The following is a 70,695-nucleotide window of genomic DNA, read 5'->3' as shown; positions in this document are numbered from 1 at the left end:
TCTCTGTACATTAAGAGAAAAAACTCAATCCACAATCTTCTGGATGCAATTTTTCAAGAACCTTTCATCTAGATTAGAATTTCCTAATCTTCTTTATTTACTCCAGGATAATGTTTAGCTAATTGAGTGCGTTTTTTAATGACTTGACCATTTTGGTAACCCTTCCATAATGTGAAGCTATTTGTAGTCTATAAGTCTATTTGTAGTCAATCTCAACATGTTTTCAAAATAGAAGAAATAAATCACTATAAATTATGAGACAGTATTTACCGTGTTCATTTTATTCAGTCATTTCCCTGAGTGTGAACTTCAAGAAGCCATGAGATAAAAAAAAAATTTGAATAATTTTAAAAGTTTTTCACAGCCTCATTAGCATAACAATACTAATTCAATCACTTAAATCTCAGAAACGTAGTGAGAAACTGAGCTGTAATATGTGATGTTTTTCAGCCATTTCACCTTTGCAGACTATATCTATACTTCCTTATCCTGCTAAACAACATTTTCTGAAGGACACGTTTGAAGACGTTTGGTTTTGAGAAAAGGCTCCTCAGAGACACAATATATCTGGAAGCTTTACCGTTAAACCTCTGAACGTTTTCTTTTGAAGATTTTTTTTAATAATGGAATTCTGGGCGGCACATTCCAACACCGCTAAAAAAGTTTATATTTGGGTTTGGAGGAACTTCAGACGGCATATTTCCTGAGTATTATTCACAGATTTCTTTTCACAGCTCGGTTTGCTTTCATGCACTTGTTCATCCTGAGGTTCTTCCCGCTCAATATTCCCTCCTGAAAACCACACAACAGCAAACCATGAGCAGAATACATTTTATTCACAAGGTCAACTATAAAGAATAAACCTAAACGTGAAAACACAATCATCACAATTCAGCACCTGTACTTGGAAAGGAATGCCACAGAACAGTCTAATCAGTTTATATACAGTACAATAAAGTGGTATAAGGTCTGTGATAACATAATAATAATGCTTTTCTTATACTTTATTTTTCTTAACTGTGAAAGTCACCTGGAAGCAAGAAATATAGAGACAGCAGAGTGGAATACAGTAGCCTATATAGACACAGCTGAAGGTAATACACTCAGATAACTGCTGTTCATTTATTACAGCTGGAAGCAGCAGTGCAATAACACAACCTGATACACACCAGCAGAGGAATGAGGGAGGGACCTTATTACAAAGCTACTAATGTACAGATTCATCTATTTGATGTGATATGTTGTGTTCAGTGGGTAATATGAACTATTTCATTTAACTTCTGATCATTCTTGGTCAATTCTACATCCCTAAATTGAAATGGTCAACCTCCAAACCAGGCTTTTTTATTTCAGTTTAGTTTCAGTTAGTTGAACAAGTGATTACGTAGTTTTAGTTTAGTTTTTCTTTTTGAGGAATTGACTAGCTTTGATTTAGTTTTAGTTGCAGTTTTAGCGTTTCAGGTATTAGGAGGAAAGCCTTGATTAGTAGAAGAAGACACTGAGGTCAAATGAGCTGTGTTTGTCTCCCTACTGGTACTAGCCCATTATTTTAACAAGTCAAACTGAACACAATACAGTCAAAATGACTCCAAACCTAAGCTGCAATTCATTTTAGTTTTAGTTCGTTTACTCTCTTTTCTTTAGTAATTTCAGTTAACTAAATGATTTCACTGATTTTATTTCACTGCTAGTTTTAGTGTTAGTAAACTATAATAACCCTGCTGTGAACCTGCCTTCACAGTATGGCACTTTCACCCAATAGCCTATGTGAGGAACAAAAAAGCTACAAAGACTTACAATATGTTAACCCTTTATAGGACACTAATTGAAAGGAAGGAAGGAAGGAAGGGAAGGACGGAGGGAGGAAGGAAAGGAAGGAAGGAAGGTAGGTAGGGGGGAGGAAAGAAAGAGAGAAGGAGGGAGGGAGGAAGGGGAGAAAGAAGGAAGGGAGGAGAGAAGGAGGGAGGGAGGAAGAACAGATGGAAGTAAGGAAAGGAAGGAAGGAAGGACGGAGGAAGGAAAGAAAGAAGGGAGGAGAGAAGGAGGGAGGGAGGAAGGACAGATGGAAGGAAGGAAAGGAAGGAAGGACGGAGGAAATAAGGAATGAGGGAGGGAGAAAGGAAAAGAGGAAAGGAAGAAAGAAGGCAGGGAGGAAGGAAAGGAAGGAAGGAAGGAAGGATATTTACAGAAGTTACCAAATATAATTATTTGCCTAATAAAGGGTTAAAGGAAGTACTTTTTAAAAGTACATTCTCTTAAATACTCACAGTAACAGGACTCTGGACTCCTCTGGATACAAATGAGATTTTAATGGTTCTACAGTATTTGGGCAATTGTTATTAGCCTGTTACTCTTCATTGTTAATAAAGTTTTGGAAAAAAAACTTTAACTCTTAAAACACTTCTCTATCTCTGTTGGAATCGCATACTAACGTACTACTCATACTCCAACGTCACATTGAGTATGTAATACGTGCGGAGTTTGTGTACGCGAGCTGCTGCGCATGCGGCATATGCATGCACGGGCGCGAGCCATTGCACGAGCTTGCTGGACATACTAAACGACCCCAAAATGCATTGCGGGTCTTCACACTGCGCAATGGCGGACTGTGAGGCAGACGGCCAGCAAGAGCTTGGGTACAAATGTGAGTAACCAAACTGTGATAGTGCATGTATGTGCATATTAACCTGCGCGTGACATAGCATACTAACATACTACATACTCAATAAGTACGTACTACGCTCTGCCTACTCAATGTTCTCTTCATACACTCATGAAATGAATGAGCTTTTAACTTGTACAGATGTTCACATAAAGAAGTGCAGATAGCCTAGAAATATATATACTATAGACAAGAAAAACAAAAGGGAAGACAAAAACAGCTTTTTTAAAACTTTTGTGCAGCTGATACACATTTCTTTTCTGCAAATATACAAAAAAAAGAAAAAATCAGTATTCAAACATGTTGCTGTATTCATCATATTCTATAAAATAATGATTGTGAATGTATTTTTAATCAAATAGAAGGATTAATCATCATCATTAAACATTTATTAATGACTGATGGTGAGTTTATGAATGTGAATTGGTGTAGAGACAGATTAATGAGCCAGAATATGAACAGTATGTAAGGGTTAAGTATACAAAGCAAGACAGCCAAGTATCCCAGAATGCAGCAGGAATCGCAGAGATTTTATATCAGGTTGTAAAATCTGTTGTAGGTTTTGTAGGAATGTTACTAAAATTCAGTTTTGGGAGTTTGTCATCTGTAGGGCAGGGTATCAGGGTTAGGGTTAGGGTACTTAATACCTTTAACCTTTACCTACCAAGTAGTATTGAAACGTCTCTGATATCAGCAATCGATCCTTTTTGCATCCAAAGCTAGAAAAATATGATTATTTGTATGGACTTGCTCACAGCCAATCAACACAAGGCATCTTTAGTTAATAAGTATTAATAATAAAATTTAAAAAAAATCAAAAGTCAAATCATTTAGATGTGGAGGAGTGGTGCATTTTAGGAAATGTAATGCTTCTATTCACATGATGGGTATCGACTGTACTCAATTGGTATTGGTGTCACTTTAAGGATACTTGGATTGGTACTGGTATTGTAATTTTTTAAATGATACCCAGACCTAATAATTCGTAAACCGACTTGTGATTTCATGTTGTCACATCTCCGTGGTCTAGCCTACGTTTGACAAACCAAACTATTAGAAACATTGTGCTGAAGCATAATTACTATTCTGTGATTGACTGGAAAAGTAATGAAACTGGCCCAGAGAAATGATGAGTTCATGATTCATTTCAAACTGCTTTTTAAATTAAATAGTTTCTGATCGATATTTCTGTTTATTTCCATCTAGGGCATGCTCTTAGTATTGAATCAAGGATGACCAGTACCAGATAGTTGATATACTTGTGATATGAAAAATGATTAGTTCCCAAGTAACTGTGTAAAATAAAGAGCCAAATAAAGAAGTGAAATATTAGTACTTGGTGCTCCTTGACTAGGAAATTCGAGATATGCTACCTTTTCATATTTTTGGAACATGCTCACTGGATCTTGGGGATTAGCACTCTGCTGAGAATCACTTTGTTGAAGTGCAACCTCCTTCTCCAATTTAGGACTGTTAAAATGTGACTAGGCATGGGCCGGTATGAGATTCTGGCGGTATGATAACCAAAAGAAAAAATATCACGGTTTCACGGTATGGCAGTATTGTGATTACAGCTCTAAAATGTTCCTAAAAGAAAGAAAAATAAAGACAGACATGTTAATATAACCTGAATATACACTGTAATGACAGTGTGAGGGGTCGTGATACTCTACGCTGCAGCTGAACCACCTGAGGGATTTCTGACCAGCACTTCCTGTCTTTGACCAGACAATAAACAGCTCATACCTTAGGAACGATATGACAGAAAATTTGGCGGTTTTGGTTATCGTGGCTTTTTCAAATCGCGGTATACCTTAAACACGGTTATCATCCCATGCCTAGATATGACTTTATTATTATAATTGTATTGAAAGTATCTGAAAATAGGACTTTTTCCTGGTAAGAATTCTATTGCAGATATCCAGAGATATCAGCTTGTAAGTTATCATAGAGGTTGGCTAATAATACCAAGGTTATAACTGTAACATGTAAATGTGATGTGATGAATAAGAATGATTAATAACACCATACATTGTTGTTGTTTTTGTCATCAAGGGACTGATGCAGACACAGAGCGCCTCATTAAATGGCGGGCTACGAACGACTGCAGGTTTACCGGCAAACGCAATGCTGCCATGACAGGCTTTGAGTAAGACAACTACATTTTAAGCTTTGTAATTTTCACATGCACAGGTCATTATAAGTTCAGTTGTTACAAAAGCACTGAGACTCAGTTGTATGTGATGTGCTATTGTGTGTAGCTTTGTGTTTTCTATGTGTTCTGTGTGTTTGTCACTGTGTACTGTTTGTTATTGTGCTGTTATATGTTTTAATATTGACCTACTGAGAGGACTGCAGATGGAAATGAGCTATAAGTTAACTCTAGTACAGTACTTAACTTCCTCCACACTGCCCACATTCATCTAGTATGTGACATGCCACACCAGAGACAATCAAATATTGTCATGTAATTCATCACCCCTCCCTCCCCTGGGAAGATCAGACCACAACCTGGTTCACCTCCTGCCTTGTGTACACACCTCTTGTACCAGCTGTTACCCACACTGTGTAGAAATGGTCCAAAGATGCAGATGAGGCTTTGAAGGGCTGTTTCGATACAACGGTGTGGAAGAAACTCTGTGATCCTCACGGGAAGGACATGGACAGCCTCACAAACTGCATCACTGACTACTTTTGAGTCCTTCGATCAGGAAATAAAGAGAAGCTGATGGCTGTAGAGATGGAGCTGAGGAGAAGGATCAGGGAGGGGAAAAGTCACTACAGGAAGAAGATGGAGATAGTGCAAACGTAAAAACCAGTGTGGATAGTGGAGAGTTAGTTTTGTCTATAAGGGATCATTGCATCGACCATCATGTTTAGTAAGTGTCACATGTTTATAGAAGTGCTCATGCCTTGTTTGACCAAAGTTATGCTTGTATAGGATGTTCATCAAGGAGCACGGGCTGGAAGGTAAGGTCAAGCCTGGGTGGACCAAAAAGAAATGGGAGAATCTGAAACAAAAATACAAGGTGAGTTAAAGTCTCAAAAGAGCTACAGTGTTGTTTAGCACAAAATAAGCATGATGATGATGATGATGATGATGATGATGATGATGATGATGATGATGGTTGCTTCCAAATAATCAGGCAAAGTCAGTACTGGGTAATATCTGCAATGTAGTAGTAAGAGAGTAACAGTGTAGTCCATGATGTTTATTTTTTCATTTGTTTTACTTGGTTTTCACTAATAGTATATATCATACAGTATATGACTAGTGGTGAAACATGTAGTTTAATAATGACTATCAGAGGACATTTGTGTGTGTGTTTTTTGTAGGAGGTGAAGGCATCTCGCACTGGTGTGAAAACCGAGGGAGGAGAGGCCACTTTTGTAAACTGGAAGTGGTATCATGCCATGGAAGAGATGTTAGAGCAAAAATCATCTGTAACACCAGCAAGCTTCATCTTATCAGCCATGGCACCAATCAAAAGTACGTTAGTATGTTGGTAACGTGTGTCAGAGGAATATGAGCTGGAATGAGAGGACATAAATGAGAAGTTAGAGTTGTTAAATGTTGAATATTGGACAAAGATTGGCTTCAAAACTAGTCGTGAGGTCACATATCATGCTCATAGGCCTAACTGGTTCACAGTTTTTCAAGTGTGTTTTAAATCAGCAGTGAAATATTCCTCTCTGTAATCATTTCTCCTGTTCATACTGACTATTAAAAGATCTCCTTCTAATGTGCTTTCAATGGAAGTGATGAGGACTAAATCCACAGTGTGTCCACACAATCATTTAAAAGTCTCTGATCAGCTTCTATTGAGCTTCATCAGTGTGAGTTAGTCATATCAAGTGATATCTGACACATTTACTGCCTTTTTAGCATCAAATTCCCTCTTTGTTTTTCTTCAGACAGTGTGTCCTGTTAAGCTGTGGTGGAAGTATAGTAACAAAAAGAGAGACTTTGGCATATGTCCATGTTTCCGTTGTATCTACAAATGATTGACTGTCATGTCCACCTACACAGATTCATCATGTTCTTAGTATTTACTGTTGCCTGACTGACATTTTAGTGAATATAATGAATGAATAAATAGATAGATATGTAGAGGTGGAAAAGGAGGATAATGTTGTTTCAGTGTTAATAAAGTCCACCCCTTGTTCTGATATTGATAAAGAATCACCCAGCATGTCTTGTTGAGTGAATGAAGTGGCACGGAAGTTGTAGTTGCCGTAATGTCTGTCTTTGATTATTTAGTGATGGTCTTCCTTTTCTTTCTTTCATGAGTATTTTTCTGTGGCTGGCAGGTGAAGATCTTCAGATGCTGACCAGCTCAGTACAAGCTCAGTATTCCAGTCTGTTGACAGTACAGGATGCTGGGAAGAAGAAAGGACCCATGGCAAGACAGAGGATGATCGAGAAGTCCTGCAAATTGCTAGAAGAGCATATCAACCAATGTTCTATTGAAAACAACGTGAGTGTTTTGTTAACTGATTACTGTTTTGTGAATCATATTGACTGGAATATGTTGTGTGTATGTGTCTACACTATCAAAGAATGTACACATAATCTGTTCCAGCTTGATGACTTGCTAAAAGGCAGTGAGACAGAGAGCAGACTGCCGTCCCAGGACCGTGATGGAGAGGAGTCACCGTCACACACAGAGACCTCCTCCGTTTCACCTCCTCCAAAAAAACGTGCCAAAACCAAAAACAAATTTGATGCGGACACACAGAAACTCGTCTGGTTGCACATGTTGGATATTATTAAGGAGACGAACAAAGAACCAGAGCTGGACTGCGAAGACTCGTTTGGCGTCACTGTCGCCATGGAACTGAAGAGAATACGAAGCTCTGTACTGAGGAACAGTGTGAAGAGACAGATCATGACCGTGCTGTACGATGCTCTGGATTGTGAGCAGACAGATACATTGCTATACCAGCCGCTGCCCACCTCCCCAAGGGAAGAATCTCACTCCATAACTGTAGTCTTGCCTTAACTTTCTACATGTATAACAGTAAGACTGTGATATCAACGTTTTGTATTAGTTCTAGCCAGTTAAAAATGGTACATATAAATAAACACACAACTTTTTTGATCAAATCTTGTTCTTGTTCATGGTGATCACATAATCCTGGGTGTGTCTATGACCATTTAGTGTCCATTCATGGCAAAACTAAACATTCCATAAAAGATATAAAATCAGTAGCCATGAACCATTGGCAGCATTTGAAAATAGTGGCCTTAAAAATATGTTTGGGAAATGGGCTTACTTGTCTGATTTGAGATGATTGATACCATTCTGATGTGCAATAAGTATAAAACTGGAGCCAAGTTTCAGGTGGATTAGCATAAAGACTGGAAATGAGGTAATAACACTGGTTTTACAGGTTATGTACTGGGCTTATGTCTTAGCTGGAGTCGATGCCTGGCAACCAAAACAAATAAGATCTAATCAGTTAGCTTTGGAGTTGCTGAGAATGTTGAGAATGGAAACAACAGACATGGACTGTCTGTTATGAAACACCTGTGTTAAGAGTAATACCACTAATGCACACTACTTTTTTAATGCAGTAACCCCCCTTAAAAAAAAACCCAATAGTGACAGGATCATAAATTGGCAAATGACAGCTTAATAACACATTTTATTACTCCTGTTAAAGATTATCTATTTAATAATTAAAGAAAACATACACGTTTTAATGAATACTCATACAAATTTAATGACATGTCCTCATATGAGCTTTTACTAGCTCTGGTCAACTGAAGACCATTTCACATGCTGAACATTTATGGGGTTTCTCTCCTGTATGGGTCATCTGGTGTCTCTTCAAAATCCCTGCACTCTTGAAACATTAGTCACAAGTCAGACATTTATAGAGGTTTACCCTCGTATTCATCCTCATGTGTGCAGTAAGGTAAGAAGACAGAACAAAGCCCTTGCCACATTCTTGACACCTGAATGGTCTTTCTCAAGTGTGATAGTGAACATGTATTTTCAGCTCCGAAGCTGATCTGAAACTCTTGCCACACTTGAACGTTGGACTTGCAGCCTTTACCCCAATCCCATCAGAGCCAGAACATGGACTATTAGTGTCTCATATAGGTTCCAAAAGGCCATTCATTGGATCAGCATTCAAGTTATTTATACAATACCTGATCCCGAAGACCAAGGCTCAGCAAAGACCTCTGTCTGTGATTAAGAAGTTCTGGGATAATCCCTGTGGTTGGTGACTGCTGTAACAAAGTCATCCAGCAAGTTTCTGCTGGACAGTTTCCCAGATCACTGTAGTGATCAGTGGAAGTAGTGGGACCAGCAGGCGCAGACAGGGAGGGGACACAGCAGGATTTATGAATGATTAAAGATAAATGACCTAAGCCATCTGAGAGTGGTGGTACAGAAACAACTCATTCTGTGATCCAGGAAAAGGAAGCTATGATAAATGGGAAAGCAGCAGGAGCTGAGGAATACATGAAGTCAGAGGACTGAACATTTAACATGTGACATGTTGGTATCCTTTATGTGGAGCAGGGTTTTAGAAAGAGTTATAATTGGTACATATACAGGGTTGGGAAGGTTACTTTGGAAATGTCATAGTTTACAGATTACTAGTCATTTTCTAATGAATGTTTTCAGCTGTTAGGGTAAGTGTTCCCATTAAGCACCAAAATCTAAGTTCTAGTGTTTTTCATGGATACTGACATGATTTATAAGAGAGATCATTTCTTATAAAGCAACATTTATCTCTCATTTGAAAATGTATTTATTAGTTCATGTAGATTTTGGAATATAAAATAAAGATATTTGATGAAAAAAGTCAAAAGTCTGTCATGAGCTTAGTTGGTACTGTGACACCATTTAAACCCATGTGTGCTCCAAATAAGCCCACGTCATGATTTATTTACTACATTTAAAAAATATTGAGTTCAAAGCATTAAAGAGAGCAATAATTAATTATTAAACAATGATGGAAGAACCCTCCTGAGCAAAATCTTAAAGGTGTGACTTCAGATATAACCTCCTTTGTAATCATCAACATTTTCATCAGTAACTATAATTTAATGACACATTCATAGCTATGTATGCTTTCTGAATTAAAGAGTAGTTTAGACAGGATTTGAGTTTAATTTCATAATCCATACACGTTTGACAAAAATGAACACAGTTTGTTTGAAGTTCATGGTCTCAAGTACACAGCGGACCTGCGCAGAACAAACACACACACACACACACACACACACACACACACACGTGACACGATGATGATTTTTTTTTTTTTTATTCATCCGAAACATAAATGCTACCTTTCTTCTTCACCAAAAACCCTTAAATGATGAAGGCCATTTCGGACCCATTTAGCGGTTACTCAGTAAAGTGCAGTCCATGTGTGTTGTCATGTTTGTTGTCATACTGGGCAGAGATACTTTTAACACATGCTCACACAATAGACTGACAGGACTAAGATGGAGAGTAAATAGCAGCTGGCTTTATTAAATCCACCACACCTTCACGTTTGTTTATGTGTTTGTTTTCCAGCTGGTTGGAGTTCTACGATGCTGAAGTTAGCTTCCGATTCGATGTTAAGGGAGAAATTGAGGGGAAAATAGATATTTAGCTGATATTTAGCGGCTGATTATCAGTTTTTGCACCACTTAAACTTATTAAACGTTATAGCAAAAAGCTTTAACGAAGTCTAAACCTACTTTCAGGTTTGTGAAAGCCTTATTTTACATGTGAAACACTTTCTTTCTTTCTTTCTTTCTTCCTTTCTTTTTAAAAAACTTGTTTGTACGAGCCTCAGATCTAAATCAACAGCTGCATAGTTAGACTTGTCAAATCTGGACTAAACATAATTTAAGATTTGTGAAACATGGTGGTGGCCATGTACTGTAGCTCTTCTTCTTACTTAAAACAATCAGGAAAAAGATTTAACTTATTCATAACATCAGTATTTTAATAATATGTGTTTTAATTTATAAGATGCATTCATGTGAAAGGCATATTCTTGAGCAGTTTCAGATTTACTTTAAAGCAAATTTGCAGGTTCATTCTTACTCAACTCATCAATCATCAGATCTTCATCCTCCCAAACTTCTCACATGCTGAGGTCAATTTTCAATAAGATATAGAGGAACCAAATAATGGAATCGCTTTTACCATCTGTTCCTCTTTAAAAAGTGATAAAACATGCTTAAAGGAACATTTAACTGCTGTTTTGTTTTTCTCCATGCAATGTTTATCTGTTTTATTAGTTCCACTCACAGCTGTCATATATCATGTACAGATGTTGAGGACAATGTCCCCCTCACAATCACACACACACATGTGCACACACATTTACAATAATTGTTCTGTTTTTATTATGTTATTGTTGTTATTATATATATTGTAACTATTTGATTTGCTCTTACTTTTATACAGTCATATTAATTTCTGTAATATAGTGAAATTTTTAACATTTTAGGTAAAGGTTTTAGATAAGCCCATTCAGGGTTTCTGCCTCTCTCTACAGCAGGGGTGTCAAACTCATTTTAGTTCAAGGGCCACACGCACTTTATTTAAAAATGGGAATTACTTTTCTGTAATTTTCATAGTTTTGCAAAGTCATCCAGTGGGCCAGATCGGACCCCTTGGCAGTCTGGTTCTAGCCCCTGGACTGTATGTTTGACGCCCCTGCTCTACACTATATACTATCTGTTCCTTGTCATTTTTGTGTAAATTTTAATTTGTGCAAAATAAACTAAACTAAACTAAACTAAACACGATCACACAATATCTTTATAGGATACATTTTATATTGAATGTTGTCTGATGGAGGAAAAGCCGTGAAATCGCCCTTTTTATGTTTTCATATAGCAAAATAAAGATTTCACAAATCTGAAAATGGGTATAAACAATGTTAAGGCACACTTTTTCACAAAAAAGCGGCTAAAATATAATTATGTATGTTTCCAATGTAACTTTCCCCTTAACTCCCAATGGGAAGCTGACTTCATCGGTCGATCACTCCGGACCCATATAGCGGTTACTCAGGAACGTGCAAATATATGCGGATGTGTCTTTTTGTTGTCATACAGGGCAGAGACCTCACAAGTGAAACAGTGCTTTTAACACGTGATAAGACAATGGACTCACAGGACTAAGATGGAGAATAAATAGCACCCTCAGGTTTGTTTGCTTGTTGCTTTCCAGCTGGCTGCCTCGGTTACCTTGTACCTGCTTCTTCTTCTTCTTCATCCCATCAGATAATATTAACATCTCAGTGGACCAGTCTGTCCGCTTTGTGTCAGCTACTCTACTCAGAGTTGTTCATTATGTGTCACCTACAGCTGAGGACAGTGGTTTTTGTAGCGTGGGTGTTGGCTTACGTCGCCTTCCTGCATTCCATCAGGAGGATGTGGAGCGGGAGGTACGTGCGCAGTCCGCTCGTCCGATCACTCTTTTTGAACATGGTGAGCGACAGCGAGGGGGCGGCCGTGGCGGAGACACATGAGGTATGGATGACTGATAACTCTAATTCTACAGGGTTAGACTCGGTGCCACTTTTGACAGAATATCTACATTCAAAGCACCCGTGAAGATTAGACTCAAAAGCGTGCATCTGTTTTCCAGTAATCAAGCTTATTGGCCTACACGTTAAATTTGCCCTTTTTTAAATGGAGTTTGGCGTGAGAGCCTCGACATCTAAGACAGCTAAGTAAAAGGGGATCGTGATGCTGCTCTGACCTTATGTCAATGTAGTTTACTTTAAAACACAGCTGGTTGTGCTAATCTGTTGACTCAAGACCTATTTTCTGATTTTAAAACATTCCAGCCCTAATTATGATAACTGAGCATGAATCCCTGACATATCCTTGTGTCTTTTGGTAATGTGGGCCATGTCTGATATATTAAGCTCAACTCGTCCCATTGCACTAGCCCATAAGGGACAGCTCCTCTTGTAGAGGCTCAGAGCTACAGATATATGGGATAATGGATACGGTGACATTTAAAAAATAACCATATCTTTGCAATCTCCAAGAAAAACCAGAATAGTCATGTACCCATTATAAAAGCACAGGCAGGGTAGGTACCCAACACCAAATAGAATACAATGGGAAAATATCTTCACAATGTAATTAAAGCCCCCTAAAGCTTTCATCTGTGCCATTGATAAACATTAATTAAGTATAATAAGTATAATTCAAAGACACAATCATGCAATCAGCAGGTTTTAAAAAAAACCCAAACATACCAAGAACGCTTATTAAATATTGGTGCTATATATTAAGTAGACACTAGGGGGCAACACGAACTTCTGAAAATGTACAAATATTCATAAACACATTCGAAAGAGTTTTCTTAATGGATAATCGCATGAAATCATGAAATCATCATTAGTATTATACATTGTGATATTGCTGTCATGTTATATGTTAAGGCGTTGAGGAAGTAGATCCAGTCCAAGTCTACCAAATTTCCAGCTGAAAACACTTTTTATTGTAATCAGCAAACTGTCATGTGATCAATTTGAAGTGAACTGCTAAGGGGCAGGTCATAATGTGTGGTGCAGCAGGAGATCACATGATCACATCACACCCATTGTTTTATATGTTCACTCTCTGTTTATTGTGTTAACATGATAAAATCTGCTCAGAAGCAAAGTATAGATGAGGCATGAATGTCAGTAGTTTTGCAGGTATTTGGTCATAGTATTGGTCAGACTTTGAACTGTGGCGCTAGATGAAAAGTTATTGCAGTTCATCATCTGGGGACTATGAATGTGGGGACCAAAACTTCATAGCAATCCAATCAATAATTAATGAAATATTTTAATAAAAAGCAAGAATGACAGCATCATGGTGGAACTGGGAAAAGTCAGGGGATCGCCAAAGTCAGAACAATACATCATCTGTACCGAAATTCATGTTAATCACCCCATATTGTCCAGACATTCCACCCAGAACCAAATATATCAACGTGCTGGTGGTACTAGAAAAAAGTCAGGGGTCATTACAAGGTCTTTAGAATACATTGTCTGGGCAGCATCAGTGTCTAGGCAAAGTTTTATGCCAACCCATTAAGCAGATGTGGAACTATTTTACTAATACTAATAATCGAAAACTTAGACCTGCTAATGTTGCTAAAGGAAAAGTGAGGGAATCACCAAAGTCCTTAGAACTTATCTTTTAAGGACCTTGAATATCTGCAGCAAATTTTTTGGCAGTCCATCCTATAGTTGTCTAGATAGTTCACAACGTCATGGTAGGACTTCTGGAACAGCCAGGGTATCATCAAAGGCAGTATGATTCATCCTCTGGGGACCATGGATGTCTGTACACAATTCCTATCGCAATCCATTCAGCAATTGTAGAGATCTTCCAGAAGTGAAAGAAATGATATGTGTCCCAGGGACTCTATTAGTAGCTAATAACTACTAGAATCTGTATATAATTGAGGCACTTCATTGAGTGTAAATTTGAATTGTTCTGTCCTTCCCTTTTCCTGTTAATCTAGTGGTACCGGTGCAATCCGGACCTGCTAGGAGAATCGGTGCAACCTCTGTTCCTCCAGAGCCACTTGGACTCAGGCACTAAGGCGTTTCTCAAACAAAGCATGGAGAAATCTGGCTGGATGTTCACTCAACTCTACCACTCTTTAGTATCAACCGTCCTCAGCCCTATGGTCTCACGCACCTCCATTAATGGGTGAGTACATCAACACAGACCTACCTCTGTTCCACTTGTAGCGTACCTTGCTCTAACCTGCTCTCTGTTTCAGGTTTTTGGGTCGTGGCTCTATGTTTGTGTTTTCCGCGGATCAGTTCCGCCGGCTGCTCCATATTGGTCCGGAGTGGAGGGCCGAGAGACTCCTGGATCTAGGAGCCGGGGATGGAGGCGTCACAGAGGTGATGGGAGCCCATTTCAGAGAGGTCTATGCCACTGAAGTGTCGCTACCCATGAAATGGCATCTGCAGAGGAAGAATTACAAGTGAGTAGGTCTCTGTTTCAGGAACTGTTGAGTTGTGACTGTAACTTCACATCAAAAAATGGCAAAGTATAAAATACAAGACACCTCAGAACAAATACTGTACTCTCTCTTTATCTCTGTGTCTCAGAGTGCTGGGTATAGATGAGTGGCAGCAGCCTGGTTTCCAGTACGACGTAATCAGCTGTCTCAACCTGTTGGACCGTTGTGACGATCCTCTACATCTACTACGGGACATCAAGCGGTCGCTCGTTCCTAACACAGGAAGACTCATCCTGGCTGCGGTGCTTCCCTTCCAGCCTTACGTAGAAGTCGGTAAGTTGAGAACCATTGCCTCATACACCAAAGAAATATCGTTGATTTAATATAGTTGGTGTACAATCCAAATTAAACTACCCTTTGTCTTTTTTCTCTCAGGAGGGAGATGGCAGCGTCCCAAAGAACACCTGAAAGTGAAAGGAAAATTGTGGGAGGAACAAGTGACCAACTTGTCCAATGAGGTTTTTCGAAGGGTAGGGTTTGAGGTGGAGGCTGTGACTCGGTTGCCATACCTCTGTGAAGGGGACATGTATAACGATTACTACGTTCTCGACGATGCTGTTTTCGTACTCAAGGCCTCAGACATCAGTGAAGATTCTGATCATTGAGTAAGAAATCCCCTCCGGGACTGTCGGACACCCTTACTTTGCTAACGTAACTTTATCATGATCGGTAGGTAGGTAGCTCCAGGGTGGGGTTTTGGTGCAATTTTCATAAGCTTCATCCATAAAAACACAGTATTTGTGACTTGTTTTAGAATGAGGTGGGGTCAGGTGTGAAGCTCAGGTACTGTGGTTCCTACATTTACCAGCCATGTCGTGTGACGGTGATACCTCTACTCTTTTAAGCAAAAAATAACTGAAGGCAGTGTGCCTCTGTTGAAATACTGCTGATCAAGTCTTCTAAAACATACATGTTGTAGATGTTCGTGCCTGTAAAGCCTGTTACCTGTGGCAAGTGTTTACTGTAGGTGTTTTCATCATTATTTACTGTCGATGGGGAAGAATCATGGTGGAATCTTTGTTGAAATTGAACGTTGATTATTTCTGCATCTCATGCCAATGACCGGTTTATACATACCTGCTGATTTAACCAATCTGAATCGGATTGGGTTCCTTATATTTTAATGGTATTGTTTTTTTACTTGGGGCGGGGGAGGGGCGGGGAGGTAATATGAGGCCTTTTTAAAGCGAGTGCATGAAACTTTAGTTGAAGATTGCCACTGAAGCCACAAGTGATAATGGCAGGATGAAAGTTAAAGCTTGTATTCATTGATTTGAGGTTTTTGGCCAACATAACTAGCAACTAACAACACAACACGATTGCCAAAGCAACTTTTTGGTTGGCATGTTCGCAATTTGGAGTCAAACCTCTAGCTGCCTGAAGAATGTAAGTCTCTTTTTAGGTCTATTTTGGCCTACACCAACACCCGAGAAGCATATCTAGCTCTTTGGCTGCTAAGTGGTGCACTATGTTCACCAGCTATTTTCTAACTGTGCCTGCCTGCTGTTTAGTGCTGGACAGGTCATATGCAGTTAGTTTGTAGAGCTATTTTTCTGAAAGCAGCTGCCTGTTGTCATCAAACAATGACCCCAAAATAGACTAAAAGGCTCCCTAGAGCTGAGGGGACTAGTGTTGAGTGATCTCTGTGGCTTTTGTCATGACAAGAACCTCTGAACCCCCCTTCTATATAAAAAAAACAGTGGTGTAGTTTTAATGCTAAAAATGAGTATAACAGTTGCACAAGTAGAGAAAAGCCATAAAGTTAGCAGACTCGTACAGAAATGTCAGTTATACAGCAATATCTTGCTAAAGCTGACTAACAGTAGCTAACATTATCCAGAATAATCTACCCGCCAAACCAGACCAAGTAAGGCTATAGCAGCAACATCCCTGAATGTACTGAGTAGAGTGTTTTATGAATTCAACTATTTATTTGTAAGAGAAAAATATAATTCCTTCTTTAAAAAGTTCCATGGTCTCGCTTTAAATCAGTGTTGGGGATGTTACTGCACAGCGGCCTATTGAAAATGTGCCACAATTAATGCAATATTTGTAATGAAAGGCTGTAATGAGTTCCAGAATAAATATTCTCTATTTCTAAGCTCTAGTTTTTGTGAATGTGTGTGTGATCAGTTGTGAAATGCTGTGGAATTGTCCGTTTGAATTAGTCAATTTGCTGCAGGGGTTACAAATAGAGCTGAAAGGACACTTCACTTCTATCACTTCACATTTAAAGATCGCCTCTGACTCAAACTCCACTTGTTTGTCTTGTTCCTTCAGTTGGATGTTTGAGCTTCACTGTGCAGAATGATATATGAGCACAGTTCAGCACAGTTCTTCACATTCATCCGCTGAAAGAGGAAAGTTTCTCTGAGCTCATTGAAAGTCGGATTTTAAGGGGTGGGCTTATGAGAAGGATTTGTGACATCACAACCAGTTTGTAAGCCAGCCCTGGTGCAGTATTCAACTTAAATAAAGTGTGATGTGGAAATTTTAAGCCTTAGTGCAAAAAGACTGAGAATGGACTTTGCAGTGAAATAGGAGATATCTTATATCCAACAATTAAACTTTTCAAATGGAAAAACATTTGCATATTTCTAAATTGGAATTTTAATGGGAGAGAAGGAGCAGATACCATGTTCAGAATCATGTTTATTGGCCAAGAAAACCTGCTATACAAGATATTTGACTCTGGTTTAGTTGCTTTCAATGTACTTTCTTAAAATCTTAAGAACTATATACAAGGAATGACTATATATAGGTAGTCTGTTTCTATTGACTGTAAACAGGATACAAACAGTGCAAGAAATGCTGATATAAATATTAAATGTAAAAGTGACATGTAGTAGGTTTATATGGTTTATATACATAAATTAAGGATTTTAACGTAGCAATTCTACTTTGTGAGGAAAAATCATATTCAACACAGATTTTTGTTCCAACTAATTTTTTTTTTTACATCTTAATACATGTCTGGAGAGGATAATGCATATAATACAAAATGTTATTGCCAAATCAGCCACAAAGCAGAATGACACAAGTACGACTAGTTCTTCTCTGGTGAGTATTTTGTCCACTTAGCTGAGGTCAGTTTCCTGCTGCATTTCCTTCTACTTCGAAATATAGAGAGGACGGAGGACGTCCTGATTTACTATCTTTTCCACTGACCTTTAATGCAGCATTTGGGAAACATAATTTATGCAACTATCACATCCTTCTCTTCTAATTGGCTGATGCCAAGCGCGTCTCCGTCTCTCATTGGCTACTGTCGTCTTGGCCACGTCCCCGAGCCACGTCGCGCTTTACTCGCCATTTTCCCCATCTTCTGAAAGCAGAATTAAGTTCTGCTTATTCTGCTGTCACGGCGTCATTCAAACACTGCGAGGTCACAAATCATCCATCGCCGGACACGAACCGAGCTCTTTTGAGACTCTTAAATTGGTTCTCCCTTCCTGCTGGAGCTCCCATAAACATGAACATTTTCCGGCTAACCGGTGATCTCTCCCACCTAGCAGCCATCATCATCCTGCTGCTAAAAATATGGAAAACCAGGTCTTGTGCCGGTGAGTAGCCGCATACCTTTACATACACTTTACACGAGCTTGCACTGTAAAGGTGCAGTTAAACCAACCAAAGAAAGCAGCCGCTGTCCTCTAACTTCTTCTGGAATTGTAGTTCATTAGCCAGCTGCCAGCTAGCTGAGCTAGCTAACTAGGCTAGTGTCGCTGTGCATCTCACCGGTATGCTCTGTCATCAAATAACCAGTCTGACACTGTTAAGTTAAAGCTACAAGCGTATCCAAATGGGAGTTTAGACACTGTGTATTTCCTGTTGGGAGTAGCAATGATAAAGCGTGATTGGCAGTGCAGCGGGCCCCGGTGTTATGTCGAAGTCGGTTCCCCTGTCGGTATGGGTTCCCTGAACCCCAAGTTTACCGTAACCCCAACCAGCTAAACTAACTCTGACTGCTGGTGTGTTGCTATGAGAAACACAGGAAGGGAACGTTATTCCAAAGGGGGGACATAACACCAGGGCTGAGCTTGTGTCAGACCTGGAGACAGGTGTTTCGGTTTAACTGGTGACCCTGTTAACTGGTGACTTTCTCATAAATAGCCCTTTTTTAAAATATACAATAATCTGTGTCATATCTAATCATGCGTGTCAAGTTAAATAGCGTTTATAGGACTCATTCACCTCTCGTAATGTAATGTGAGAAAGTCACCAGTTAAAGCGAAACATCGGAGGGGCAGCCGCGTTTGTTATAGTATGCAGGAGGGCCTCGTCGTTTTCAATTGTTATAGAGGGAGGGGGTTAAACTGAGTTACCCTCACGTTTGACGCTTGTGCCCCCCTCTCTTTCTGTTATTCCTATCATCACAGTAGCTCGGTGTGACCTCTGACGTGGCAGCAAACAGTTACAGTTGGAGATGCGGATTCAATGACTGGTATTTTGCACTTGGTAACGGGTCACTGGAGCAGATTGTCATGTTATGTGTTTTCATCTCTGAGCCTTGCAAACGCTTCCCTGTTCTCCCCTCAGCGATCAAAGGTTGCATTGGTATCACTGCAGGAGTTTTGTCATGACTGCTGTTTGCATGAGATTAAACCAGATAGAGCTGCATGCATGTTAAAGCAACGGTCAATCCTCCACTATCAGAAACAGCTGACTGTGGTCATCAATACTAGAATTCCAACAGTAAAGCTTATGTTTGACTACTACTAATGAAACCATTGATTACAGTCCCACCTGTGGGCTCTCAGCGGGTGTGACCGATGTGAAACGTGTCATGGCCACCCAAGCAGGACAGGTAGACATGGATACGTGTAACAAGTGCAAGGCGATGCATGAAGCTTGTGGAGCTGCAAAGATGACAACCCATCCCGCCAGCTGCTTATTAGAGAGCTGCAGCGTCACTTTGTAATATCACATGTCATCCTAACACATCCTGTTTTTTTTTGTTTTTTTGTGGCTATCTTAGTCTCAGCTCTTGTTTGTGTGTTAATGTGTTCCATCTGTGCAAAAAGCTGCTAGAAACTGATCAGAAGTGATTGGGTGAAAGGCTTTGATCCACGTGTGTGTAGATTTAAGTGGGCAGGTGTGAGACAGTAGTAGATGTGTGTGACGTCTATTCAGGAAATTTGAGTTTACATTTGAGTGTATGGAAATGTTTTAATGCTTCTATTCACATGATGGGTATTGAATTGAATGAAATACTTAGTTGGTATCACTTTAAGCATACTTGGATTGGTACTGGTATCGTCATTTTTAAACAATAGCCCTAGTATCAGGATGATCTATAACCAAAAATGAGTGAAGCATCAGATCTGTGTGCATTCCCCGAACTGTTCCTTTTAAATGTCAAGAAATGACTTAACCTAAACCTAACTCATGGATGTAAATAATGTTTGCATCTTCACAGGTATATCTGGGAAGAGTCAGGTCCTGTTCGCCTTGGTGTTCACCACCCGCTACCTGGACCTGCTCACATCCTTCATCTCCCTCTACAACACCACCATGAAGGTGATACACTCATTCTTTACTCCAGACTTACTCACCTATTGTTTCTACACACTAAACACACAGTTTTGTTGAGGCTGACACACCTTTGTTGACCAGAGGCGTGTATCATTGCTAGTGCTTGAGGTGTAAGCGTCTGACTGGTGAATGTCTGCCTTTTTAAATGTGCTAAATGCGTTTGTGCGTGTGTGTGTCTTTCTTTCAGATCATCTACATCGGATGCGCGTACGCCACCGTGTACCTGATCTACGTTAAATTCAAGGCGACTTACGACGGGAACCACGACACCTTCAGAGTGGAGTTCCTGGTGGTCCCCGTAGGAGGTCTGGCCTTCCTGGTTAACCACGACTTCTCTCCTCTGGAGGTCAGAAATCCAGCAGCACAAACACACACACACACACACACACACACACACACAGCCTAGGCCCTTATATTAGACAGTCTCCAGTCTGTAGTGTTGCTCCTGCACTTCTCTTCTATTAAGCCACAGAATGACATGTCATTAACAAATAAAGTGCGACTTCTCATTTTCACTCCTAAACGACACACACACACACACACACACACACACACACACACACCAATAGTTATCTTATTATCTCTCATTCTTTTGCCACGTCTCCTCTCTGCCACTTCCCTAGATGTTGGTTAAATTTCCTTTTAATAGTTAGTGTTATTTAAAGGTGCAGTGTGTAGAATTTAGTGTCATCTAGCAGAACAGACTTGGCAGAAATGGAATATAATGTTTATAAGTATGTTTTAATTAGTGTATAATCAGCAGTTTTCTAGTCCTTCTGCTTTTACACTATATCACATTCACCCATTCACACACACGTTCATACACCGTTAGCACAGCCCAGAATTTGGGGTTCAGTGTAACAACTCAAACTAGATTTAAAAAAATTATGAATCGTGATTTTTATTTGAATGATCCAATATCAATTAATGAAATCCAGCAACTGGTTTATTCATTAAACATGAGCACTAAAGTTGAGTTGTGGCTGCGTGATGTGTCAAATGTATACATGTGGTTTGACCTACATCACATTGTTGGCCTGAATGTGGTTTCAGTGTTCAACAAGACATTCAACCACAATGAGCACACACATCTGTCCTCTCTCCGGTCCAGATCCTGTGGACGTTCTCCATCTACTTGGAGTCGGTGGCCATCCTGCCGCAGCTCTTCATGATCAGCAAGACGGGCGAGGCCGAGACCATTACCACCCACTACCTGTTCTTCCTGGGACTCTACAGAGCCCTCTACCTCATCAACTGGATATGGAGGTTCTATTTCGAGGGATTCTTTGACATGATTGCCATAGTCGCCGGGGTGGTGCAGACCATCCTCTATTGCGATTTCTTCTATTTGTATGTAACAAAAGGTGAGTGCTGCTGCTTGAGTTTTCCTCCTTTAAGTAGTTTACCATCAGCATTTTAACATAGCCCAACATAGCCCCAATTCTAATATCACATTAATTAATATCTGTAATTCATTAACATGCCTGTAGGTGGCATATAGGTGTGTTTTTGCTGGTTGACAACCAAAATATTGAGCTAGTTTGTCCTTTTAATCAAACGTTTTATTATGAACTGTAGTCAGATACAAAAGTATCAGGTTGAATTTTTGAGGAATTGTGTTTTAAAATGATGCACAACGTACCAAAGTGTTTTAATTTGATGTAATAACAGATGTAGAAAGTTTATGTCTCAAAAGTGTGGAACTGCAAAGTTACTTTCATAGTTAATTTTAGAGACATTTGCATTCTCAGTGGTTAAAGGGTCGGGTCACCCTAATTACAATAAGTGATATTTCGAGCCAGGCGGATACTATAGTTTCACATCTGCATGCAATTTTGCCTCCACTCCAATACAGTGCAGCTGTTTGTTTTTCATTTTAATGTCAGGTTTACTTTCATGCATTGTACCTTTTGGAAAAACTGATGCATATGTGGAAAATAATTAGGAAAGTTTAAGTATGAAAAAGTAAAAAAATCTTTATGATTTATTAAAAAAAAAAAAAGAAAACCTACAGTGTAGAACTTACATATTTACATTTAAATGAGCATTTGTTACATTCAGACTGCCAAACAAGTTCACTCAGTGCTGTTTAAGTCACTCACCAGTGGCAGATAAATCTCTCTGTATTTCATAATACATCAGGTTTTTTCAGCTTATGAGTTTTGCATTTTCACAACATGGAGAACAAAGTAGACAAAGTGACACAACAAAACAGAACAAACTAAAATAATGAAAAGCAAAACAAACAAAAAATATATATACTTCAGTTTTTAATGTGGTGTCAGGTTTGGCATTCCCATGCTGGCTGAATGATCGTACTGTACATGCTCTATGAGACTTCCACTGGCCAAGCAGCTAACTTCCTGTTAGCTCTCCGCTAACTCTAATGAGGATCAAATATTTTCAGACTTTCCAAATGTTATTGGATCAAAGTCTGCTAATGAAACGAGTCATTTCTTGGAGGTTGTGTGACGCTCAAAACTACTTTACTTAACATTTTGCAGCTGCAACTGTAGTGACAGAGAAGGCAGTGTGTCAACAGTGTTTTTGGAATTCCTCTTACTGCCAGAGGGGGGAGTTAAAAGTCCAGCTGCACCTTTAAAGAGTAACTGAACAGCAGCGTTTCAAACCTGTTTCACATCCTGATGACAGCCAGAATCACTGATGGGTGTAGCCAGCAGTGTGCTCTGCTGCAACTGTAACCACACCCAGCAGTGATGTCATAGGGTTGTGTGGTAAACCAGTAGCACCTATATCACTGCAGCTAAGTGAGGATTCAAACATTCACACACAGTGTTGAGTTACTCTTGAAAAAATTTAACAACCTAATGTCTCTCAAGAAACAATACACTAAATATTGCACATATCTCACTGTGAACTCACTGGAACTACTTTGCATTAAAAAAAAATAGTCCCTTTGCTTTGAGCACCACAAGCAAGATTCCATCTACCTGCATTGGATTGGAGAGGTTGTGTCAGAGGTAGACATACTGACACCCTAATTTACACATTTTCAAGGCTGTAAAAACAGATGAAATGAACCACTCTGAGAGATGATGTGTAGATGATGAGAGTCTCGTTGGTGTGAATTCTGAACATCCATCATGTGTTTAAAATGAACCCCTTCCTGTCTCGTTTCAGTACTGAAAGGAAAGAAGCTGAGTCTGCCAGCCTAAGTGCCAAAGAGGAGCGTTTCGGCAGACTCAAAGAGGGGGATATCGGAGGGGAGGAGGAGAGGTAGTGGACACCTCTGACAACCCCCCCTGCCAACCCCCACCTCCACCCCCACCCAAACCTTGCCATCCACCACCATCACCCCACCCACCCCCCGCTTTTCCTCCTCTTCCTCCTCCCCTCCCGCCAGAGTAAGATGCCTGAGACAGAGAGCGAAGCGGGAGCCGGCGGGCTGCACCTTCTCCTGAACCAGAAGCCACGTGGCCCGCAGCTGTCGGGGGTGTTTTCTGTTTGATGCATCTTGCCTTAACGTTTTTTGGTTTTTTTTTAATACTCTGTATAAAGGAAGAAAAAAAAAGCGAGAAAAAGTTTTCTACGTATACAAAAAAAAAAAGAAGAAAAGAAAAAATGTGTACTGAATATTTGACACATTGGTGCATAAGAGCTGAAGATGTAAAACTGCCTGTGATTTGGCATTGTATGATATTGAGATATTGAAGCGGACTTCTTGTGATGGGATAATATTGACTCAACTGTTTGTAATAGTATTTGCAATCGAAATAAATGTGCTTTTTTTTTTGGTTCTTTTTTTTTTTTTTTCCAATCGGATTTGAGAAGGAATTTGTCAAATCCTCGTCATTTTGAGCAGATCATTAACATTTTGCTCCTTCATTTGACCAAATGAATTCATATTTTAACTCCACGCCCTTTGTAGAATATGATTATTAATATAGACGCTACAACTTGCAGTCCTGGGGAAAAAAAGGAAGTTGGATGTAAGCCAGGAGTGTATTTTTCTTTAAATGCCTTTAAAAAGTGTAATTTTACTTCACAGTACCCAACAGAAGTATGACAACATGATTTAAATGGAGATCAATGAACTCTCATCTCTGTAAATGGCTTTCTTCATTTGAATAGCCCGTTCTTTATTATATTATATTCCTTTGCCTAGCCCATTCCTGTCACATGACCCCCCCAGACATGTTTGAGACGACGAGTAAATTCACTGGTTGATGTGCTGTAAGTGGAGTATCACTACAGAAATGGAAGTCTTTATTATTATTTTTTCTTTTTAAGTGCAGATGTATTTATTTTCTTTCTTCTTTCTGGTTTCCAATAAAACAGAGTCCGTAGAATTGTTCCACCTGTTGTGCATAATTTTAAACCTAAAGAACTGAGACTCCTCGTTGGATCTTTGGGGATCGGCGCAGTCCTACGAACGCTGTTCCGCTCAATCATCGGCGGTTCTGGAGACGTATCTGCTTCTGTTTTTCTTTGCAGGTCCGAGCTTCCGACTTTTTCTTTTCATATCCTATACCGGAGCTTTTTGCATGACGTTGCCACCACGAATAAAGAGTTTAAGGGAAGCTTTTGTCTTTGGCTGTGGTTACAACAAGGTGACGGGAATGGAGAGTTGTATGAATGCAATTTGGGAATGATTTGTAAGTGTGCAACGTTTTTGAATTAAAAAAAATACACTGAAACATTTCCAAAGGATTTCTTTATTCTTTGTCTGAAGCTCTGAATGTTTTCTTGAAGATACTTTAAATGACAAAAATGAAGCCTGATCTTTATGCTTCATTTATAGCTTTACAAAGAACATCACCAACATCTGATCAAGGTGCTGTGAGGCTCAGCTGCTTCTCCTACTCTCTTGGGGTAGTAAACATTAATTAAAGGTTAAAGGTACACTGTTGTTGTTTTTAACACCAGTAGCTCTGCAGAGCAATCTTTTATACTAGCGGGCACCTGTTGTTACTGTGCATCTGAACATTATTCCTCTGATTCTCAGCTGGCTGCAGTGATGTATAAAGAAATTAAACAATGCAACAATAAAAGCAGTGAAGAAGAAGACTGCTAGCTAGTATACATGAATGTTAATGAATTATTTTCAACCCATTAGTCACGCCTCAAGGATTCACCCTGTGTGTTCTTTGTGAGTAATATTTAAACATAATCTTGTCTTTTGTGTTTAAGCACACATTTATTTAGTAAAATGCAACATGAACACAGTAGCCTATATGCTCAGCATTTCATCTAGATAATCACTCAGGGTCGTATGAGCTGAGGATTAAAGTCTCTATCATTTCTTGCTACATGTGCTGTAGTGGTTTGTACCTTATTAAACACATTTACAAAACATTAATTACCACAAACTAACTATGCACTGTCTGGTTGCTAATAAGCTTTGGTGTAACCCCACATGTTAAATAAACTGATGTGACTTCCTGCTAACGGAATATGCCAATGTCAACATTCCAGATCCAGACACGTATCAAAGCTGATTTATGATAGGTCACTCAACACTTCTGGATAGTGTTGCTTTATAGAAATGACATATTAGAAAACATAAGAAAACATTTATTACTATACTACCTTCACTGGACAATTGTATGTGTTTTCACTTCAAAGAGGCTTTTTGGCATGACTATATTGAAGTACTGTATTGCCAAAGCACTATGTACAAGTTACAAACTGGGAAAAGTACAACATTCAAACAATACAAATGTATTGTTAACATTGTAGTTTGAAAGCGACTGTGCCAACGCTATTTTTTAATGCAAATATATATGAATTGTACTTGAAGGAGAAAAAAGGGTTGCAAGAAGAGAAAGAAACATAACTCAGGCATATCAGCAACAATATGAAAATAATATCTATATCTATCTATCTATCTGTCTGTCTGTCTGTCTATCTATCTATCTATCTAGTAACACTATCCAATCACATTGCGCAGTCTTAGTTCTTTGATGTTACTAACGTCGCCATGGAGATTGTAGTTTTCACAGAACTACAATCTCAAAGTTACAGGTATTTTGGTCTGTAACTTTATATAACTTGTAACATTTTTGTTAAATAAGCATGTATCGTTATGATATATCATTATTAATCAACCATGCAATTTTCGCCGCTGTATATATATCTTTAATTTGTAAGGTGGAACCTTCGAGAGGTCAGTCCGGAACAAAAACACGGTCGCACAGCTCGTTACAGTCAGCCTCCACTTTCAGCCGTACATACATGAAGAGAAGATAAGAGACGGAGAACTTCTTCAGTAATGCTCATATTTTCTGTTAAGTTGGTAAAAACGCATTGCAGCTAAGTGCTGCTGATAAACAGAATGGAGGAGTATATCTCAAAGCGTAAGTGTGAATAACTGTTTATCTAACGGCTGCTGAAGTTTAGAGCTAAGTTAGCTAACGTCACTGTTCATGTACTTAACTATACTTCACTATTAGATAATTAGCTGTAATAACCTAATATACACACAACATCGTTTTCTTGGACAGTGTGTACAAATGTTAATTTATACCGTGTGTGGAAAAGCTGATGAGAAATGTCTGATTATTGTTGCTTAAGCTCACTTAATGGTTGTTGTATTTATGGTTATGAAGTTGCGTCAATATAAAATCGACAAGGATTTACAGGGTTCCCACGGTCATGAAATTCCTGGAAAAGATTGAAATTGGAAAAAATAGTTTTCCAGGCCTGGAAATGGTTTGGAATTAGGTGAATATTTTGGAAAAGTTTTGAATTAGGGATGACCCGATCTGATATCAAAGATAACGGATATAAGGCTGCATGAACTTGGACCCCCACTTTTACCATTTAAAAAATCAGTAGATTCATTTAATATGACTATACCAATCATCAATCTCTATATATAGCTTTTTAATATCTTCTAATCTGCGTCATTTGTAACGCGAAAAATAACTAAATTAACTTTTATAAGCTTCTCATATGTGAACATTTTCCTGTTTCCCTTTCAAGTCTGTGTAAAGTAAGAATAAATATGTGTTCTGAGTTTGGCATACCACAGAAAAGTGTGTTGTTAACCACCCTGCCAAATTTGAATGATTAAAAAAAAATCACCAAATATATGAAATTAAGCTTCAAAGCAAAAAGCAGCCACTTTCTCTGCTCCCAGACGCTGTGGGAGTGCCCGCCGAATTCGCTGAAACCCCGCCCCCTACCTACCTGTCAATCAAAGTCACCACCTCTAGCTTCTACTGGACGCCACAGCTTTCTGCTGCTAACTCGACGGCTAACTCGTCTGCTAGCTCGGCTGCTATCTTGGCTTCTAACTCAGCTAATATACAGTCTATGCTGTAAACTGTAGTAGTAGTAGTGTGCGCTGAATGTATTTATAACTCTACAGCAGCACGGGAGGGTTTATGCTAATCACTGCTGCATGTGATTTTCAGACCTGCCCACTAAATCCTGAACACAGGAATCTTGAAACACAGTTTGTGAGGCCTAGCTTTACACGGTCTTTAAATATTTGGGTTTTTTAAAGATGGTCACACAAAACTAGTAATTTTATTATGTTAGCTTGGGCTTCAGGTAATAAATAATATATTTCACTATTTTATGACATTTTATGCAACAAAACACAACTTTACAATAAATATAAACCAAAAAGACCTTGGCATTTGGGGCCCCTGGGCAGGTAGCTGCTTTATCCAGTTGATAACCAGGCCTTATTCCACCAAGATGCTGAGAACGGGAGAGTTTCTGAGCATTTATAAGTTGAGGTGCAAATAGTAAAGACACTATGGCACAGTATATATCAAGTTTTAAAATTGTTGCATAGTCAGCAATTTTACTGTTTATTATGCAGTCTAAATACTAGGTGACAAGGAGAAAATAAAGCAAGATAAAGTGTTAATATAAATTGCTTATATTTGCATTCAGGTGCACCTCTTCCTCTCTCCGCTCTGCGCCTGCTGGTCCCACCAATTCAGCTGGTCTCAGCAGCCATCTGGCAGACCGTCCAGCAGAGAGTTGTGGCTGACTATGGGATGCTTGAGGAGTTTGTTTCCATGGTAACAGACATTGTGCCAGAGCTGCTCACCAGTCATCAGAGGGCCCAGCTCACCCTGGGCCTCAGAGCACGGGTGAGGAGGAGCAGCAGTCAGTTTTTTTTTTAAAATATTACCACCAAGAAATTTTCATTAGTTATTAATATGACTAGTATCTGTGAGGTTGCTTTGGTGTTCCAATTAATTTATGATCATCTGGAATATTGACATGTTTGTAAAATGTCCATTTCAGCTAATTGTCCTAAAATAGATTCTCAAGAAAAACTTGTGCTTTTGTTTCTTAGCTGATCCTGGAGTTGTGTCAGTTTGAAACAACAGCTGACTTTGGGATTGTTCAGCCTCACCTGGACAGGATGCAGGTCCTCACTGAGGCATGGGTAGCACAGGTAGGTGTAAAGTGATTCCAGATAAGATGAATGCTTTTTATGATGACCAGTATGTTCCTTCTGTTACTTGTGAGATTTGATGATGTTTCTGTTGTGTTGTAGGCTGGTGCTGCAAATATGGACCAACAACCCAACTCAAACTTTGTAGATCTTGTTAAGAACTTGCTGAACAATCCCGAGGAGAGGGAACGATTCTTTCAGGTGTGTGCTAATGTTTCACTTTGAACATCTTCTGTTCGTCACTGTTACAGATTTTGAACATTACATATATTGGGTGCAAGGATTGATGTATGTTTTTAGTTTTTGAGAAAATTAAATATAATATACTTGATGTCCTTCAGAAAGTTTTCATTGAAGAATTTGGTCCTACATATGATGACTCTCTACACACCTTGACGTGGCTGTTTCTGTCCAGACTTGAGAAGTTTCTTCCTCTTCAAACGTTCCAACAGGTACATAAAGAACATGTAAAGCTTTAAAAGGAGATTGATGTATGGGAGGTTGGAGTTTTGTTGTCTTTTTTTATCTTTTTCATTTTATTGTTATTCAGGTTGCTTCCGTGTTTGGTGAGACGTCCTCAGTTCTGGAGGGTTATATAGAGTCTGTGTCTCACTGTGAGGAGCTCAAAACCCTGCTGCAGTACCAAAAAGACCTCAGCCAACTGGATCACAATGGCAAGCCTTTATAGATATTAATGATTTTCAACAACTCTGTCAGCCTCTTTATCAATGAATTTGAAAATTTAGCGTATTTCCATTAGCATGTTTTTCATATTAATGGTGGATCAAATGACTTTATATTTTTTTGTCTTTTCAGATGGGTCCTTGGATGGTGCCTGCATTATTTCAGCTCTGAAACTTCCTTCTGTTGAAAGACCAATGACAGAGAAGTTACAATCACAAGCCCACAGCCTGCATGATACACTTTCAGGTACCTCAGATTTGGAGAAAGAATCTTTAGCGTTACTATTGCCAAAACCTGATGAAACCAACTGGGTTTCTGGGGAAAACAGTACAGTTGTGCATTTGGGAGAAATCACAAGACATGACGAAAGTTTAGGCCTTCAAAGTCAAGTTAAGGATGTGTCTCGCCATCTAAAAAGTTGCAGTGTTCAGCTTAAAAGACTCAACAACCCTTCATCTGCGCAGTCTCGACCTGTGAGACGAAACAGGGGCCTGAGGATGAAAGAGATCCTGTTGGAAGAGAAAAGGGGATGTCGTAAAAAGGACCCCCCTACCTACAAATCTATTCCTAGTAAAACAAAACCATCCAGTGTGACTGCCCCTGACATTTCCGGCAATAAGGATTCAAGCAGCTTCAGCAAAGACTCTTCATATATGGAGCCTATCAGTGATTGCAGTGAAAATGATTCATGGTCTTATTACTCAGATCAGGGTTCTTGCAATAAGACTACCATCAGTAGTCCCAGTATATCTGATTCATGGTCTAACTACTCAGATGATGACTCCTTTTATGTGACTCCTGGTGGTAATTCCGCTCTAGACCATTCATTATCTAGCTCCTCAAATGAGGACCTTTCCATCACAGGCTCCTATGAAGATAAAGATTTATCAGCTACCAGCAGAAAACGGGGCGTCGCTTACGTCAAAGCTGAAGAGAAAAAGAGTCGTAAAGTTATATGCTTTATCTGCAAGGAGCATGTGAGGACAACGCTCAGAGTTCACATGAAAACCCACTTCCCCACTGACGAGTACGCCTGCCCTCGATGTGACAGCAGGTTTATGCGCCTGACATCTCTTAGGTTGCACTTGAAAAGAACTTGCTTTGAGCATAGTCAGCAGCAGGAAGGTCCAGACGAAGCTCAGAACTCTTACAAATGTAACAAATGCGAGGAGGTGTTCAGGTACAAACTCTCACTGAAAGTGCACATACAGACCCACAACGAACTCTACTGCAGTGTGTGTAGGAAAGTGTTACGAGATGCCGCAACGTTGGCGAGGCACAAAGCTTCTCACACCGTGTTGCAGTGTCCCCGCTGCGAGGAGTCCTTCACCCTTTTTAAGCCCTTGCTGAAGCATTGCGAAAACGTCCACAAAATCAGCAGACCGTTTAAATGCAACCATTGTCCGAAAACGTACTCCAGGCTGCGCATTTTAATCGGGCACGAGTGGAAACATACAGGTCACCTACCGTTCCAGTGCACTCAGTGCGGTTTGAGATTCAGATCCGATGCAGATCTCTTGTCCCATGGGAGGGTCCACACAGGAGAAAGGCCTTACCTTTGCGCGGAATGCGGCAAAACGTTCTCCCAGAGGTCCAACCTGCTACGACACTTGCATTTCATCCATAGCGACTCCCGAAATGAGAAAAAGCATTCCTGCTCTGAGTGTGAGAAATCCTTTAAAGAGAAAGGAGCCTTGAAAAAGCACCAGAGGAGCAAACACTATAAGGAATTGTTCCGTCATCCGTGTCCGTACTGTGGGAAGATGTTTTCCGCGTCATCGATCGTGAGACATAAATTGATCCATACAGGAGAGAGACCTTTCAAATGCACCGCACCCGCATGTGAAAAGTACTTCAGGTCAAAACCTGAAGTGAAGAAGCATGTCCTTTTACATCATACGACAGAGCGGCCATTTAAATGCGAGGTCTGTGGGAAGGGCTTTATAAAAATGTCTATACTCAACACACATTCTAAAATACACTCAGGAGAGAAGCCGTTTGTTTGCCATGTCTGCGGTAAGGCTTTCCCTAAGCTCTACGGCTTGAAGAGACACAAAAAGCTAATACATACATTTATATCAAATTAACCCCAATGTAGAAGGAATGCTTGGTTTAAACAGCCGTATGTAAGTTCATTTTTCAACCTGCTGACAATGTCAGACGCAGTACAGAGGTGCAGATGTAATGGTTGGCAAATGCTTTATCCAACAAATTAGTAGTTAGATTTGAGAGAAAGTGTTCATGGAGTTTGCCGTGGATGTTAGCTTTTTTGTTTTATGTTAGCAGCTACGAATGATTTATACAGAGTGAATAATACACCTCCTTTTTACTGGAAACATCCAACCATATTGAATGTAATTTTCATTCTTTTGGTCCCTGGATACCAGAAAACATTCTTTACTATCAAATTGGAAAACAGCTCAAAATTTCAAAAACATAGTATCTATTGTCACTTTTCCACTATACAGTTCCAGCACTACTCGACTCGACTCGATACGTTTTCAGGAATGACCTTTTCCATTACAAAAAAGTACCTACTCAACGTGGGCGGGGTCATCATAGCATGGCTCCGTGATACCGCGTGACTTTGTTTTATACGCGACACAAACACATAACCAGTGGAGGACATGGAGGTGATGGTGTTTTTTTATTGGGTCAGAAAATAGTTGAAGCAACATCTATTTGTTAAACAGGGTTTTTTTTGTTTTTTTGTATTTTAATACACTTAAGTAATAATCTGTATAGTATGTTTTTTTATTCCTTCGACGTTTATGTGCATTTCTGCACGGGGAGATCAAAATAAACTGAAACAATTTGTAATTCAACCTTTGGTTTAATGTGGTATGTGCTTCTTGTTAACAGTTGGGGAAATTTGACCTTTTTTTATGTAATGTAGGAGTTGAGCTGATTCCCAGTACCTGGTAGGGTATTCCTAATTTGGAGAATTGGTCAACTATAACCAGACTTTAATCAGACTACAACCAACCAAATGTGATTTAACAGCACTGAATAAAGTACTCAAGTAGAACACTGGCTGTATTTTTTAATTTAAATAGATGTGCGTTGTGTTACAGAGATAGAAAGAGTAGAAAAATATGTGAGATGAAGATGCAGAACTCATGTTAAAAGAAACACCAAGAGGAGAACATCTTTACAAGATGTCTGAGGATAAGATATAATAAAACCTTCATAAAGCACTTTACTTAACAAACAAACATCCCTTAGGGCATGCGTGTTAAACTCATTTTCATTCAAGGGCCACGTACAGCCCAATTTGATCTCATGTGGGCCGGACCATTAACAAGATGGAAGGAAGGAACGAAAAGGAGACAGGAAAGAAAGATGGAAGGAAGGAGGGAGGGAGAGGAGAAAGATATGATGGATGGACAGAATGATGGATGGAAGAAAGGGAGGAAGGACAGAAGAAAAGAAGTAAGGAAAGATGGAAGGAAGGATAAAAGGAACGAAAGGAAGACAGGAAGGAAGGAAGGAAGGAGGGATGAAAAGAAGGAAGGAAGAGGGGAAGGAAGGCCGGAATGGACCCCTCGGCGGGCCGGTTCTGGCCCACGGGCCGCATGTTTGACATCCCTTCCTTAGGGTGATATGAGCTCTGTCAAATAGAGGAATCAGTCGAGAATATATTTTTTCACTTCCACACTCTGCAGGACAAAAAACATTAAAGAAGTAAATCAGTGAGAGTGAGAGAACAGTCTAAAATGCATTTCCCATCGGGTTATTATGGAGTCTTTTATTATTTGTATATTATTATTTTCGATACACTTATTGCTTTATGCGTTCTCATATATGTGAGGATAGGCCACACTCCAACATAGTAGGTGGCGGTAATGAACGTAACGCTGGATGCCACCCGCAATAACACAGACAAAGAAGACAAGGAAGCTGCGGAACTCAAGAAATCTCGCTGCCTGACGTCGGATTGTTATTCCGGACGGAACGTAACGGCAACCGTTGACGCACAAAGCTTCTCGGTGTTTCTTTCAGTCTCTTGGAAACAGTTGAGCAGCATTGTTAAGTGTGACTTGGGTCAGCGGACGGACATCGTTTCTCCTGACTGTGATGTGACTGCAGCACACAGGATGGACGGAGGTGTTTCTGGCTTATCTGGTCAGTACAAATACAAATAGGAACGCTAGGCCTCAACACAGCCAGAGCGCGGGAATAGCATTGCTAACTCTGTCAGGGGGAAATGGCTGTTTATTTTTTTCAGGCATTTTACTCCCTCAGTGCGTTTATGTCGTGTTTGTGCTGCAGTGCAGAACTCCATAAGCTCACACTATAATGGAACCGTGTCTGCACATTGATAGATATGCGTTAATCTAGAGGCAGCTTGAGGACACATGCTAATGCTAATGCTATCGGCTCTGCTAGGCGCTAACGTCAGCTAAACTGGCTGCAGGCGATACCACTGACAACCATAAAACTAACATGTTTGCATGGTGGCTCTGTAGAAACATATGTACAGTCAACGTGTGCAGCTTTCACCATGCACTGTTGTATTGAAACGTGACATTAGGGTTCTGTTTAATCACGGAAATGAGAAGTAGTCACATCTTAGTTACCGCTAACCAAAGTCAATATTTACATAAACAATAACTAAGAGCACAGTTTAATCGTCAGTGTCGGTGTTTGTGATACTGGTCAGGAGATGGTAGCCCTTTTATGTAAAGTTGTTTCAATAATAGATAATAGTATGTCTGTTTCGGTTGAGATCTGTGAAGTGGATCTATCAAAGCTGAATGGACTCATTGAACAGGCTGTTAAAGCCGAGTCATTGGGCTTAACATCAGGCATTCTGAGGAATCACTCCCCAGGGTTTCCACGGTCATGACATTCAAGGAAAAGTTATGAAATGAGAAACTTTTCCAGGCTTGGAAATGGTTTGGTATTAGGTGAATGTTTTGGAAATGTTTTGAATTAGGGATAACCTGCTCTGATATCAAAGATAATGGGAAAGATATAGGACATGCTGCATGAACTTGGTTCCCCCCACACTTTTACCATGTCAAAAATCACTAGATTAATATGAATATACCAATCATCAATCTCTATACTTATATAGATATATAGCTTCTTCTAATATGTGATCTGGGGCCAAACGCTTCCTCTGGATGTAATTATAAAATGCACCCATCATTTAGTGAGATCAAAGTGTTAAAAGGCAAATTCTGGGGGAGGACCCTTTGTTAAACTAAATAGTTATGGAAACGTTTTGAAAATTCATTGGTAAAAACCCTGTGGGAACCCTGACTCCCTGACATTAAGGTGTTTTTAGAAAGTGGTTTCATCCACTCTACTACCCTAATCATGTCACTGGGGAAAAAATAAATTGCAACATTTCTATTCAGTCTACAAAATTTGTATTGACCTGTTATCTTTTGCAAAATTTTTTCCAGGTCATTCTCTTTCCCTCTCTGCTCTGCGCCTGCTCGTCCCACCAATCCGCCTGGTCTCCGCAGCGATCTGGCAGACGGTGGAGCAGAAGATCGTGTCGGATTATGGGCTACTGGAGGAGTTTGTGTTCATGGTCACAGAGATTGTTCCCCAGCTTCTGACCACGAGGCAGCGGGCTGAACTCATTTTGGGTCTAAGAGCAAGGGTGAGGAAGACTTACAACTGTTGTTTGTCAAAGCCACTGAAAAATGTTTCACATGAATAAATACATTTTGTGGGTATGATAACAGCACTTGAATGTTAGTCTCTATTAATGTCAAATAGACGATTTCACATATGTGCCCTGTGAAAATAAACAAATATCTGAGAGCTTTTTAACATCAAAAACACACATAATCATACTGATATGCTACATTAGACTTATCATTTTCATTTTGTGCTCCCTGACTGAAATCAGGAGAGTTACTGCTGCTGTTCTATTGTAAAGATCACCCTGACATTGGACTAAATTCTACATTGAAATTGACACAAAGACACAAAGCAAGCTTCAAATTGGGCTTTTATTTCTGCTGTCTGTCTGTCTGTCTGTCTGTCTGTCTGTCTGTCTGTCTGTCTCTGTGTGTGTGTGTGTGTGTGTGTGTGTGTAGGCCTAAAGACAGAAGATGCACAGTTTTCTGTACATGCTGCACTGCAGATGAGATTTACTGTTTGTGTGATGGATTACATTTAAACAGTGGGTGGAACAGAGGGGGTTTTAAGTGAAGTGGTCACACCTAATTTGGGAAAATTGGGAAACTGGCTGACACATTTTAATCCTCGTCCATGTTCCTAATCTCCCACAAACAAAACTGCAATCTCTCTGTGCTGCCTCCTCAGTCTGGGAACATCTTGCATGGAAAGACAGAAGTGCTGTCAATGTAGTTGTGAAACAAGCTCAGCTGTGTCTAAACAAGAAGCCACTCCATTGATTTGTTGTAATTTGAGGAAGGACAACGCAATGGCACCATATATCATATAACATTTCCAGGCATGTGACAGGTTCACTAGAGAAATGTGATGCTCATTTTAGACAGAGTATGAATTAAAAAAATAAAAGCAGGCTCAGAGCCATTAATAAGTTATTGCTGCTATCTTCTAATTGCAGCTGATCCTGGAGCTGTGCCGCTCTGAGGAAACTGCTGACATCCAGATTATCCAGCCACATCTTGACCGTATGCAGAACCTCAGATCTCTTTGGAACGTTGAGGTGGGTCTAAACCTGAGCCGAATATAAGACAGCTTCAGTAGCTCTTGTGGTTGTGCACTATTAGATGGAGTAAAGATCAAAGTCTTTGTTGTTTTTAGTTGTCAGCTGTTATTATATAAGAAATTCCATTAAAACCACGTCCTAGAACACAGATTTTGCATTATAATCTCAAACTGTATTCTTTTGCAGACTGAAAATGCAGATCAAGACGTATCTGACTCACATTTTATGGGCCTTGTACAAAATCTTCTGAGAGATTCTGAAGAGAGAAAAAACTTTTTTCAGGTAAGTTTTTGTTTCAAACTTTTTTTTTTACATTTAGCAAAAGTGGATTTCCGACAGTTAATCTATCAAGTTAAACAAGAGAACGGTGCTTTGTGTTTTTCTATATTTATATTAAAATACAATTTTTAATGGCTGTGTATGTCATTTACCTCATCTGAAGTATGAGAATCGCCATTTGTTTTGACAGCTCAGAAAGTTTAGAGTTGTGAATTTCTTTCTGTTTCAGGATGTTTTCCCAGGAGACTTTGGCCCAACATATGACAAAGCAATCCAGACACTGATGTGGCTCTTCCTGTCCAGACTGGAAAAGCTTCTTCCTTCCCAAACTCTCCAACAGGTAGACTTAAAAATAGCACTTCAGAAATAGGTTAGAATGTATTTCTGCTTCTGGACAGAGCCTCTGTTAATACCTATTTTATACATGTCTCAGAAATTGTTGCCAGTGTCAATGTTAAACAGTTTTTTCTGTTCATTCATATGTATGTGAAAAAGAAATTTGAGCCAACATTTGTGAAACAGTCTTGTTGTCATTTGTCTTTGTCAGATTGCATCCCTGCTCAGCGATGCCTCTTCTATTCTGAATGAATGTATGGGATCTTTTGCTGAACCCGAGGAACTCAAAACCTTGCTCGATACTCACAAAGACCTTAACCAACTAGAGGACATTGGTGAGCTTTTGGGAATATCAATAACCTATTAATAAAATATTATAATACACAGTATTATGTCAGTTTAACACAGTGTTGTAATCTCCTTTTTTGTTTTTTCAGATTCTTACATTGTTGATAGTGGCATCTTGTCAGCCCTGTGTCTCCCCCCTGTGGAGAGAGTCGTGATCGTCAATGAACAAACAGAAACAGAGGCGGAGACCGGCCTCGTGTACACAGTCTGCACAGAGATGGAGGTGGAGTCTGAGAATAAAGAGGTGTACATTGAAGGAACTGGGAACTCAGAGGAATGTGTGCAAACCCCCTGGTTGGGTCTCGGCAGCGAGGTGAAAGCAGAAGTTGTCTCCGAGGTGGTTCCAGATCCAGTCGAAGGTACCGAGGCCAGCGAGAGCGAGATGGCTGAGGAGCACCAGGAGGGCCAATCCGAAACTCTGATCATTGGGGAGGACGGCCAGGTGACAGTACTCGAGGACGTGGAAAAGAAGCCAAACAGACGCGGGAGAAAAAAGAAACGTCCTGAAGATGAAGACTTTAAAGTGGAAAGCAGAGCGGGGGACCAAGAAGCAGATCCCGAATTTGACGTCTTGTGGGAAAGACCGGTGCGAAAGAACCGTGGACTCCGGATGAAGGGTTACCTGTCACAGTGGAGGAAAACGGGAAAGACGCAGGGCGCTAACAGTAACAGTAACCCTAAGAAGTTAGCCAGATCCCAAGCTTCAGCCAAAAGCAACGACTTGGACGAGAGAACGTGCAAAATTTGCGGCAAGGTGGTGAGTCGTCCCAAATTCTTGGAGCGACACATGAGTCAACACTCAGAGGAAGTGCCCTATTCTTGCATGGTGTGTAAAAGGTTTTACAAGAGCTTACGGTACTTGCAGCAACACAAATGTCAAAGTCTGACGAAAGCCAAAGGTGGCAAGAAAGCCAAGGAACAAGAGACTGAAGCAGAGGAGGGTGAACAATCATCCAGCATGGCTCCTTGCGATACGGCCAATGAAGAGCAGCTGCAAGACAGCATGGACCAGGACCCAGATTACTCACCCTCTGGAGAAAGGGGGTCTTCCAGAGAGTCTGGACAGAAAAGCCCAGATGGAAACAAAAGTATCTTAGAAGGTCCGTTCTACTGTCCTCACTGCAGCGTCGAGTTCAAGTGCAAACAAACATTCAGGTTCCACTTGAGAAATATTTGCTACAACGAGCAACAGGTGGATCCCGAGAAGCCAGAGGACGTAAAGCATTGTTTCCAGTGTGACGAATGTGACAAGGCGTTCAAATACAAGTCGACGTTGGATTCCCACAAACAAACTCACAACCCACTGTACTGTGAGGTGTGCATGAAACTGGTACGAGACCCTGAGGCGCTGGCAATGCACAAAGAATCACACACTCCATTTCAGTGCAACCAGTGCGAGGAGAACTTCCCTGTGTTCAAGGCCCTTCATAAGCATTACATCGACGTCCACAATCCCACCGAGCCATTCACCTGCACCCACTGTCAGACAACCTTTGCCAGTTTGAAACGTTTCATCAGGCACGAGTGGAAACACACCGGCTACCAACCTTTCCAGTGCCCTCACTGCACGAAAAGATTCCGCTCTTACTCCGACCTTGTGGAACACCAGAAAAAACACACCAAAGCATATCCTTTCCTCTGCTGGGAATGTGGCAAGAAATTCAGACACGGTGTGACTTTAACCAGACACGTCGAACGTGTGCATCACTCCGGTGAACCCATAACCGAGAAACCCTCGCCAACCTTCACCTGCGCTCAGTGCGGCAAGACCTTCACTTCCAGAAGATGCCTTCTGAAACACGATAACTTCCATCACAAAGGGTTGCGTTTCCCGTGCGAGCACTGCGGAAAAGGATTCTTTGGCAAAGACGCCTTGGTGAGACACACTTTGATTCACACGGGTGAACGGCCTTTCAAGTGCGACGACTGCGACAAGTCTTTCAGGTCCGCCGCAGAACTTAAGATACACAGGAGATATCACACCGGGGAAAGACCGTTTAAGTGTAATGTCTGTGATAAAGGTTTTGTCCAGTCATGCTTTCTCACCCTACACATGCGAACCCACACCGGAGAGAGACCGTATGTCTGTAATGTATGTAACAAGGGCTTTTCAAGCTTACATGGCCTAAAAAGACACCGGCGGCTCGTTCATTCGTAGTTCATGCTAACATGATAGGTACCATAGTTTAATTTTCCTCTATTGAAGGAGGTCTGAAGTCAGCATCAGACATACACTGAAACTTGACAGACTGTTAAAGGTATGCTTGCTGATTTGAGACGGGGAATTAAAACCAGGTTGAAAGGACTGATTCCTTAACATGCAGGCCGCAGCACTGCTTCTGTGGCTGTCACAGCTTGGACTGTTAGGAAACCTTTGGAATTGTATAGTGCATTATAAAAATGTAACTGTATTTTTTACAGAAATGTTTGCTGTAGTTCTACATAAGATTAGTATGTATAAAGATATAAACCATAATTCCTTTGGGAATTAATTTTCTTTTTCTTGAATAAATTGAACATTTGATTCCAAGTGTCATTTTTGTTTACTTGAGAGTTCAGTTATTTAAACCACATAGAAATAAAACAACAATATTTGAACATTTAAATGTCTTACTGTTTGTTGGCATTCAAAAGCAAGTGGGAGTCAGAAAGGAATGTAGTGTGTGGATGAAATGGGATGTGGCATTAGAATTGTTTTTTTATTTGCACATTCTATAGAATATGGTAACCACTCAATAGATTCAAGTTCAGAAGAGGTAGATATGGGATTTTGGTATAAAATGTAGCCATTTATGATGACCTAATGTGTATTATGTGTTTGTTATTAAAATTGTGGTTACTAGATTGACTCATAAAGTAATGCTCATCATTAGATAGCTCCTGGTGTGGGCTATTATCTGGAACAGTAACCAAGGATGTCAGATTTTCTCTAGTTTTTACAGTATCATGACACGTCTTTGCTATTAAATAGAGATATTACTCATAGAATCAATTGTTACAGCAGAAAAGGGTGCAGTCATTTTCATTAGTAACAGTTACAGTAAGTTTGCCAGTTAACAGTCCTGCTTTTTAGCATGCTGATACAGGCTTTGCTTGATAGAGGATGACTAAACAGTTACTAGCAACACCTGCTTTTCCTCCTGAAAAGTACTTTAAAGTGAAAATGTCATTTAACTGCAAAATGATGAGACTACAATATGTGAAACACTATTCAAACCTTTCATAAATACAATTCATCAGACCATTTTGCATGTTTGTAAATAATCGGTGGATTTTGAAAGGTGTATTTAAGCAGTAAAGCACCCTCTAAAACCAAGGGGTGGCAACTTCATCACACAACTAATCAGTGGTATTCCATTGAATTCATGCTGCTGAAGACCCTACCAATCAGACTGCATCAGTGGCTGTGTAAAAACATATCAGCAACAAACGAATTAATAGCTGAATTGATAAAAAATAAAACATCTTTTTATTATACAATGAATATATAATTATATTTCGTTTCTCACATCATAACGAATTTTATCATCATATTTTACGGCATTTGCTACACTTGAACCCTAAAAACTTTTCACCCCAGATGGGACTCGAACCCACAATCCCTGGCTTAGGAGGCCAGTGCCTTATCCATTAGGCCACTGGGGCTATATATCGTAGCTGATTGAATTTTTTCATTAAGTACAATATATTTATTAATGCAAATTAAATTAATTGTGAATGTATGTTATTAATTTGGATGCCTATCTACACTTAGTGTATGTTATCGTGACTTATTGTCACGTCGCGCCACTTCTGGCTCTGCCTCTGCTGCTCACTTGAATCTTTAAGTCTTTAAAGCGCGGCAACTTCTAAATTACACTAACGTTACAGTTAGTACATCACGTGTAACGTTAGTCGTGTATTGTAAATGATGACATGATTGACACGTTACGTTAACTCATCAACCCATCGTTAACGGCTAAGCCAGTAGTTCACTGATTAAACCGCTTCTTTGATCAGCGCTTGTCACATAAACATCGCGATAACGTTATGTTTACTTTTAGTTTGAGTTAAAACCGTTAATGGAGATAATAAGGAAGTTGTTTCAGCGTTAAATATTTGCTCACTTACTATACGCCATACAACTAACATACAACTAAGTCCAGTGAAAAGTGGCTTTGATGTTGCCTGGTGGCAGCTCTCTGACAGCAGGAACCAGCCTTTCTGCTCAGCACACTCCAGAGGAATGGTAGCCGGCTACTTCTTCAGGCAACACTTTTTGGATTAACTTGCTAACGTCATTTGGCAGTCGGTTGTTCCGTTAAAATAATGAATTTACTACCGTCAAATCCTCATGGGAATGGGCTCCTTTATGCTGGATTTAACCAGGATCATGGTAAGAAGCGGGGCTGTCATTTTTTTTCTCTCTCTTTCCCAAATGGAAATTGGCAGCGTCGTGGATGCTAAGCTAACGTTGCTAGGACGATGTCCTCCCAGAGCATAAATTCACCATAACATTATCTAACAGTAATAGGCTTACATTGTCTGAGCTTGAACTTGTATTATGCTGACACTGTTATAGCCACTGTTATACTATAAGCTTCAATATCACCGAACGTTAAGTTAACATTTTAAGCTAATGCTAGCCTACCTCCAGCTAACGCTAACGTAGCTTTGTTGTTTTCAGCCAGCAGCTAATGTTACGTCAACATTGTCGGCGTTATTTGGTTAGACATAAACACGAGAGTAAAGTTTATCTACTTGAATAAGTACAACGTATCTGTAGCTACAATATACATATTGATGAATTTAGCTTTAAGGCTAAGGTTAGCTGTTTTTTTATCGACCATCATGTGAGTCGTGAACTCAGTGGCTAAACAGCTAACAGTTAGCTAAGTTTGACGGTTATAAACTCATTATTGGATTAGTTTATGTCAGATCCTTCCAAGATAAGTGTAGTGTGTTATTAGTTTGCTAGTTTACAGAAAGAAAGATAGCATTTTGTTATTACGTACACACGTACACAGTGAAAGCTCACACATGGACATTTCCGTCCCTTCCCACCCACACAAACCATAAAGTCAAATACTTTCTTCATTAGTCGGTCCATCTTAACGTTAATGTAATCAAAGTAACGTAACGTAGTGGTGTTAACTTGTTAGTTTTGTCAGAATTGAACGTAAATTAGTGTAACGTTATCAGCGGAAAGTGACTTAAGACCTCACATGACCTCTTTAAATTCTATGGCAGCCTAGATCACTGTCAGCTGTAAATGCTGTTCCAGTTTTACATGAGGTTAATCATTTTTCATGCTTGGTCAGCTCTGTATTCTTTAAGACTTGCTCTTTATTACTGTACAAAAGGACAATTACTGTGGAGTTGAAAGGTGTTGGGGTGTGATTTCATCTGAGTGTTGTCAGTGTGTTGATTAATGCTATCTTGAAGTATTGATTGATTTCTGATTAGCTGTTTCTTCTTTCCTCCAGGATGCTTTGCCTGTGGAATGGAGAATGGATTCCGTGTGTACAACACAGATCCTCTTAAAGAGAAGGAGAAACAAGGTAACAAGCTTTATATAGACACTAACATTTATAACTGGTATAAAGGACTACCTCTGGTTAGTCAAACACATTATTATTAGGGTGTATATCTACATACAATATATAGGCATCACATTAGGCATCAGTTACAGTATGATTAGGAAAAATTATAGCAGTATTGAATTTCATTTAGCTGCCTGATGTCTGTATCTGTTTGGCACAGCACGTAGTATTGATACAAGAATGTAGTAGGCTTTATTTTAGGTGCTTATTAATGATTAAAGTACCATATATACTGGAGTAGTATTGTATTTACGGTTAAGACAGTAGTAGTAGTTTGAATAAAAAATATCATGCAGGAACAACGTGCATTTTGTGTTTTATAAGCTTTCAATGAAGGCATTATGATGTGTTTGTTAGCATGCCAGTGGCTGGTTAGGCAAAGTGTTTAGTGTTTTGCATCCCAAACTATGATAACAGACAAATTCTTAGTAGTCAACAGCAAATGTGCGGCTCTGTGTTCAGAGTTTATTTCCATGATAACTGCAGAACAATAAGTCAAACCAGGCAGTTGTGCTGCATACAGGAAAATGGTATTGTGACAAAAGTGCAACTCCTTAAATACAGAGGGAAATAAGAGGAAGTGGCCCCCAAAGAGGGTGAAAAAAGGTGACTCAGCACATGACCCAATCTGGTGTTACTTCTCAAACTCATCAGATGTAACTGCCGTGGGCGAAGAGTTTGCCGAGTAGTAAAATAATCCCCTACGTCCATTTTCACCTTATATTTTTTTAATGCCAGTCTACGCACAGCTCTTTGATAACGACGTTTAAAAGCATGTAGCAGCTCTTTACTGCTGATGTAACAGTGCTGAAGATGGAGGGAGGCCAGGCTCAGTGTGAGGAATGCAGAGAATTCCTTGTCATTGTGGCCTGGGCGCTGGTTATTTCTCTGGCAGTAATGATCAGAAGCACTTACGGTGATAGATAGGGGGATGGATTATTTCTCCCACTGTTGTTAAAAGTTGCACTTCATATTGACAGGCTGTGTGTTTGGCTTTCAGAGTTCCTGGAGGGCGGGGTCGGCCACGTGGAGATGCTGTTCAGGTGTAACTATTTAGCTTTAGTGGGAGGAGGAAAGAAACCCAAATACCCAACCAACAAAGGTAGGCAGTAGTATCAGTGTTGGCTTACTGGTTACATTTCTATAAAATGCTGAATCACACTCAGCACTCACCAGTGTTGAATTATCTTCTCGTCACAGTGATGATCTGGGACGATCTGAAGAAGAAGACGGTAATCGAGATCGAGTTCTCAACAGAAGTCAAAGCGGTGAAGCTTCGGCGTGACAGGTAGGAGGAAAAAAAATCCCCTCCACTGAAAGCTGAAGTGAACTTTGCCAGTTTCTGAAATCACTCTCTGTTTACAATACAGTGCACTGTGTTTTTATTCAGGCTGCACAATGTGTCACATTTTATTGATGTGATAGTGAGTGCTGTTTGACATTACACCTGACAGTGATAGTGATAGTGTCCAACATCCTGAAGTCGCTGCTTACAGTACAAAGTAAACAGTATTATGTATCTGGTATATAGAGAGTAGTGAATGAACCAGGGAGTGACTTTTAGACACACAAAATAAATGTAGTTCATTGCATTATCTTTATTATAAGATGCATAATATCAGTTATTATATCAGTGACACTTTACTCTCTTATTAGCACGTTAAATAGCTAATAAATGGTTTATAACACAGTGTAATGGAGTGTTTGTAACTATAAGAAGGTTTTTTTTCCCACCTTGACCAGAATATAATTCTCTTAAAAAAACAACATACATATAAAATAATAAATACATATTGTGATCATATTTTAAAAGTCATATATTGAACAAAATGTTGTTGATCAGCAGCCTCTGAGCAAAATTCAACAAAATGTAGTCATAATATTGTTGAAATTGAACTCATTTTTCACAGTAAATAGATTATGTATTATAATAAAGTTATAATATGTATAATATATATTATTTGTACGTTATTATGCAATGGTTTTACTGGTTTGACCCGCTTTAGATCAAATTGGCTGTGTGTGGCCCTGGAATTAAATTGAGTTTGACACCCCTGCTGTAGTATAAATAGATGAAGAATGAATATAGTGGGGTGCAACAGTTGATTTTGATCGGCAGAAAATTAAACTGGCAACAATTTTGATAATCATTGGACATCTTTAACAAAAAGTCACTGATTATGTTGTGAAAACACTGCTAAGTTGAAGATTAAACCATTATTATTGTACAATAAGGAGACAGCACACACACACACACACACACAGTGACATGATCAGCTCATCTCAATAAGCAAAGCAAGCCTAAACTATTATAGCTACACTGCTCATGCATTCCAAAAATCCAGGCCTCAACTCAGAAACTATTTGTTGACACCTTCCTGTGATCCCCACACCCAAACTCAGAGCTCCTTCCTTATTTGGATAGAAGCCAAGACAGAAGAAGAGTAATGAGCCTCCTAATGATAACATAACACATTCCACAAAACACACAGTGATAAGACAAACACAGTGATCTTACATCCACAGTTTTGGATTAAATTGATCAAACCAGTCATTTTTACAGTCACATATTTTCTGTTTATTTAAACTCGTCCATGTTTATATGTGGGGTTTGGACTGTGGTTGGACATTTTGATCATTAACCAGGAGCTCTGGAAACTTGGAATGGACCATTTTTATCTAGAAATAATTGTTAGATAGATCAATAATGATGACAATCAGTAGTTGTACACCCACAGTAGATTCATATATTACAGTAACATTAAATAATATTCTAGTGCATACCAGAATATTAGGATTGATAGTATTTTATAGAAATGGATACATTCTTGATCTAGTTATCCTCTGTAATATTAGAGATGGGACAGATGACATGAATTGTATCTAGTTATGTTATGAATGAGATGTTGGACATATAGGAGGTCTGAGTTTAAAGTTGTTACAGATAGAATAGTTGTGATGTGCTTAGATCTGCTTATAACATTATAGTGTGTTAGAAAGCATCATCCTTAAATGTTTGTATGCTGCTTATAAAGGTTGAATAAGTGTTGTGTTATTAGTTTCAGGCTGACATCAATCACCAAATCTAGTATCTCTCTGCTTGTGTCTTTATCACTGGATACTATGAATGTGTGTGTTCTTTGTGCTCAGGATCGTGGTGGTCTTGGACTCGATGATCAAAGTGTTCACCTTTACCCACAACCCCCATCAGCTGCACGTGTTCGAGACCTGCTACAACCCCAAAGGTCAGTCTGCTCTGTTCACATCTGGCACCAGGAGGAAACACCCTGTAGATTTTAAAAACAGAAATCACCAATGTGTTTGTCTCCCTCTGCAGGTCTGTGCGTGCTCTGTCCGAACAGCAACAACTCTCTGCTGGCGTTCCCCGGGACTCACTCAGGCCACGTTCAGATAGTGGACCTGGCCAACACAGAGAAACCTCCAGTTGACATCCCAGCCCACGAGGGGGCGCTGTGCTGCATCGCCCTGAACCTGCAGGGCACGAGGATAGCTACTGCATCAGAGAAAGTAAGACATGTCATAGTGAAAGGTGAAGCCATCGTCCTCACGGCTACAGACGTAGTGACTAATCAATCTTTCTTTTTTCTTTTTTTCTCCTTTCCTTTCCACAGGGGACTCTCATTAGAATTTTCGACACGTCCGCCGGTCAGCTCATACAGGAGCTGAGACGAGGCTCACAGGCAGCCAACATTTACTGGTGAGCACAGAGCAAGAAGAAATATATATAAATGATGTTGATGGAAACATCTGGAGAACTGTCCAAAAAGAAAGGATGAGCTTCTTGGTGGCAGACAGACAGACTGTGTGCTGACAGCTCTTCCAACAAGTATATACAGCTGTGGAAAAAATGAAGAGACCACTGAAAAATGATCAGTTTCTCTGGTTTGACTATTTATAGGTTTGTGTTTGAACAAAATCAGCAGTTTGTTTTATTCTCTAAACTACTAACAACATTTCTCCTATATTCCAAGTCAATATATATTGTTATTTAGAGCATTTATTGGCATAAAATGACATCTGGTTAAATGATTATGTTGTCAGACCTTGAATAATGCAAAGAAAGCAAGTTAATCATTTTTAAACAACACAATACTAATGTTTTAACTTAGGAAGAGGTGACTTTATGCCAACCCTCGTGCAAAAATGCAAGCAGCTCTAGTGCTCCCAGAAGTTTTTACTGAGGTTCACGTCTAGAGATTGGCCTGGTCCTGACAAGGTCTTGATCTGATAGTCCTCCATCCAGACCTTGATTGACCTGAAACATTGGTCATGGTCAGATCAGAAGGAAGCTAGTTTTCTTCCAGGATAACTTGTACGTGGCTTGATTCACGTGTCCTCCAGCACCTCCAGATCATCACCGATACTCCACCATGTTCCACAGCGGGTGTGAGACACTGTAGCGTATAGATCTCTTGTTGGTCTCTGTACAACCATTAGACCACCAGGTGTTTGGGAAAGTAGAAAAAGGGTCTAGTGTTTATGGTCTTCTGCAAACCTCAGCCTGGTTATCTTTGCTTCTCCTTGATTTTTTTCAAGCTTTTCCCGACTTCAGCCTCTAGGAACCTGTTTCAAACTGTCCTCACCTGTATTCACCACAGCTGCCATTAGCCATTCATGTCATCTTAGGGTTGTTGAGTCACATTCAAGTGAATTGGCCAGTGGACAGTCATCTTTCGCCCTCTGCTGGTCTGTGTCTTTGTTGTCTCCAATGTCTGCTGCTTGTGAACCTGAACCATTGTGAAATGACCTGAGACTATAAAGCCTTTGGGCATGGACAGTAGTAGTTTTTTTGGTTGCAATTACAGTCGAGGCTCTACTAGCTCTGTTCTTGCCATCCAGGTGGTCTTATTGCAAGATGATAGTGATGACCACAGGACTGTTTTATACTTTTCCTCCTTTTTAAATAAGATTGAGTTCCTTATCAATATCTCATGAAGTAGAATGAGGTGTGCTGATGTTGGAAATAAACACTGCAATGGAACGGCTGCCATACATGTAGAGATGTTGATTCGAGGAAAACTTGGAGTGGTCTTTTTTTTTTTCCAGAGCTGTTTATATATATAGATATAATATGAGAACTGTAATATTAGACTGATGGAAAGTTGGACCACAGTGCTGTAAGATATGTATGTTACTCCACTTTGTTGCTGAGTCAGTATGATAATGTGGGCCGAGTAGTTTAACCAGAGGAACTCTTCATGTGGTCACCTGATTTAAAGGTTAATCCAGCACTAGTTTTACCGTCATGATGGAGTGTGTGAGACTGAGAAGGGAAGGATTAACGGATGACAGGGTGAGGTTGCATTCAAGTCTCAGGAGCCACGTTTCCCCTCAGACTGCATTAACACCTTCAGTTTTATTTCCATTCATCATTTTGTGTTTGTCAGTGGACTGAAACCCAGAACGTTCCTGCTGCGTGGAGATCATACTAACCACTGAGCAAGCCTTCAATTTAAGATTCACAAAAGGAAAACAAATGTAAACAGTTCAACTGAGGCTCAGAGAGGCCGTTGGAACTAGAGGCTCTGCAGAAATGTGGGGCAATTAAGACAGACAAAAGAGCATTAAAGCTACATTAAAACCATGGCAACAGAAACTCCAACAAATACAGGCAGGATTTTACAGCATAACATGGAAATAGGCTTTTGCAGCTAGGTTTCAAGTCAGGCCAGTACTGCATAAACTGACTGATGAAAGCTTAGTAGAGTTTTTGTTCTTACTTTCCCTCTGCTCTGCTCTGCTCTGTCCTGTCCTGTCCAGTATTAACTTCAACCAGGACGCTTCCCTCATCTGTGTGTCCAGTGATCACGGGACAGTGCACATCTTTGCAGCTGAGGACCCAAAAAGAAACAAACAGTCGAGGTCAGTCTCTTCTCCAGGGGGTTCATTTGGGTCCAGCACTTTTGTCCAGATGTTAATCCAGATCGTTTGTAGAGGCATTGATGTTCCACAAAGGATGAATCCTACTGACTGTCACTATCAACATTACAGTTAGCTCAGTACTTTGGTTTATGATCTGCTAAACTATTGATATTCCCATCAGACCCAGCTGTACTTTGTGTGTGATTAGTGCTAAGTAGCAAATGTTAGCATTCTAATACACTAAATTAAGATGGTCAGCATTATATCTGCTTAGCATTATTATGTTGGCATGGTAACAGGCAAAATTAGATGGTTAGCATGGTAAACGACATGGTCAACAGCATGCTATCATGCTAAACTTAGATGGTTGGCTACTTGCCATGGACTGTAGAAGTTCATAAACTACTGCTGTGCAATATATTTATGCAAATGTGCAATATATTTTTATTTTTATACAGGTTTTTTACTTACTTTTTACTTTCTGTTTTATTATTTTTAATATAGATCACTTGTTGCAGTTTTTGCATTATTTTTGAGCCATTGGAACAGAATCTGGTTCTGATGTGCACTGTATGGTCTGTAGTCTGAATGACAGTCTATCTATTATTAGTACACTGATGCCAGCATTTAGCTCAAAGCACTGCTGTCTCTCAGCCATGTTTCTATACGACTACATGTCAATTCATAATATTAAATCCAAAGCTGCAGCAGGATGAAGATCAAAGCAGAAGTGAAATGTGTTGGTAATTTTTGACTATGTCTCTCTCTCTCTCTCTCTCTCTCTCTCTCTCTCTCTCTCTCTCTCTCTCTCTCTCTCTCTCTCTCTCTCTCTCTCTCTCTCTCTCTCTCTCTCTCTCTCTCTCTCTCTCTCTCTCTCTCTCTCTCTCTCTCTCTCTCTCTCTCTCTCTCTCTCTCTCTCTCTCTCTCTGCAGTTTGGCATCAGCCAGCTTTCTCCCCAAATACTTCAGCTCCAAGTGGAGTTTCTCCAAGTTCCAGGTCCCCTCAGGCTCTCCATGTTTGTGTGCCTTTGGAACAGAGCCCAACGCTGTCATAGGTACGTCACTTCAGTTCAGTTACATCGCTGTGTCATCATGTCGCTCTTATTGATTTATTCTACCTCTGCACCAGCAATAGCATCATGATTTCTGGTTATCTGTGCATCACATTCTGGTTAACACAGTATCGCAGGAACACCTTGAACTTCTTTGCAGCAACATCACCTTATCGGAAGCATCATCTACTGTCATTAATACAACAGTGTGTTCTATCAGAAGCAGCTTTACTGGTCAAACATGTGAACACATACTAGGAACATACACTTTATGACTTTTTATTCAATTCCTTTCCTTCACTATTATTTTATGAGTGTGGACAGACATGGATGTAAACTGCAACTTGGAAAACTGGTTGGTGGAGGCATACAACCATGAGGTGGTAGTTCTAGTTCTAGTTTTGCTTCTCATTTCTAGCAATAACAAGTATTCTGTGTTTGCTGACTGACACTTTTCACTTTTCTCTCTGTCCACCTCGCAGCCATTTGTGCTGACGGCAGCTACTACAAGTTCCTGTTCAACCAGAAGGGGGAGTGTTCCAGAGACGTCTACGCCCAGTTCCTGGAGATGACTGACGAGAAAATATGACCCTTGACCCCCCCCCTCTGCGGACTCACTTATTACACACCCTGGTTTTTTTTTTTTTTTTTTTTTTTTTTCCTTTTCTGTTTTTGTGGAGGGAGGACAGTCCCCGCGCTGGCTGCACGTCTTTATCTTGACAGACTCTGTTATAAAGAGCATCAGATGAAGGGGGGACGGAGAAAGAGAATCACAGACTCGACGGGGAGCAAAGAAGGACAAATGGACATAGACTCGTGAGGACGGTCTCTGGACAGAGGGACACGGGTGCTGACTTGACTCCCAAAACCAAACACACACACACACACACATACAAAAAAAGAGGGAAGGCTATTTTTGTTTTTTGTTTCTGAAAGGACAATGCCGCTTTTTAAGACGTCTTCCAAGGACTTTACAATGGATGGCTATTTTTAATCACATAGATGATTCCTGACAGGTAGACGAATTGAAAACATTGAGATTTTTGTCAACTAACACCACCTAACCTAACTATAGGGAGTGCCTCTGAACTGAGTCGAGACTGGAGAGAATCTGTACGTGTGCACATTATTATCGTCGTCAAGTATACATACGTGTTCGTGTATATACAAATGTACCATAATCGGCGTTCGCAAAGCAGGATCGGAACCAACTACCTTACACTGTTTTTTTTTTTTCCAGCTGTGAACATCAGTGAAGGAACACCTGGAAACATTTGAAGACACTGATCCTGCGTTGCTGAACGTCACCTTTAGTATTACTAGATTTTCTTATATTCACTGTATAAACACGAAGCGCCAGACTGAACTTTAACTACATAGAATTGTACAGAATAGTAGCAAGAAAAAAAAACCTGAAAGTTTTTTGTTTTGTTTCACTGCTTCCTTTTTTTCATAAATTGTGCAATATGTTTTTTCCCTAATTTTTTTCTTCGTAAAAAGGGCTTTAAAATTTGAGTTTGTATCTAAAGATGAACGCTTAAAGACATAGTTGGATATTTATCAGGAAATGGTTTTATTAGTGTTATTTTTGAAGAGCTAGATCAGAAGATTGTATGCTAAATATGAAGCTACAACAATTAGCTAGCTTAGCATAGAGAATGGAAATGGCTAGCGTGTGAAGTTCATAAACTATATATTGTATGTTTTGTTCATACAAAAAAGTGAATGATTAAACATGAGATGGACTTCTTCTTGGCCAAGTTAGATAAACAAAATATAATGTTGCATAGTGATCCTAAGAAATGTTGGTAGGCAAATTTAGAGCCAGGCTAGCCATTTCCTCCCAGCTGTATGCTAAGCTAGGCTAACCAGATGCTAGTTTTAGCTTTGTTTACCCTACAGGCATGTGAGGCATCAATCTTCTCGTCTAACTCTCGGGAAGAAAGCAAAAAAGCGTATTTTATCCAACAATGTCCAACTATTTTTTTAATGTTTGTCGTTCCACTCGAACAAGAGAACTTAAGAGCCAAACAGTTTCCATCTTGAATCACAAAGATGAGACTCTCAGTAAATTTTGTTCTTAACAGCCCAGATCAACTGTAAAAAATGTGAATATTTCAAACTTGATTGCACTTCATGATTAATGTTAATACATTAGCAGCCCGATAATGATTACATCAGAAATAATCTGAAGGATGCTTACTGCACACATCCTGTTTGTTGGCCAGTGTGGCTCTCCAGTCACAGCTCTATGGTACATTTTTGTTTAAATCCCGGCAAACGCTCATCACTTTTAGAGTGTTTTTTGTATGTCAGCGTGTCTCTGTAAACAACTTCACCCCGCTTCTAACAGCATAGATCCATTCAGCTAACACAAATCAGGGAATCTGAAGTGCTTTGTTGAACTCTGTCGCCATAAACAAGGAAGATGTGTTCAGGTGTGTATCCACCACAGTTAGACCCTGTGTGTAAGCAGAACTCTATTAATTTATCATATGTTTTCAGTCTTCATGTTTTTGACAGCAGTTTTGTCGATTTTTAGTGCAAAAAACATATTTTTGTTTGTGTCGCTTTCTGCTTCAGATTGTACATTTGCAGGTTCCACACACACAAACACACACATACAGCACTTGGTGGTCATTGACTACAAGAGGGATGCTGCACAAAACTGAAAAGCCAACTTGTTTCTGACACATTTGGAATGATTGTAAAAAAAATAAATAAACCTGCATTTAAATTTGTGAATAAAATTTAACACCTGCTTTTACAGTTAAACTTTACGAGCTCTTTTCATGCTTGTTGAAAGTGTGTAGCTTCAGGCTCGATAACATCTGATAGCTGTTTTCCACCCGCTGTGAGTTAATGAAAGTGTACAATACGTTCTCTAATAAAAGCCTGTGTTCAAATAATGGCCAGCATGTACAAATTATGGCTGGTTGCTATGGTTGGGTAAAAAAACCATTGGTGGGGAATTACCTGCACTCTGATGGCTCCTCTGGTAGTGAGTCACATTATACTCACCAATCTGCTGCTTGAGCTTGTTTTTTAACAGTCTCTCACTCATTCATCTCAGTTGATTCTACTTTGATGCTTTTTATAGTGAAGCGCTGCTAAGTTTCAGTATCATAAATGGTGAAAGAAAAAAGTAGTGAATGAAAGCTTTCAGAGAAATGAAACCCAGAGCTTTGGGAAGTTTTGATTGATCAACAGCAAACTGAAACAGGAACCCATCAGAAATGAGGAAGCTTCTTACTAAAATAAAACTGAATTAGAAAGAAGTGCCTCTATTATATTAAACCAGCTGCTGCCACCATGACTAAAAGAGAAGATAGAACCCTCATATGTGTGAATGGAGTGGACAAAATAATAGAAACACCTTTTAATACAATGTAATCCAGTGGAAAAAACCCACTACAACCTTTAATAATGAATAGAGTTATCATCTTTCTGACAATGTTAACAAAAACTCAACATTTTTTACTTTAGTAGAATTAATTTTACTGTAAAGTTATCCAAAATAAGTTCACCAGTTTTATGCAATGAAGAGATTTTGCAATGAAGATAAAGTGGGATGTTGTTATAGGAAATGTTTCTAGTTTAAATGGAGTGCTTTAGGGTGCAATAAGAACAATTGTGCGTCATTACAGCATGAAAATATCTTGATTATAATGTGAAAAAGGCTGTAAAGCAAGAGTGTTTTCTGGTTAATGAGATAAACTGAGCTAGTATTTTCTTTAATCATGCTGGCAGCAGTACACTCCCATGGATTAAAGATAATTTACAGTTTTGTTTTCTTCATTCCTTTCCCGTCTTACACCCCTGTGCTCATTCTCTTCTGGTCAGCTGCAGTACTGGAAACGGGTGAGTCGAGCTGTTTTCTTCCCATAAGGAAGCCGATAGTGTTGAGAGGAAGCATTTCCACTGCTGGGGTACGCAGGCTTCCTGGAACAACCTCCGAGCAAACTGGTGGGGAATGTGTGGTGAAAGCCCTTCATTACTCCATCACGTTAACTCTCCATCAACCAAATGATTCCTGGAAGAAGATTCAGTCTGACAAACACAACAAAAAAAAAAAGAAAGAATTCTCCACACAGACGTACTGTGAGTTTGCCCGACAGAAAAGGCTTTTTACTCCAAAGAAATACAAACTAAAGAGATTATGTGTTTTAAATAAATTTATAAAAAAAAAAAAAAAAAAGCATTTATCCACTGAAGCAGAACAAACACCTATCACTTGTTTTTCCTCTTGTAACATAGAATACAATCTGTATAGACGTTTTTTAGTAGCCTTGAACAGAATTTAAAAAATAACCGAGCGAAGAGACTTGCCAACTTCAACACAAAAGATAAACAAACACAGCCGATGATGACGAGGAGGAAGGGGGGAGCAAATGATACAAAAAAAACGAGAAAAAACTGAAACAAAAAGAGGGTTAAGTGCAGCACTGGTCAGAATCATATAGCGTAGATTCAGTCTAAGTTTTCTTCAGTTCCATATTCAGATAAATCTGCTCAAGTACATTGTCTCTAGATCCGTAACATGCAAGCTCGATGAAAGCATATGGTCAAATACGCATGGGAATATACTTTTTTTTCTTATCTCATAGGATATTTGTAAAATATGAAAAAATCTGATGTACAGTGGTAAAGAAAGTTCATTTTGCATGAATGAGCAGAAAAAATAAAGAACATCCACTCCATAGATAGTGTTTTCTTTAAGAAGGTAAAATAAAGGAGACTACATTCATTTCACTGAACAAAGAGTCCACATACAAAAACTGAAAAAAACAACAAATAATAAAGGATTCCCAAAATATCAGGTGATGTTTTAAATGTTCTTAAAGACCCCACTTATAGCTTTTTAGTTTCTTAATTATTACTAGATAGTATCTGTGCCTTTGGGAAAACGGAGATACACTCAAAAAAAAGAAAAAAGAAAAAAAAAGATCCAAAGATACACTTGTACAACGGAATACTGCATATCTACTCACGACTGGGTTAGGTAGGTCGACATGGAGGCTAGCTGCCGAAGATGGGAATGTCCACACGTACACACACTTTCCCTTTGCGGAATACACTACTGGTGATTTCACTTTGCTTTTTCTATCCGACACACAGTTTAAGCGCTTGTCTGTAATGCTACCGGGATGAGGGGCCGTCGGCTCCTTTCCCTCTTCTTTTGGGAGGGAGGGTGGAAGGGGGGGAGGGTTAGGGTTAAGGGGGGGGGAGCGTTTTGGTGCTCCCTCGCTTCTGATGTGGAAATCTGTAGTTTTGAAATATTTCTTTCAGAGCGAAGACTTCCTGTGCTTCTTCATGCCGTCTGGGTCTCAAGAATCAGGAGGGGGGGGGGGGGGGGGGTTCACAGTCATCAGCATCTATTCTTTGATTTGTTTTTGTTTTTTTCCTTCTTCAATTTGGTCTTTAGTTTTTGCATCGTATTTCATGGTCTTTAACACACAAAGAGGAAAAGGAAGAGGAGGAGGAGGTTTTGAACATTCTGTAGTCCTTAGGTGTTTCTATATCTCTTCTCTTTTTGGCACCTTGGAGTAGATGAAAACCAGTTAGGATGGAGGAAGGGGTGAGAGTGTGGAAGGTGTGAGGCTCAATGCGTACAGGAGAGCAGGGTGGGGGGGTCAGGTGTGCACCCAGGTGAGGGCTACTTGTCGCCCACCTGTTCACTGACCCCTCCTTCTCCGGCTCTGTCCGTGGTGCCATTGTTGTTGTTGTTGTTGTTGTTGTTGTTGTTTGCGGCTGCTGCGTCACCCTCCGCCTCCTCTGCCGTTTTCACCCTCTTCAACTCGGGTTGGTCTTGCAGTTCTCCGTTCTGCCTCTTGGTGGGGAGGGACGCCGAGGCCGAAGCGTGGGTCGCCAGGAGGTGGAGAGGGTTCGCAACAGCTGGTTAAAAAACAAACAGGAGGAAAAATAAAAAATTAGGTGTTACTATGGTTACTTAAGCAGTAGCTACTGTATAGAGTTGGAGTGTGCCGACAGAATAATTATAAACTGTTACAGTGTGCATTTATAATGAATAATTAAACGTTAACTATGGAAAGCCATACTTCCCTTAGTTATTGCTGCTATACTCCTTTCGAGCTTTCTATTCTCACATGGTGGATAACGTAGTTTACAATATTTACCACCAAAATTCATGGTCAGTTTTTTAAAAATAGGTCCTTAATTTCAGAAAGAGGTAGACAAAAGCAAGCTTCTCATTTCTAGCGTGAAGGCCCATTTGATGGCTACAATGAAATGCTGTTAGCCGACTTTATCAGGTGCAGCTGGCTAGCTAACGTTAGCTCCATGAGTTAGTTGAAAACACAGCCTCTAGCTAAGTTTAAAATGTTTCAGTTGACTTGTTTTTAAACCAAGAGCCTGAAAAATTGATGCTACATACATAACATTATGCTAAAAGACTGAGGCTAAAGCTAATAGGTCTAAAATTAAATGTTGTAGTTGACTTTATCAGGTGTAGCTGACTAGCTAATTCAGCTAATGTTAGGTCCATTACTTAGTTGAAAACATAGATTCCAGCTAACTTTTAATGTTTCAAAAACCTGCACCTTGTGAAAATGGTCTTAAACATACACTTGACACTACATACATGATGACATGTTAACAGGTCCCAGGCAAAAAGTTTTTTCTCCAGCTCCGTTGAAAAGAACAGAAACAACCTTGATTGACAACCTCTGTTTAGCTGCTTAGCTAGCATACTTGTTGAGTTTCCAAACTATTCTTTCACTTTTTGTGGTGAAAAGTATGAGGACTAACTGACGTGTTTGGCAAAAGTAATGCTAACATTAGCTGGGGCTGCTGAAGTGTAAACCTCCCCAAATTCATTAGAGCAGGAAACGTCAATGGTTAACATTAGCCTAAACTCTGTACTTTTTGGCATAACTCAGTTAAGCTAGTTAACTAGAAGTTCTAATTAGTGCAGCTTATTAAAACTATTCAATACATTTTTTACACATTCACGGTTGTGGCTTTAGTTTTAGAGCCATAACAAAAAAACCTCCGCTAACTCTGCTAGCTACAGACTGCATACTCCTACTCCTTCACAATTTGTTATCAGAAGTCTTTGGTTCAGATATATATACTTTACCTTTTAAACTTTATGTTATATACACTGGTTACAGAATCTTATTTACACGGTCTTTCAAAGAATTGATAATCAGACGTCTACATATGAGCACATTTCATTAAAAGATGAAACATGGTTCTGCAAATACACACCTAAAAAATCCTTCCCTGAGGCCATATATGTACTTGCCAATAGCTGCCACATTCAAATTCATTGAAGTGGAATGAGTTCACGATACAGACACTACAGACTGTAGGTCTATAGATGCACCAAGAGCAGAAGACTTCAGAAAGGGTGAAAAAGGGTGTACAATATATTTTACTGTATATGTTAACTATACATTATATAATATTACAGAGTATATTTGTCAGACAAGTGGAGAGACTTCTTCTTACAGTTTCAAATACAATAGACTGGGCTGGAAATATGACACTATATATCAAGAGATTACATAAATCTGTCTTCTTAGAGATTTTGGCATACTGTTTTATACCAAGGAATAAAACTGTATCTCTGGGTACATTAGGCAGTTGTGGATGATGCTGCAAATCAATGAGCAGCACTGCTCTGCCAACACTGGATCTTTATAGGATTTTTTTCAGCAGTGTGATAAAATACCTTATTAGTCAAGTATTACTGGGATTTGCTGGAAGAGCTTAAATTACACGTTCATGTCTGGTTATTTGTATCCATTTACAATGGCTTTATTGATTTTCCTTAAAATGTGCCACATTAAAATGTAAATAAATATCAATATTGTGAAATAAAATGATATATACTGTGAAACAGGTTTTAAAAAGGACAAGTTCACAGTTTTCTAGGTATGTCTTAAAACAACTGGTGTCCATATGAACACTGAAGGAGGCTTTTCTTGCTGTTATAGTGCCAAATGATAACAAAAGTTATGTATATTTATAGGGCAAGCCTAGACTGTGTGTGTGTGTGTGTGTGTGTGTGTGTGTGTGTGTGTGTGTGTGTGTGTAACTGTGTGTGTCACCTGTGTTAGCAGCAGTAGTGATTGGGACCAGGTGAGTCCCGTTCTGTGTGATGGCCTTTATTGGAAGCTGGTGCTGGCCGAGCGGGGCTTGTTGCACGATGGTGACTGTTGTCAGGGGAGCAGCCTGAGAGCTCTGGATGATGCGACTGACTCCGCCTATAGACGAGGCTGTGATGGACGGGACCGCCTCCACTTTTACTACACAGAGAGACAAACTCACAATCAAATCTAATGCATGTATAGACTCATGTAGACTTATATTACAACGGGTTCCAAAACGTGAGCTCATGGAACAACAACATGAGTTGTTGCATGAGGTGAGTCATGAGGTGGTCTCACCTTTGATCTCTTGGTGGTCCCCACCTCCGTTCTCCTGAGGTTCCGGGCTCACTGTAGCGGTGGTCTTTCCGCCAACAGTTGCCATGGTAACGGTCGGTATCTGGTGGACGACATGCACCGTCTGCATGACGGGGGCGGGGCTGCCTGTCGTCGTTACGATGGCTGGCGTCGCCATGGCGTAGGTCACAGGTTTCATGGTCGTCTGAGGCATTTGTCGCTGCACGGTGATCAACACTGGCTGGTTGTTGAGCGGGGAGCCTATCAGAGGGCAGGGTTAAAAGTTCATGTTAATGGACAGTAGCACATATACTGTATACATACACTCTGAGTACTTTTGTGTCTACAAAGTCTCACTGTATTTTTTTATTACCAGTGGTGTTCTGTGCAAAGCGAGCCTCTTGGATGACAGCGAGTTTGGGCTGGACTGAGGTGACGGGGACGGGGGGTGGCGGCGGGGTTGGTTCTGGCTCCATGGGGACTGGGGACCCCTCTCTGGACAAGCTGTCTGGGGTCTGGACGCCGCTGGAGTGGGCTGACAGTGCCCCTGTGTGGTTAGGAGAAGCTGGAGCGCTCCTGTGACAGACGGAAGGAGGAGATTACTGACACGACCAAAAATCCGACACGTGAACTGTTAAAGTAGTGTCTTCAATGTCTGGATGAGAGTGTGATGTAGATTAACCTGGAGGACAGCGGTCCCACTGGGGTCCTGAAACAAGGCACTCCCCTGGGCCTGCGCTTCCTGAAGGCTTGTTCGATCAGCTTGCCCTCAGAGGCTGGGTCGATCCTCCAGAACGAGCCTTTGCCCGGCTCCTCCTGAGAGCGGGCCACTTTGATGAAGTATCGGTTCAGGGACAAGTTGTGGCGGATTGAGTTCTTCAAAAAAAAAAAAAAAAAAAAAAAAAAACACATAAAAGACACAGATTGAGAATGACTAACAATGAGTCTGACATGACTGTTACATTCACAGCTACTAAAGAGGTTCTTGTTTGAGTGTGAGGAGCAGCGACGCCTCTCAGGACCACAAGCATGTTTAGATAATACATTTTAGACATGAACCAGCACACGGTTGTTACTGTAGTTCTGTGCTCTAACTGAGAGAGACTGATCACTATTCTTATATAGAAGAAAGCAATCAAAGCTGGGGTATTCTTTTCCACCGTGTCAATGGATTCTGCTGCATAGTTAATATGGTCAAATTTTTGCTTTTTCCCATATCTATATACTCACTGCATACATTATTTACTATGTCTATGACTATATCTTGTAGGTTTTCTGTTGTCAGGGAATGGTACAACACAGGACCAGCAAACTGCAGCCAATTAAATGTTCAAAGACAAAGAAAAATGTTTTCCTGTCGTAATTTTTCTTTTTTTTTTTGCTTTCTGAGATGTTCCTGGAGCCGTTTCACCTCCTTCCATTAGTTTTATTTGTTTCCAGTTGTGAGCAGCTCCTCCATTTCTTCTGCATTATGAGAGAAAACTACACTGAAAAATGAGTGTTTTAGTGAAGCTAGACAGATATGTGGGCTGATATTAGGTTATTGTAGATGTATACATGTGTTGGTGTGTATGTTGGCCAATAAATAAGGAAATGTTGCAGAAATGTTAAACTAGGTTTGAGGTCATTTAGACACAGTGTCTCTATTGGTTGACTTTACAATCATCATATGCACAATAATAATAATAATAGTGGTTACAAAACAAATTAATTTAACAAAAACCCTCTAACGCATCTGCAACAGATACATTGTAGTATTGTACATTTTTTTAAGATTAAATATTGTTTCTCGAAAATCATTTATCAAATATCATACATTGAATATTGTTTATCAAGTATATCATATATCGAATATCCTTAATCAAATATCGTTATCGAATATCATTTACAACATCATTTATCATGTTTATCATTCATTGAAAATCATTTATCAAGTTTATCATTTATCAGTCTTAAAAATTCTCTCTATGGTTTGTAGTGTTTGAGTGTTGAGAGTTCATTCGTCCCTGATACTTAAATATCGCTTATTGAGTATCATTTATCGAGTTTATCATTAATTGAATACCATGTAATGAGTTTATCATTTATCAAATATGAAGTATCATCCTGAAAAACTCAGCATCATTCTCTCTATAGGTTGTAGTCTTCCTACAGGCTGGTTTGAACGTTGAGAGTTAATTCATCAATTTAATTTGCTTGCCGGCGTGAACACACGACATCCTCAGAACCTACTTAGAAAAACTATGTGTAGAATGAAACTAGGACACAGCTTGTGTTTGAACAGCAGCCTCGGCTCCAGATGAGCAGCCGCCGAGAGAAAGTAGCTCCTTCCACTCTGATACCTTTCAGACAGCAGCGTGACGCAGGTTTACTCGACCCACATCGGAGCCATTCATATGGAGGCGGCTGTCACTCTGACTGTCACCAAGTCTGCAGTGTCATTCTAGATATTTCACTGCTGAACCGCAGACGTATGCCGAGTAATTATCAAATAAAAAGGTGAAGTTTCAGTTTCATGTCACGCTCTCTGTCTTGCTCGACCACGAGTGTGTCCTTTGTATTTGTGTCTCTCTCTCTCCCCTGTCTTTTCCCTTCATGATTGAAGAGATATTTTATGTGTGGATAGGGTGTGAGGTAACAGGTAAGAAGCTGCTGGTTAGTCAGGTGATGGCTGATGATGAAGACTGACGAAAAAAAGAAAAGAAAAAAATGCCTCTCTCCATATCTCGGGGCCCACAATGGCGCATCAACCGCCTAACAGCCCCAAACCCAAAAAAGGTATTTAATTTACAACATCAAACAAAGAAAAGCAGCAAATCCTCTACTCTGAAAGCCTGGAACCAGTGAATGTTTTGCATCTTTGCTTGATAAATTAATTAATTACCCAAACTGTTAATTAACATGCTGTCACACATTGTGCAGATTTACTTTATAAATTGCTCTTCCCCCGGCTCATTATCGACTATCAGTTGTGGTTTGATGTACAGTTTGAGGTCATGATGCCTGCTTAATCGCCTCAACCATCAACAATCTGCCTGTCACACACTTGTTGGATGGCAGGTCGGACCTTTTGGTCGGCTGTCTTCAGTTTGAGAAGCTCCACGACCTGATTTCCCAACATAGCTGCTGTCTGTACATCGGCTATAATATGCAATGTAGTTGGCACCTAATCAATTAATCGACTAATTGTTGCAGGTCTAAAACCAAACACAGATTTTGGTCTGAGCACCACATTTTGACTCTGTGTGTGAACTTGGGCTTGATGATATATTGATATATAATTGATATCATGATATGAAACTAGATATCATCTTAGGTCTTGTATACATAATATCACGATATGGCTTAAGTGTTGCCTTTTCCTGGTTTTGAAGCCCTCCTTATAGTAAAGTGATGATTTTTTGAACTTACCAGACTATTCTAGATGTTCTATAACTTCCCATACCTATCTAAAAACCTCATATCAATATTTTATGAAATAGTCACTCCCTACGATATTATTGAAATATCGGTATCGAGGTATTTGGTCAAAAATATCGCAATATTTGATTTTGGTCTATACTGCCCAGCCCTAGTGTAAACATCAACAGTCTTCCTGCTTGGTCTGTTTTGAAATGTCCCATCAGAAATGAGAATGTGATAAATATCTCTTGAACACTTGTAAACAGACAGCTGGTTGGTTCAGGTGCATTGCCCTTGATAATATCCAATTGGCCGTCAGTGGCGCCGAGCTGAGAAAACGTGATTCAACTATGCCACACATTACTTATTTAACCAGAGAAAAACATTGACAGTATAAACAGTGGTAGTAAACAGTGCAGATACTGACCTGCCAGCCTTTATCAGCTGTCCTGTAGTAGGGGTAGTTCTTGGTGATGTGGGTGTATATTCCGTTCAGTGTCAGCTGTTTATCTGGGGCCATGGTGATCGCTTGGACTATTAGTTGTGCGTATGAATATGGCGGTTTGGAGTCGTCCTGTGGGAGATGAAAGAGACAAAACAGAATTTAGATGTCTGTTTTGCTAATGAAGTTAAACATTTTATCTCTCAGGTTTGGTCACACTCTAGTACACGCATGAACACACTCACACTTTGCAAAGTTGAACCTTGTCTGTGCTCCAAAGTCTACGCTGTAGTGAGTGTTGGGCAATTTTTAGACTTCAATGAGTAACCGAGGATGTTCACAGCACCCAGACGCCATCACAGAGTCTCTGATGCCTACTGTCATCATCATGAACACTCTCGTTTGAAAAATTGTATCCCCTCTGAATCACACACACAGACAAATATTCATCCATATTTTGCCCAGGTCTCATTCTCACCCGCACTGTGTCACTGTCTCACCTTTGGGCTGTCTTCACCTGACGCCTCCTTGTCATTTTCTGACTGGGAGTTGTCTCCTATAAGGTCAGAGGCCAAAACGCGGCCTGTCCTGTAGCTGGAGAGTCCAGCCCCCCGTGGACTTGATGGACAGGAGTTTGCAGCACTGTGAAGAAAACAGAAACATTGCAACACCTGCATTAGAAACGTACATTTTGAACACATCGATGAGGAAACTAATTCAATAACAAAACTCACCTGATGGTGCCTGTGGGTGAAGGCAGTGGGCTCATGAGGTGGGCGATGTTGTCAGGAATGTTGATGGTCAGTGGGGAAATCTGAGGTTGGACGGGCTTGACCGGTGATTCCGGCACGTTCCTTGGCTCCTTCTTGTCACTGGACAGCGCTGTGAACGTGATCTTTATACTTGTGCTGGGGAATCGGAAACAACACCTGAAAAACAAACAACATTTCAGCTGGTATGCATGTTTGTTTACATGTACATAAATACATGAAAAACACTATTGCTTGGATCACAATGATTATTACTTTGTCACTGAGCCTCATGCCTGGCAACAAGCAGACCAAGGAGGTCTAAGTGAATCCCAGAGAGCAGTACTGTGATTCAGCTTCAGTTTAAATATGGACATCCACCACGACCATTATGTAACACATCATGTCTAACATGCCTATTCCTAATTTAATCGGGTATATTTGGACCAGTTTGCAGACACCTTCAGATGAATAACTACATTGGCATGGTGGCCATGTTAACATACCCTACTGCAACATATGTGACGTTTGAAAGGGAAAAGTGTGTTTTTTTGGCTACTACAACCTCAAGAGATAGAAAGACAAACAAGCTGAGCAGTGTAAACATAGTGAGGGGAAACATGAGGAGAGGTTGACATGAAGCCAGAGCAAAAGTTCATGGCTGTGCTGTGAAACTATGCCACATGTAAAAATGGTGTTGTACCATGTACATAACAATAATTTATCATCAACATTGTTTTAATAAGTAAAATACAACACAGGCTACAGGCTGTGGTAGGGCATGTTAGAAACATTACCTATGTGAGCATGGATGTAGCTTTTAACCTGTTTGGTTTGCATGTTAAGTGAGACAGCAGCATTTGAGTGTTAGCCAAAATACAAAACATCAAGTTGTCTGGTATTTAAGGCAACTTCAACCAAACTCCATTTTAAAAATAGTCATTTTTAGACATGTTTACTTGGCTACCAGTAAATACAAACATTTGAGAACACCTGTAATATAGTTTTGAATTGTTAGAGAAACACTATGCAATTCGGCATATGTTAAACACATCTGGAACACAACATAAACTCAAGGGAATGCATTATTTCCACATGAAACGCTAACCTTCACTGAGCAGCAAACAGCGGTGCACTGATTCTTAACTAAAGCATGACCGTCATTGGCGTCTGCCCGGCGGACTACACGTATGCCGAATATACCAGCATCACAAGCAGATTCACATAAGGTCATGAATGAAGCTGTTGGTGTGTCTGTGTTTGGCAGTAAGCAATGACATGATAACACCGGCGTATTTTGAGCATGGAGATTCGGCGTGACGTTATCGCCATACAGCACGTATCCGGGCTCGTCTTTGCTTGACACAACACGTGCAACAAAAACAATAACAACACACGAAGCAACAATCCGAAGATACATGTCGTTTTTAGTTCAAACACAACCTGTTAAATCAGTGTCTTACATTCGTGGGAGCTGGAGAGGTGGAGCCCCTCTTCTCTGGAACACCCCATCCACAAACACCCCGTTTTTTCCGAGACATCGGAGGTAGAATTCCCCGGTGCCGGTGCCGTCTTCCCCCGCGGTGAATATCTCGAGGTGTCGCCGGGAGATGAAGCTGGAGTGTCCCATGCTGACGTCCACCGAGCCCTGCGAAGAGTTCCGGCCGATAGTCACCGACCTTTTCTTCATCAGATACTCGAATTCTCGGCCCTCCAGCCGGGCTACTGCCGACCCCGACATCCCGCTCACCACCGCCATCTTCTGAGGTATCTGGGTGAGATTTAGAGGTGTGTTTTAAAAACGCAAATGTAAAGGCGGTTGCAGGGATTTGTTTCTTGTTTTGTTTTGTGAAAAAAAGGGGGGATCCAATTTTACACCGTGGAGAATTTGGCTAGGAACGTGCCAGACCGGGGTATACAGCGGCTCCGACCCACCGCCGCGAAGAAGAGGAAAAAAAAGAGGCACACCGGCCAATCAAAAGCGGCCAAACGGACGGAAGTGCTGTAACGGACGTATCGTCTAACCAATGGGAAACGGGTCTGGGTAGGCAGATGTGTGGTGTTTACCAATGACAACAATAATAAAAATAGCTTTAGAAAATAGTGGTGGGTTGCAGTGCAGGCTGACACGCAGATGGATGGAGAGAAGGAAGATATGGAGCAGTGATTTGAGGAAGGGGAGTTTATTTAATCCACTTCAAATATATTCACAGTTTTCAAGTGTGTCAAACAACAGCCAGGAGACCAAATGAACATTTAAACCTGTTGTTCTTGCTGTAATCATTCTTCCTATTCATACTGACCATTAGAAGACCCCTTCATAATGCACTTACAATGGAAGTGATGGAGGACAAAATCTACAGTCCTCCTTCTGTGTAAAAATGTATTTAAAAGTTTGTCTGAAACTTCAAATCAAGTTGATATGTTTCAACATTACAGTCGTTTTAGTGGCAAATTCCCTCTTTTACTATAATTACTAATTTCACCACAGCTCAACAGGGACAGTGTTTGTCCAAGCAAACACAAAGAGGGAATTTGATGCTAAAAAGACAGTAAATGTGTCAGATACCCACTTAACCCAGACTGCTGAAGCCTCATATAAGCTTCACGTCTACTCTTAAATGGCTGTGTGGACACACTGTGGATTTTGGCCCACACCACTAACACTGAAGGCACATTTGAAGGAGATCTTTTAATAGCCAGTATGAACAGGAGGAATGATTACAGAGAGGAAAACCTCTTCCACTGTTGGACGCCTGACTGCTTTTTTAAGACACTTGAACCTGTCCTTTAAAGTAATAATCCCAGATTTCATTTAAATACATTTAATTTAAATAAAAGTCACTATCGTTGAATGAGGTAACACAATTGGGATTGAGCCTATGGCCCACTGATAGCATTTGCAGTATTATGAGTATTACAAATTGGTCATTGGTGGCAACATTCCAGGGAAAAATCACAACGGCACACAGTTAGTGAAGTTCTCCATCACCTGGTAGTGGTTGGTTCACCAGAGAGGGATTGGTGGAGCTAATGCAACAGATCGCTCTTCAACTCACTTGTGTGTGAAATGTCTCATTGATGTTATACAGGTGACACTCTTTGGATCTCTGGGAAGTGAGGTCCAAAAGCACACCTGAAACTACCACTTGTCGCCATCGGTGCCGACAAAGAAAAATGAAATAGATCTTTGATACTGTCATCGTTCTTGTCGTCACAGTTCTCTTTAAACTTGTTTCACACTGTAAAATTGGAACCAGTTTAATAGATCAAACACCTGTGCCTTCAGGTTCGGACAGTGGCATAGACCATATAGGTGGTCAGTGCCTAATGTCAAACTGAACTGTTGACTCGTTACACAGCATTTCTAACTGATTTCCATGGAGGAGACCGCCACTAAACACTCCGGCTGGTGGTGACGTGTTGGGTACAGTATGTGAGTTGGCCGGTGCTTGGTTTTGGCTTGTCTGTTTTCAACATGGCAGTCTGGTTACAAACTTAATCATATAACAGCTAAATTTGAGAAGAGAAATCGGCAATGAAATAACAAATTCTTGATTCGTATTTGATCAGCATGGCCTAGTTTTACTTCTCCTTGGTCAGTCCTGCCCGAGGTGTTGATTGCCTAATCATGAATCCGCCTGTGGCTGTTTCATGATGCCAGACCAGAATCAGTCAGCGTGGTGGAGTGGTTGTATTCAAAGGTCTGTCCCCAGGCAAAGGCGGTAACCTAGGACACCAAATGAGGGGGGCTGTTTTTGTGCTTGTTTACAGCCTTTGGAAATATTCACTTGTTTTCCCCTCTTTCTTTCTCTATTTACTGGCACAGGCTTTCATCTGGTTTGTCTTTCAAAGCCTTGCTGATGAGTCAGTTTTTGCCTAACCACCACCAAACTGTTTGTGGTATATCAGACCATGCCACCAAACCTTAACCCATACTTTCCTTTTTGTCTGGTGGACTGGGAGGGTTTTGTCTGGACTGGAGGAACCTTTGTTGCCTTTGCTTTTTGTCTAAGTTCACTTTGAAGTTGTTGGACTTCAGGTTCTATTGTTGGACTTTATTGGGGACGCCAATCTGAAATTTCACCTGAAGCACCAACATATTCAGGACCGGCCCAGTGAATGCCAGGCCAAACAGCAGACTATACAAATGAGTTGCATGTTAGCATCAGGTGAAAACAGACAAACTGGGTCAACATTTAAATGCTTTTTATTGAGCAGGTGGAATGGTCTAATGGTTATGAAAAATATTCAAATAGCTTATTATGGTTTTCACAGTCTCCAGATCTCAACTCAACTGAACACCTACGGCAATGGATCGGCATTATTTGACAATGCTCTCAAGACCATCATCAAAACACCAAATGAGGGAATATCTTGCAGTTCATCTCTCCAGTAGAGTTAAGAATCAGGTTCAGCTTGAATGGAAACACTAAAAATTTGACTCAGATTTTGAGTGGCTCTCAATGTACTCATATACAAATGTGAGACACACATAAAGAACACCTACAGTCAAATACATGAAAAGAAGATACTTCTCCTCATTACCCATTATCATCCTTCCATCCATCATCACCCATCTCTTTAACAGCCTTGAATACACTGCCGGCTGAATAGCATACTCTAACATTTCATCAGTACCAAAGACCAAATTGTATTGGGCAACAGCAGAAGAAGGGATGTGACAGTTGAATTGATCGCTAGTCTCCAAACTGGGATTCTTGAAGAGATTCTATGCAGGATCATGACCAGGAGTTTTAGACAGTCTAAGGTCTCACCATCACCACCCTCAATTAATGTTTGACCAGAAAAGAAGATCTCTAATGATTTTTCACTTATTTACTCATGTATTTACTATTTTTCAAATTTAAACATCCAAATATATCTACATCTAAAATCTACATATTAAAGTACTGGAATTGGCTTATAAAATATTCACCATATGTAAGTTATTAATAGAAAAGACCTTTGTGTCGTCAGGGGTAATTATGGGTCTGTTTGGTGCCAACATAATGAACTAAACCATATCTGCTAGAGGTTTGAAAGATGCTTCTACAGTACAGATTGAAACAAACAAAACCACAAAAACCCTTATGTTAGGAACCACGTGGTCTAAACTATCTAAGTGTAGGCTTTATAGAGTAGTTAGTTAGCTTCACCTTCAGCAGCTACAACAGTAACACGCTACTTACATTTGATTTACTATTGATGCATCAGTATATAAGCAAATGTTCACTACCTGTGCTGAAGTTACAGAGAACAAAATATACAATAAATAATAGAATATATTATGCACTTATTTGTTACTTCATGCACGTGACTGTGATCACGTGGCAGGTGGAACATTGAACTTGACTTGGATTGTACTTCATTGTATAAAAGGCTCTCTGCCAAATGAAAACAATTAAATGTATAACTTTATATACTTTATCATTTTTGTTTTTCATTTATTACAGGAATAGTAGACAAACAACAAAGAACAAGTAAGGTGCCAAGGAGTAGGTTCACAACAAGGCAATCACATACAGTATAAATTATTACAACAGAGCAATAAATTGTGTTTCAGTCCAAAGGTCCAAAGTGGGGATCCACATGTGTCCAGAAAAGAGTACAATACAGTACCATGGCCAAATAACAGCTGTTATATCACAGTAACGATTAGATCATTAAAGCCTCTTTGGCCTTCCATAGTTCCATATCTTCTTAAAAGTATGATATTTGCCCCTTATCATGAATGTAAGTTTTTCCAGGGCTAGGGAGTTTGACATTGAGGCCAGCCATGCTTGTAGTGTTGGTTTGCTAATAAATTTCCAGGAATTGGCTATATTGTGTTTAGCTTGTAGCGAGCAGTAAACTGTCATTTTCTTATTTTCTTTGTTTACTTATTTTTTGTTGTTTAGAGGCTTCTAAAGTTAGTACCTTATAAAATGATAGCTTCCACTGATAGCTTGTGGGGCGGTTTCTATCTCCTTACCAACCATTTCTTTGCACTAGTCAAGCCTGCCAACAGAACTCTCTTCAAATGAAGCATTAAACAGAGCAATGTATCATCATTCAACAATAAAATATGCAGCAAACAGGGTATGTTCATCTCAGTTATATCAGAAAGAATAACAGTCACATTGATTCAAAAGGAATGGACCCCTGGAACCCCCCACATCATATGCTAATGTGTGCCCATTGCTTTTTGGGGGCATAAAGCAAAGAGGATTTATGGAGTAATATGGATTTGTCATTGAGATGAATAAAATATTTACATTAATTTATAATTAAATAATTGGTTATTATGATTACGTGAAGTCAAAGAAATATTGCTCCATGCTCTTGGCCAATTTATAGTTATGTCAAAATCTCTTAAATCAAAGTTGCAAACAGTGGTACTGCCAATGATTCTTTTAATTTTTCTTGTAAGATTTTGTATAGACATGAGACAACTTTTAACCACATTTAACATTCATACAGCATTTATACAATAAGCGCATTAAGGGATGAGTAGACCATACGTATGTGTAGCAATGTGTAAATGTAAATAAAAGGAAAATTAGGTTCTGGGCAAATTAAATATTTGTTTGAGTTCTTGAAAAGATCTGAGAACATCTTTATTATAAATAGTAGACACAGTATGGACTCCCAGGTTTTACCAGAGGGGTGAGGTGGCTGGTTTACCATGGAAAAGTCAAAGGTTCTTAAATAGGTGTGTCTAGGTGCCACTTTGTGTCCCGATTACTTATTCTAGTGATGTGCTTCCAATTAAAAATGTAATGTATTCAATTTTAAATATGTATTTTATATAGGCCTATGTGTTCTATGTAGTTAGAACAATAATGTATGACACTTATATTGACTATATACTTCTTATTATATGAATCCAGCTCCTCTCACGGGTCCAGCCAGGGTTTCTGTGCTGCGGGTTAGTTTACTAACTGTAGTACAGCAGCCACCACGCTGTGGACGCAGTGTGTGTGTGTGTGTGTGTGTGTGTGTGTGTGTGTGTGTGTGTGTGTGTGTGTGTATGTTAAATCATGGATATAAAATCAGTCAGACAGTGTTGACACCGCCACAGTCTGTCAGTATTCTGCCAGCGTGCGCGTGCCCACCCCGCGAGCCTCCATATTCTATACAGAACGTGCCGCACACAGAGAGCCCATGCGCCATGTCACACGTGCTATCTGCCGATGACTTCACCTCACCGGGCAACGTTCAGGACTGATGCAGTGTTCATGAAGGTTTATAAGCATGTGCACACAAACAGCACATGGATTCAGCAGACGTGTTTCTGAATGTTTGCCTCTGTCTTTATTTCTGTCTCTCACTTTCATTTGAATTAATCATATTTCTGTAACTTGAGTGAAACCATTAATTTTTGTCAATCAATTTTTATTCAGACCTTTCAACCACTTTTTATGGCTTTCATCATGGTATGGAGTCTATTTAGTTAATACCATAAAACATAGGCCAATATAATATGAAAGGTAATATAATAAAAAGTGACAATAAATGTTACAGACACAATGTATGTATCTAAGATATTGATATACTAAGATAATGTAATACTAAGTGAACTCTTACTTGCTGATGAAGGCTAAGATGTGGTTAAAAGCTCCAGAACAGTTAGTATGTGTGCGTTGAGCCAAGATTATTTTGTTATTGTGTGAATATAGTTTCCCCCCTTACTGTACGTTAAAAATAAATAAATAAATAACAATGATAAAATAATTTTATAACTATTTTCACAAAACAAACTTTTTTTTCTTCTTGAACTTCATAAAACATTTTTTTAAAGACGAAAACTGGTTTAAAACATTTTGAAAAAGTAGTAAAAATGTTGTTTATGTCCAATCATACTATGTTATGGATAGTTTAAGTATTAATTCGTGGAAATAATACATTCTAAATATCAGTATGTACATATTTAAACATAATAATAAGAATAATAATCATCATCAAATGAGGAAGATAGAGCCCAAACAGATGTGCACTGGCAGTATGTTAGTAAGTAGTCATCATCATTTGGAATTCTGGATATTTCTCTGTATTATTATTATTATTATTATTATTATGAGAAGGAGGAGGAGGAACAAGAAGAGCAAGGAGCCTTACATTGGCTCAGTAACAGTGAATGAAACATTAGACCAATGCTGCCACCTGCTGTTCTTTTATTGTGATGCAGGGATGTCTGAGGCTTCCTTTCTGCTATGAACAATGTCCTCTTAAAACACACACACACACACACACACACACACACACACACACACACACACACACACACACAC

General features: G+C 39.8%; 6 protein-coding genes and 1 non-coding gene across 7 annotated transcripts; 5 read left to right on the top strand and 2 right to left on the bottom strand.

The window, feature by feature from the left end:
* The first annotated feature begins 2,545 nt into the window (after positions 1–2,545).
* LOC128381773 (uncharacterized) lies at positions 2,546–7,762 on the top strand. The gene is made up of 6 exons (XM_053341813.1): positions 2,546–2,644; positions 4,718–4,811; positions 5,604–5,691; positions 5,999–6,152; positions 6,974–7,140; positions 7,246–7,762. Exons 1-6 carry the CDS (start codon positions 2,572–2,574, stop codon positions 7,663–7,665), a joined length of 996 nt encoding a protein of 331 aa, XP_053197788.1. The 5' UTR covers positions 2,546–2,571; the 3' UTR covers positions 7,666–7,762.
* A 4,219-nt stretch (positions 7,763–11,981) lies between these two features.
* On the top strand, positions 11,982–15,978 carry mettl9 (methyltransferase like 9). The gene is made up of 5 exons (XM_053341812.1): positions 11,982–12,161; positions 14,164–14,354; positions 14,428–14,637; positions 14,765–14,949; positions 15,052–15,978. The coding sequence occupies exons 1-5, from the start codon at positions 11,982–11,984 to the stop codon at positions 15,279–15,281; spliced, it is 996 nt and encodes a 331-aa protein (XP_053197787.1). The 3' UTR covers positions 15,282–15,978.
* A 1,985-nt stretch (positions 15,979–17,963) lies between these two features.
* Positions 17,964–24,521, top strand: LOC128381774 (ER lumen protein-retaining receptor 2). The gene is made up of 5 exons (XM_053341814.1): positions 17,964–18,239; positions 20,096–20,196; positions 20,399–20,557; positions 21,323–21,575; positions 23,353–24,521. The coding sequence occupies exons 1-5, from the start codon at positions 18,149–18,151 to the stop codon at positions 23,385–23,387; spliced, it is 639 nt and encodes a 212-aa protein (XP_053197789.1). The 5' UTR covers positions 17,964–18,148; the 3' UTR covers positions 23,388–24,521.
* Positions 24,522–26,418: 1,897 nt separating this feature from the next.
* LOC128381768 (zinc finger protein 184-like) lies at positions 26,419–39,426 on the top strand. The gene is made up of 13 exons (XM_053341808.1): positions 26,419–26,534; positions 28,081–28,283; positions 28,493–28,594; positions 28,697–28,795; positions 28,936–29,046; positions 29,145–29,268; positions 29,411–29,524; positions 34,693–34,895; positions 35,835–35,936; positions 36,126–36,221; positions 36,448–36,558; positions 36,766–36,889; positions 36,992–39,426. The coding sequence occupies exons 1-13, from the start codon at positions 26,507–26,509 to the stop codon at positions 39,058–39,060; spliced, it is 3,486 nt and encodes a 1,161-aa protein (XP_053197783.1). The 5' UTR covers positions 26,419–26,506; the 3' UTR covers positions 39,061–39,426.
* Positions 39,427–40,474: 1,048 nt separating this feature from the next.
* On the bottom strand, positions 40,475–40,547 carry trnar-ccu (transfer RNA arginine (anticodon CCU)). The gene has a single exon. It is a non-coding gene; the product is annotated as a tRNA-Arg (tRNA).
* Positions 40,548–41,103: 556 nt separating this feature from the next.
* On the top strand, positions 41,104–51,089 carry wdr45b (WD repeat domain 45B). Its single transcript, XM_053341811.1, has 10 exons — positions 41,104–41,277; positions 42,368–42,442; positions 43,485–43,586; positions 43,685–43,772; positions 45,635–45,729; positions 45,822–46,012; positions 46,117–46,202; positions 48,266–48,367; positions 49,300–49,421; positions 49,901–51,089. The coding sequence occupies exons 1-10, from the start codon at positions 41,211–41,213 to the stop codon at positions 50,005–50,007; spliced, it is 1,035 nt and encodes a 344-aa protein (XP_053197786.1). The 5' UTR covers positions 41,104–41,210; the 3' UTR covers positions 50,008–51,089.
* Positions 51,090–54,615: 3,526 nt separating this feature from the next.
* foxk2a (forkhead box K2a) lies at positions 54,616–64,345 on the bottom strand. Its single transcript, XM_053341713.1, has 9 exons — positions 63,886–64,345; positions 62,408–62,602; positions 62,174–62,315; positions 61,659–61,805; positions 58,512–58,705; positions 58,203–58,405; positions 57,833–58,090; positions 57,494–57,691; positions 54,616–55,313 (listed from the first exon to the last, which is right to left on the bottom strand). Exons 1-9 carry the CDS (start codon positions 64,179–64,181, stop codon positions 55,075–55,077), a joined length of 1,872 nt encoding a protein of 623 aa, XP_053197688.1. The 5' UTR covers positions 64,182–64,345; the 3' UTR covers positions 54,616–55,074.
* Between the last annotated feature and the right edge of the window lie 6,350 nt (positions 64,346–70,695).

Source organism: Scomber japonicus, chromosome 20 (genome assembly GCF_027409825.1).
Source record: "Scomber japonicus isolate fScoJap1 chromosome 20, fScoJap1.pri, whole genome shotgun sequence".
Lineage (NCBI taxonomy): Eukaryota > Metazoa > Chordata > Actinopteri > Scombriformes > Scombridae > Scomber > Scomber japonicus.
This window is presented reverse-complemented; position numbering and strand designations above follow the sequence as displayed.

Excerpts from the sequence above, each read along its gene's own strand:
- LOC128381773 (XM_053341813.1), top strand. The coding sequence starts at position 2,572 with ATGCATTGCGGGTCTTCACACTGCGCAATGGCGGACTGTGAGGCAGAC. Across the intron at positions 5,692-5,998 it reads ATCTGAAACAAAAATACAAG|GAGGTGAAGGCATCTCGCAC; the intron begins GTGAGTTAAAGT and ends TGTTTTTTGTAG. Across the intron at positions 7,141-7,245 it reads AATGTTCTATTGAAAACAAC|CTTGATGACTTGCTAAAAGG; the intron begins GTGAGTGTTTTG and ends AATCTGTTCCAG.
- mettl9 (XM_053341812.1), top strand. The coding sequence starts at position 11,982 with ATGTGTCACCTACAGCTGAGGACAGTGGTTTTTGTAGCGTGGGTGTTG. Across the intron at positions 12,162-14,163 it reads CCGTGGCGGAGACACATGAG|TGGTACCGGTGCAATCCGGA; the intron begins GTATGGATGACT and ends CTGTTAATCTAG. Across the intron at positions 14,638-14,764 it reads CTGCAGAGGAAGAATTACAA|AGTGCTGGGTATAGATGAGT; the intron begins GTGAGTAGGTCT and ends TCTGTGTCTCAG.
- LOC128381774 (XM_053341814.1), top strand. The coding sequence starts at position 18,149 with ATGAACATTTTCCGGCTAACCGGTGATCTCTCCCACCTAGCAGCCATC. Across the intron at positions 20,197-20,398 it reads TCTACAACACCACCATGAAG|ATCATCTACATCGGATGCGC; the intron begins GTGATACACTCA and ends TCTTTCTTTCAG. Across the intron at positions 21,576-23,352 it reads CTATTTGTATGTAACAAAAG|TACTGAAAGGAAAGAAGCTG; the intron begins GTGAGTGCTGCT and ends GTCTCGTTTCAG.
- LOC128381768 (XM_053341808.1), top strand. The coding sequence starts at position 26,507 with ATGGAGGAGTATATCTCAAAGCGTAAGT. Across the intron at positions 36,222-36,447 it reads AGAGAAAAAACTTTTTTCAG|GATGTTTTCCCAGGAGACTT; the intron begins GTAAGTTTTTGT and ends TTTCTGTTTCAG. Across the intron at positions 36,890-36,991 it reads TAACCAACTAGAGGACATTG|ATTCTTACATTGTTGATAGT; the intron begins GTGAGCTTTTGG and ends TTGTTTTTTCAG.
- wdr45b (XM_053341811.1), top strand. The coding sequence starts at position 41,211 with ATGAATTTACTACCGTCAAATCCTCATGGGAATGGGCTCCTTTATGCT. Across the intron at positions 46,203-48,265 it reads CAGGCAGCCAACATTTACTG|TATTAACTTCAACCAGGACG; the intron begins GTGAGCACAGAG and ends TGTCCTGTCCAG. Across the intron at positions 48,368-49,299 it reads AAAAGAAACAAACAGTCGAG|TTTGGCATCAGCCAGCTTTC; the intron begins GTCAGTCTCTTC and ends CTCTCTCTGCAG.
- foxk2a (XM_053341713.1), bottom strand. The coding sequence starts at position 64,181 with ATGGCGGTGGTGAGCGGGATGTCGGGGTCGGCAGTAGCCCGGCTGGAG. Across the intron at positions 62,316-62,407 it reads TCACCCACAGGCACCATCAG|TGCTGCAAACTCCTGTCCAT; the intron begins GTGAGTTTTGTT and ends TTTTCTTCACAG. Across the intron at positions 58,091-58,202 it reads CTTTGCACAGAACACCACTG|GCTCCCCGCTCAACAACCAG; the intron begins GTAATAAAAAAA and ends GCCCTCTGATAG.